The sequence below is a fragment of the Myotis nattereri genome, assembly GCF_964212035.1.
Source record: "Myotis nattereri genome assembly, chromosome: 13".
Taxonomy (NCBI): Eukaryota; Metazoa; Chordata; class Mammalia; order Chiroptera; family Vespertilionidae; genus Myotis; species Myotis nattereri.
Genome location: NC_138088.1, coordinates 55,356,062 through 55,428,150, shown reverse-complemented (window position 1 = coordinate 55,428,150; position 72,089 = coordinate 55,356,062). Strand labels below are relative to the sequence as shown.

Below are 72,089 nucleotides of genomic sequence, written 5' to 3'. Positions count from 1 at the left end.
GGGGCCAGAGTCAGTGCCTGCCTCCCAGCTCCTCTGAGCCTCTCTGGAAACGTGGCTTTGTGGTCACCCTGTCATGTGAACCCGGGGTGGCCCCTGGGGGATAGGTCTCCTCTTCATTTACTCCGCACCCAAGTCCCTCTGTGAATTCTGTGTTCCAAGAACAGGTGCCCTTGGAACCTTGGCAATGCCCTGAGAACAAGATGGCCCCATTTCACGGGCACCGGCCCATCCCCAGGTGGGGCCCAGAGCCTGTCCCTGAGCACTGAAGGTCCAAACCAGAGAAGCAGATGCACCGTCAAGTCCAAGGGTGAGGGTGACACGTGAGGAGGTCAAGTGCTTCTGAGAGCGTGACACAAAGCCACTCAGCAGGTGGGAAATTCAGAAGCAAAGCTGGTGATCTGGCCATGGGGGCCACGGGAGGGCGAGCTTTGTTAGAGGCAGAAATGGACAGGCAGACAGCAGGAGTCACACTGTCACATGGAGTCATGGCTGGACTTTACAGAATGCATGCAGCCTAACAGATGACAGTGAATGTCGGCTGTGTGTCAGCGCTGTGCTAGAAGGTGAGTGGGATGCAGAGGGAATTCTGTGAATACAGGCTCCGTGCTGCAGGGAATCGGCTCATCTTCTTTATCCCCATTGTCCTGGCACCGAATAAAGAACACCAGGCATTGTCCTAAGACATTTTAAAAACAGATTTATTGAGATAGAACTCATGCACCATATAATTTGCTGATCCAAAGTGTACAATTCAATGATTTTTAATATATTCACAGAGTTGTGTAGCCATCATCACAATCAATTTTAGAATATTTTCATTACTCCCATAGAAACCCTGGGCCTATTAGCAGTCACTCCCATCCTTATACCCCCAACCCCCCGGATCCCCAAACAACTGCTAATCTACTCACTTTCTCTATAGATTTCCCAGTTCTGGATATCTATCTATATATATAAAAAAGCTTAAGCAACTTTTAGGACCGAATGCCCGGAACAACCAGTTGACCAGTTGCTATGATGTGCACTGACCACCAGGAGGCAGATGCTCAACGCAGGAGCTGCCCCCCTGGTGGTCAGTGCACTCCCACAGCAAACCCCTCCTGCAGCCCCTCCCCCTGGCCGGCCCCCCATCGGCCCTGATAGGGTGTGGGGAGGGCGGCTACCCCACCATGCACAAATTTGTGCACGGGGCCTCTAGTTTCATATAAATGGAAGTGTACAATATGTGGTCTTGCGTGACTGGCTGCTGAGCATAATGTTCTCAAGGTTCATCCTTATTGTAGCATTTGTCAGCACTTCATTCCTTTTGGTTGCGGGATCATCTATTTTATGGAGGTCCCACCTTTTATTTATCCATTCATCAGCTGATGGACATTTGGGTTGTTTCCACTTTTTGGCTGTTATGAACACTGGTGTGCAAGTGTTGTGTGGATGTATGTTCTCAGAAATTTATATATATATCACTTAATCCTCAAAACCTGTGAGGTAGGTAATATTATCCCTAAGGCTCAGAGAGGCCCATTCACTTGCCCAAGGCCACACGACTTGTAAGAGGTGGAGTGAGAGAGGAACCCAGGCAGTCTTGCTCCAGAGCCCGTGCCATAACCACTCTGCATAGCACCTGGGAGGATGCCTGGCACATGCCATAAGGATCAGTGGAACGAGAGGCTGAACTAGACAGGCCCTGCTCTCAGGACACGCGTCATGCGGTTGCTGTCTCCCAGGCAGCTTCTCTCTCATCAATCTCTGCCGTCCTCTCGGGATGGAGACGGAGGGGAGAAGGTTGGCTGGAATCAGCTACTAAAATGTTGGATGTGGTTGGTGTCGACCCTTTCACTCAGGCTGCAGGTTCCTAGGGGAGGGAAGAGCCAGCACTGGGGCCTGAAAGATTCGAGAAGTTACAGGCAACTTCCTCTTCAGAAAGGTTAACAGGAAACCTGCTGCTGCTGCTGCTGCTTCTTCTTTTTTTTTTTTTTTGGTTAATCCTCATCCAAGGATATTTTTCCATTGGTTTTTAGAGAGAGTGGAAGGGAGGGGAAGAGACAGAGAGAGAGAAACACCCATGTGAGAGAGAGAGACGCATCCTCACATCGATCGGTTACCTCCTGCAGGCGCCCTGATCAGGGTGGGCCTGCAACTGAGGTACGTGCCCTTGATCAGAATCAAACCCGGGACCTTCATTCCACAGGCCAGTGCTCTATCCATTGAGCCAAACCGCTGGGGCTGCCTTTTTTTTTTTTTCTACGTGAGTAATGTTAAGGCTCTTTGTGTGCCGTTAACATCTCTGTGTTGGCAGCTGCCGCTTGCCTGGCTAGTCTTTACTGGGGGAGGCTTCTAGAAGCTAGCGCCTTGTGGGTGCAAGCGTGAATTCTCTGGATCCGCGGGGATCTCCGCTGGCCAGTCCTCTGCGTGAGCAATCTGCTTCCCCTCCACTGCACACCTGAGCTGCCCCCTCTGGCAGTTACACTCACAGGTCCTTGTGCCTGGAGGGAGCCACCTCCCACCATGTCCGCTGGAGGCCTGAGAAAGTCACACACATGGATGTTGGGGGCACATGTGGGTAGACAGGTGCCTGCCTAGCCTGGCCACTTCTCTCCGGCCCTCTTCTCCATGGCTGGGCAAGGCTCATCTGGAGATCAGCACTACCTGATGGGGCGAGAGCCAGGCTCCCCTCCTGTGGCCACCCAACCCCTCCCTACAGTCTTCTGCAATCTTCCTCGTCATTGGGCTTCGTGGCACCGTGCGAGGAGCAGCACCAAGGAGCTGCCCCTCCTTCCCACATACACACCTTGCGTGAGAGAGGAGTTGCCCTCCCAGCCCTCCCTCACCCAGTCCAGAGCGACTCCTTGTCCTCATCAGCCTCGGGCCAGAGGGCAAGTCCCACTTTGCAGCCTGTCCAACAACCAAGCACTTCTTGACCTTCTGATCAAAGCTTCCAGGCCTGCAGGCTCTGCCAAGGGCAATGAGCCCATGGGCCTTGAGAAAGCCAGGTGCCTATCAGAACAGTAACAGTAAAATCATTCGTTCCTCCATCCCCACCTTCCTTCTTGACTTCTTCCATGGCTGAAGGAATATAAAAGGACTTCCAGGAAGTAGCAGGACCCTGCCTTCCGGTGGCTAGAAGGTGAACATGATGGACGTGGCGGCCGAAGCTGCAGTAACTATCTTGGCCTATAAAATAGACTCTATGTGATATTGGCGCCAGAGCAACAAATTAGAAGGAATCTGGGTTCCTGACAATCACAGAACTGCCTTTCCAACCTCGGGGTGTTTGCCTCTGGTTCACTACATGAGAGAGAAACATGCCTTACCTTGTTCAACCAATCTTGTCAAGCCTTCTGCCTCTCAGAGCCAAACCTCACTTGCTGAGAGTTGAGCGCTTAGCTTGAGGCCAGCTCTTTTCTGGAAAAAGTATTTTCTTAAGATAATCAGGAATGAAAGATGAGTGGAAAGGAAATGACTCTTGCATTATGACTTGAAATTCTTTTTTAAAAATATATATTTACTAGAGGCCCGGTGCACAGATCCAGAGAATTCATGCCTGCACCCGCATGGAAGCCTCCCCCAGTCAAGCAGCACCTGCCAACACAGAGAGGACTGTCATGCACCAGCTACCCTGGGAGTCCTCTGCCCTCTCCCCGGAATTGCTGGCTCTCAGCCCCTGACAAGCTGGGGGAGGGAGGGTTTTCAGACCCAGAAGAATTGAGAGTTATGCCCTAACCATTTGGCTCAGTGGATAGAGCGTCCTTGGCCTGCAGACCAAAGGATCCTGGTGCAGGGCATGTACCTTGGTTGCAGGCTCCTCCCTGGCCTGGGTACTTGTTGGGGGTGTGCAGGAGGCAACCAATCAATGTGTTTCTTTCATATTGACATTTCTCTCTGTCTTTCCCTCTCTTCCACTCTCTCAAAAAGAAAAAAAAATAAGAAAAAAAAATCAAAGAATTGAGAGTTCTCACCGTATACCAGGATATTTTCAAGAACACTGAGATAGGTACCATTATTCTGCCCCTTTTGTAGATGAGGAAACTGAGGCTCAGAGATATTAAATCACTTGCTTGAGGTCACAGAATGACATGTGGGCAGGCAGGTTCTGTCCGGGGCCTGAAACTATGGCCCTACTTTCTCCCTGCAGAGATGAGACCAACACTTACGAACAAGGGAACCAGCCACACGAGGCAGTAATTCCGGTGGCAGGTGGGGGTAGACCATGTGCAACCTTAGACTTTGAAGGCCCCAAAGAAGCCAGTGAGGTCTGGATATTCAGAAATAAGGGCTGGACCGTCTCCAGGGGGGAGCCAAGCCTGCGAGGGGAGAAGCCAGCAAAAGACAGCGGTCTGCGGTGCAGAGCAGGGCACAGTCGTCCAGAGAGAAGCAGAGGCCAGCGACCACGTGGGCCCTGGTTGGGGAGGTGGTGATGGTACTTGCCGTGGTGAGCTGGACCCTCATCCCAGCACAGAGGGAGCTAAACGGAGCATGGGGGTCGGAGTTTGCCTGAAAACAAATACCAAACACAGCAAGACTAGAGGTATCCAACATACTCAACAATATGTGCAAAACTGAAAGAGAAAAAGTTCCCCACCTGCATCTTTGTGCCAGTCAATGCCCCCATAGACTGGCACTCGGACCTGTGTCCCCTCGGCCCCCCACCCCCTTGCTCTGCCTCTGATCTTTTGCATGAGCTTGGATGTATTTTGTTTTCTGTCTCCAAAGTCCATGAGCTCTCGGTAGCCTTATCATAGGTTGAGTGGTTTCTGATCTCTGTAGTCAACGTATCCTTGTCTAGAAGAGACATGATGAACCTGGTTCCTGATATCGGCCAGTTGAGATGTGGGGGTGCATCAGACAGGAGGAACTCTACTAGGAAGCTGGGAATGCAAAGATGAAACTTGAGCGAGATATTAGTTAAGATAGCACCAGATACACCCTGAAACGTTAGTGGCTTAACACGATGGAAGCTTATTTCTCATTTACCCCATGGTCTGTGGGTGTTCCCGGTCAGGCAGCCTTCATCCAGGGGCCCAGATCCCTCCATCTTGTGGCTCCTCCCTCCCATACAACTCTAGAGTCCCTCGTGCTCAGCCACAAAGCTTGAAGCTGAGGAGGTGCGGTCTTCTCCTGAGTTTGGATGTGGCTTCTCTTGCCTTGGTGACCTATAAACTAAAAGGACAAGTTATCTGAATCCCCCCACCTCCAAACGCAACACACAGAGGCCGAGCACAAACAGCATGAGTACAATACATACTTGTATTCAGAAAGAGGAAGGACAGACCGAACTGGCCCCTGACAATTGCGAGCTCCTGCTGGACGACCACTGAGGAGGCTGGGCCCTGGGTGGAGAGTCCCTTCCTTAGATCCCATTCCCGTTTCTGGACGGAGGCCCCGGGCCCCTTGTTCGTGATGGCCCTGACTCCACCCTCTGGGGGACTTCTCCCTGACCATCATCTCTTGGGTCGCGTCTAAAGTGAATGTTGGGAAGTTTGCCCTACTTAGAGGCTGTATGTCTTGCACAAGCCGACTTCCAGCCTGTGCAGTCTTGGGGCCCCTTATCTTGGGGTTTGTTTAATCCCTGAACAGTGAAAATCTTTGCTAAGTCGGGCTCATCGTTTCTTTGGCAATAAAACACCCTAAAATCGTAGGAGGCTTCTTGGTAGGCACACAAGAAAATGCATCGTGTACGATTTTAGTGATAGGATGTTCAAGAACAGGCCAAATGAGTCAGTGATGACACTGTGGTTCATTGGATTCCTACAGATAAGAAGACAGAGACTCAGAGAGGTTAGGTGACTTGCCTAAAGTCACACAGCCCGTTGGTCTCCGAATTTAGAGCCCAGGGAGCTGCCTTTCACATGTGGCTCTCACAGGGAGTGAACAGACACAGCAGTTTCCGAATGCAGCCTCTTCATTTGATGCTTTTAATTAGCATATATGAAATATGCTGCCAATGTAATTTAATTATGATTAGGTAACCAGAAGGCTGATTATGTTGTAAATTTAGATTAAATAGCTGTTGTTTTCAATGAGGCTTGATTGTAGAGGGCTTTGGCACTTTTGCTTGCCTCAAGGAAACTTCATTATATAACTTTCCACTTATTCACTTGCATTTCCCCCCTAGGTCTGGGGTGTTAGTAACTGAAGTTCTCAGGGCACCCCCAGTTTGGTACAGATTTGAACCTCAAACCATCCCCTTGGCGGCAAGGACCACCAGATGCTGCTGAGATGTCGTATTAGGGTACTTTCAGCCTGGAACAGGGGACTCAACTGAAAAAGGCTGGCACCTCAAAGCGACTTCAAGTCCTATGCAATAAGAAATATGGAGGTAAGGCAGTTCCAGGGGAGGTTAACTTCCTTCCGAAACTTCCTTGAGGACCCAGGCTCATTTCATCTTCCTGCTCTACCAACGTGAGCATGTTGGCTCCTGACCTCCTGCTTTTGACTAAGTGGATGTGGGATGGTTGCTGCAGCCCCAAGCTTCCCCATGTCCTCAGAAGAGAACATTCCTTCCTTGCATCCACGGAGCCTCTAGTTGGCTTCTCACGACTCCTTGGCCAGGCTTGCAGCCCATTCCCAAGTCAACTCCTGCTCCTAAGGAATCTCCATTGGCTTGGGAAAAATCTAGATTCATTCTGCAGAGTCTCTCCTAGAACCCATGGGTGCCGGATGCCTGCCATCAAATTAGTAGAGGCTATGGGGACAAGGAGTGACTGTTAGTTAGGCTCCCAATGGCCAATGCCTGGGGCCAGTGTGGACACGCTCTCGGGAGATCTGGCTGAACCCAGCCCGGTCTGCAATATCATGACCGAAGGAATCCAACTGCAAATAATTGCTTCTTGACTCGCCATCAGATGAATGCCATCTCCGTATTCCTGTGGACTAAGCTTGAGCATTGTCTGTAGGTGCTGTTGGCAATATAAGGCATAGTTAAGGAGGGGGAAAGAATGGAAATGAGAGGGCCTTTTATTTAAAAAAAATTTTTTTAATTGATTTCAGAGGGGAAGGGAGAGGGAGAGAGATAGAAATATCAATGATGAGCGAGAATCATTGATTGGCTGCTTCCTGCATACCCTCCACTGGGGATCGAGCCTGCAACCATGGGCATGTACCCTGACCGGGAATCGAACTGTGATCTCCTGGTTCATAGATGGATGCTCAACTCTGAGCCACACCAGCCAGGCAAGAGAGGGTCTTTTAGAATATGATGAAGAGGCAAGCTGATTGGAAGGTGAGAGAAGTGCATATGGCTGTGGCCAAACTGTCCTAGTTGCCTCTGGAAAATATTGAGAGATTTGCCTTGGAAAGAAAGAGAGAACGGGATGGGCCCTCAGCATCTCAGGACTACTCCCAACAGTGCCCTGAAGTGGGCATTATCTGATCCAAACTCTACTGTTCTGCTCTACCAGGCTGTGTCTAGGAGTGACCCTCCTCTTGCTGGCCGGCCACCGGAGGCTCCTGCTTCTCTGCTGCCATGTGTGACCCACTTCCGGACAATGGGGTTGGGTGGACCTGGGGTCAGACTTCTGTGCTCACAAGCCAGTGCTTCTCACACCTGACCTTGGGAGTTTCCTTCAGCTCCTTTAGCCTCAGCTTCCTCATCTGTCAAACTCTAACTCATCGTGTTCTAGTGAGGATGAAATGAGGTCATCCATAGAAAATGCTTAGCACAGTGTCTACCAGATAGTTAACAAGCCATGAGTATTTGTTATTTTCATCACTGTTACTGGTAACCTTATTATTACTAATATTATTATTATTATTCATGGTGCTCTGGGCCACATGGACAAGCTGGCTAAGGCTGTGGCTGTCATGACGGCCAGCTTCCTTTTCACGATTGGTTTTGAGGGTAGCTCTGAGGCCAGAGGAAGGGCAGCTCCTGGTATGGGCCTCACACCTAGTAAATGCATGGCAACTGCCAGCTACCTTCCTGCCCAAGGATTGTTAACCAGCTCGGTGGTCTTCCCCTTTTCTCTCCCATCCCTTTGGGGACATTGTCTTTCAGAGGAGAGGTTTCCATTTTGAATCTCTGCACAGGCAGCCTCTGCTTCCTTATAAAACACATTCCTCAGAACGTTGGGACAACTGAACGCGTGCAAGTGAACAATGGGGCCACCTGGTTATACTAGTAAAAGGCCGTTCCATTCTCAGAAAGCTAACCGTATGATAAAATCCTCGATCACAACCGTTTTTATCGACAGGTCTTGATAGTATCTTGTTGCCTTTTGAACTTAATTTTGTTCTTGCACTTTGCAATTAGACACGTGAGTAATAAGTCCAGTGCGTGGCTGATAGTGATTAGAGTCTGTTTGCAGCACTTTTAATGGTTTCCATCTGTGTCTTAATGGGACTCACTTTATTGCTTTTTAAAATCACTGGTATCAGTGCATCCAGTTTTCCATTTTCTACTCATTTTTACAAAACAATAAGGCAAAAACATGCAATTTTCATAAACATACAGTGTTTTCCAGATAATCAGAGGGAGCTGCCAAAATTGACCTGTTGGCTGGCAGGAGGCACCCCTGTGCCAAAGCCAAAATGTTTGGGTTTAGAGTATGAAAGGCAGTTTTGGGTATAATGTATGAAAATGTCGATTGTGGGAACTCCCTTCTATTTGCTGGATGGGCTGCTGCCTGATTCATGAATCATTCAATGAAACCAATTAGATCTTCAAAAAAAATTAAGGAAATGTGATTGTGTGTGAAACATGGAGTTGGTTTCTGCCCCTTCTTAAATATGACAAGATAGAGACTAACGCCCATCAGTGATTGGTGTGGCCTCTAAAAGCTCCTGGCCTCTGCCCAGGGCTAATCCGTTGAGAGTGTTGGCCCCAAGATCAGGAAGCATCTTGGTCCAAGCTCCTGGAATGCCAACGAGAATTTCCTGGATTGACTGGCCATGAAAAACCAGGTGTTTTGTGCTCACTGGTGCCAACCGCGGACATGCCCGTAGCACCTGGCAGTGCCGGCTGATGGCAGAGGCCAGTCCTGAATGTCAATCCCAGGGAGGGCTTCACTTTCAGACCACAGCTGTGTGAGGCCCAGGTGTTCGCTTCCCCTAGAACTCCATTGGGATTGGATGCACTGGATCATCCAATGCTGTTTATCACCCCAAGTGCAAACAATTACTTTTAATAACCTGAATTCTCATTTCCAAACTTCTCTGTAGTCTCGCCTGGCACAATCCTGTAGCCCCTTTTTCCCTTTATAATCCGTTTCACTGCACCTTCTAGAACTCTAGCTCTGTGGTCAGCACATTCTTTGTATTGTTTCCTCAAATACTCTCTCCAGGTCTTTGCCTTAATTCCAGACTTAGCTATCCCCCTGAGCACAGCTTCCCTGCGGCCTCTGGAGGGGACACTTATTCCTCATACCGTGGATTCCTTCAATGGGGAGGGGTCTTGCTGTTCTTGTTCCATTCCGTTCCTTCCTCCCCCCTCCCCCTGTGGGCTCCACTGAGGCTCACACTGTTGGATTTTCCCGCCACACCTCCTCATGGTGACCATCTCCTGGGTGCTGCTACCTCCTCACGTTCACTTCTGGATAACCTTTATCTTCACGTCCACTCCTGCCACGAGGGAAACTTCAACATCCCCGTGGGTGGCCCTTCAGTCCTCTGCACTCCGTGTCCCTGGTCTCCTCACCAGGCCCAGTTCTCATATTTGCAGCAAGATACAAAGGGAGGTCCATCTGTACGTCTGACTATTTGAATGTTATACATTCAGCTAACAAACTATTAAATAGCACATATCCTCTTCCACTTTCTTGCTAAATATACCTTTATATGATGACAAAATATATGTAAAGTTAGGGTAAAATGTCAAAGATGACTGAATTTAATTGTTTTTGTGTGTCTGGGTGCTCTTTCCATGAGTTTATTATTAGGATAAGTAATAAAATAAAGTCATGCATAATTAATAAATTATACTTACTCCATAAAAGTTAATTTTTAAAGATTCATTTAAGTAAGTTACTAATTATGTTGTTACAATCAAGACTGGCACAACATTTCTGTTCTTTCGAGAGTAATGATGAATTAGAGAAACTTCTGGGGATATTGTGGTTCATAGGTGTTTTGCCTTCATTTCAAAATGGAGAAACTGCCTTGGCTGGGTGGCTCAGTTGTTTGAAGCATCATCCCGTACACCAAAAGGTTTCAGGTTAGATTCCCAGTCAGGGCACATGCCTCGGTTGCGAGTTTGATCCCCAGTCTGGGCACATACAGGAGGCAACCTTGGTGTTTCTCTCTTGGTAAGGTCTCTCTCTCTCAACATATCCTCAGATGAGGATTTAAAAAAAAGGAGAAACTGTGTTTGGCTGAGGTTGCGACAACTGAAATTGCCAATTAAATTCTTACATTGGAAACGAACCATGAATTTAATATATCATACTCATATGATCATGATACATCATGAGTTTAATATATCATGTTTAATATATCACATTTTGATGGGGTTAGGTTGTAGTAATCAAGTATTGTCACAGAAAATAGTATAAAATATTTTTATTTTATTATATAATTTGCTATCACCAATATCAGGAGTTTCATTGTCTCTTAAAAGCAATATCAAGATCCATACAGTATTTTAAATTATTTTCCTTCCAAATCCTTCAATGAGGGGATACAATAAGAAAATTGACAACAGCATCATGGTTTTGATCTATACCGGCCAAAAATAGTCTCTATAGAAATTAATTTTGAGAAATTTTGTATGAGTCCTCTTCATAGTTATGCAAACATTTTTGTTTCCTTTAAAATTATCTTTAATATTAAGAAATTATGCTTTAAAAAATGAAATAGACAAACTTAACTCTATATGGTTCTCTTTTGGAAGCAACAGTTCATACTAACTAGCTGTGGATAGTGCAAATATAAAAGTAATTCCATTTTCCACGGAAGACTATAACTCACTGTATCTGAGGATCTTCTAATGTTTCACTTAACTCTTCAAGTGCATCCCACCTATCTTGTTTAAGTGAAATCAAACTGCTTTAACACAGAGAGTAGCTCCAAGACCATGAATTAGGACATGTAGACGGACACTTGGCACCACTGGGCACTGACACTTTGGTATGCAAGGACCTACTGCATTAATGCCACGTGGAAAGGATCTCAGAAGGTAATTTGTTCTCTCTTTCAGTTAAGTGCTTTTGTGCTCAAATCCTCCCTGCACTCTGATATGCCATTGTCTTGTGTGTGGGTGGTAGATGCCACCCAGAAACGTGGTTGCTGTGAGGACCTGGGTGTAGAGAAGCAATCCTGGTCGCTAACTCAAACATTCTACCTTTTGGTGCGGACCTATCCTGTTGGTTTCTTGATTAAGGACAGCCGTCCTTGCAATAGCTCTTCAACCTCATGGAGGCTTCTCACCCATAAACAACCCTACCTTTTCTCTAGCCTTCTGCCCCATATGCCTTTACTTTCTTATCCAGCTTGGAGTTCATGGCGGATTCATCATTTCCATCACTCGTCCACCTCTCCTTCCATTGCGCCATCTGATAAAACTCCAGCTGTGTATGAACATGATCATCTATTCCTGTCTGTATCAGAGCAGCTGAGTCATCCTTTAAACCTTTCTTTCCCTCAGCTTCAATATTTAGGGCATCAAGTCCTGCCCACCCTAACCCCCAAATGAAGTTGCATTCTACTACTTCTTTCTGTCCCCACTACCAGCCCACTAGTCCGCACCACCATCATCTCTTGACTGAAGTGTTGCCTTAACTCTCACATTGGTCTTTCTTTTTACTTTTTCTTTCCTGCAGATCACTTCCCTTAGGGCAGTTGGTTGCCCTTATAAATTGTAAGTCACATCTTCCTGACCTCTTTTCCATTCAAACAGAAACACTGAATCCTCAACTGGACTTACAAGGACATGCGTGACCTGGCTGTTACCTGCCTTTCCTTCATATGCCATACCCCTTCCCCCCTCCTTCACTCCATTCCAGTCTCGTTATCTTTCTTGCAGTTGCTCGGGGATGCCACATGCCTTCTGTCATGTTTCTTCTGCGTGGAAAGTCTGACTGGCTAACTTACAACCATCCTTTCATCTTAGCAGAAATATACTTTTTAGAAAGTTTCTCCTTGGTCACTCAAAGTAAAATAATTTTCTCTGTTATGCCCTCTCGTAGTAATTTCCTTCACAATGCTTGTCATGGGTTTGCCTAATGTGGTTAATCCCATATAATAAAGAGCTAATATGTAAATGGTCCTCACACCTTAATGGCTCAGACACTCAACACTGAGGAGAGAGGAATAGGGACCAGCCAGGCACAAATGAGCTCGCGAGAGAAGAATGGGGACCAGCCAGGCACAAATGAGCTCGCGAGAGAAGAATGGGGACCAGCCAGGCACAAATGAGCTCGCGAGAGAGGACTGGGGACCAGCCAGGCTGCAATCCAGGAGAGGGACAAGCCGCCTGCACCGTGGTCCTGGGTGCCAGTGCCTGCGGCCAGCTTGGGTGAAACCAGCCTGGGTCCTGGATGCCTGCAGCTGGCTGGAGGGAGGGAAGCCCAGGTCCCAGGTGCCTGCGACCAGCTGGAGAAGGGAATCCTGGTTCCTGGGTGCGGGGCGAGGCAGAGGCAGGTAGGGGAGATCAGGCCAGCAGGGGAGCAATTAGGGGTGATCAGGCAGGCAGGCAGAGGGGTTAGGGGCAATCAGGCAGGAAGGCAGGCGAGTGGTTAGGAGCCAGTGGTCTCAGATTATGATAGGCAGTCGGATATCCCCCGAGAGGTCCTGGATTGGAGAGGGTGCAGGCTGGGCTGAGGGACTCCCCCCTCCGTGCATGAATTTTGTGCACCGGGCCTCTAGTTGCTTAATACTTGGCACTTCAGTGGAATGGAAACTCCATGAGGGGCAGAAGCCCTTTTGTCTGTTTAGTCTGTTTAGCCCCAGCACAGTACCTGCCCAAATATTTGTGAATGACAGAGTGAAAGGGACAGGCCTGCAACAGGGTGCTGATGGGAAAAGCTTTTGTTCTATAGCCTCCTTCAGCCTAAAATCATTTCCTTCAGCGCCTAACTTCATTAGTTTTGGAGAAAATCTGCATCATTATCTCTGTTCCCCAGCTAGGATGGAATTTAGGATTCGAACGATAAGCTATAAAAGGAAGGAACAAAATCCAAGATGTAAAGAAATACAAAATAGAGAACACTCCCCGAGTGGCTACACATCTTCACTGTACGCAGTAATCTCTGTGTTCAGCTATTGAGACTAGAGTTATTTACATGTTTCTAATCCTCTTACCTTCTAATCAAGATCATTCCAATAGCTTTTCATTTAGACTTTCAATTGCGTGATGCATTCACAGGCATGTCGTTGTCAGGTGCTGTATTGGTACCATTATAATCTCCTAGGGATTAAACAAGTATTCATTCTTCTTACGTCTAATATAGTTCAGCTCTATCAGAGCTACGTTTTTAAGTTTTCCATGCTAATGCCTTCATGCAATTAATAGTAAATTTAAAATGAAATAGTAATGAAAATAAATCACCTCTATGTCTGAATGTTGTCTATCATAATCTTCTCTGATTTAATTAGTTTTTACTTGACTACTTAGAAGAGGCATGTACAGTTTTTGGATTTTTTCATAATATTTTTCTTCTCTTCTTTCCTCTTCTCGCTCTCCTCTGAGCAATTGCACTTTACTAAGAATTATGTGAGATAGGATAGGAGAGATGAAAAGAATTATGTGGGATAGGGTTGGAGAGATGAAAAGATTTAAAAATGGCAATAATAAACTTTGCTTTTCCTTAAGGAAAAATGTATCTCATAGGACAGGCTATGTTTTAAGAGCTGATGAAAGAAAAAAGGAGTGTTGATGTGAAATAAGATTTAAGGTAGATTTGAGTTAGTTATGCATTTATTCATTTAAAAATATTGAACAGTTGCAATGAAATATTCTGTGGGAAAGGTGACATTAAGGCATTTAAAACCATACAAAGACTAATTCTTAGTGACAAAGTCTTTGTGCCACACCTCACCCCAAGTTTTAACTATTTTTAGGCAATTAACCCCATATATATTTTGTAGTTAAATAAACATAAGTTGCCGGGCCGGTGTGGTTCAGTAGTTGAACATCGACCTAGGAGGTCACGGTTCCATTCCCCGTCAGGGCAATGCCCGGGTTGCAGGCTTGATCCCAGTAGGGGGCATGCAGGAGTCAGCCTGTCAATGATTCTCTCTCATCATTGATGTTTCTATCTCTCTCTCATTCTCCCTTCCTGTCTGAAATCAATAAAATATATTTTTAAAAAACCCACAAGTTATGTCTTTCTTGATTCTAATTTTGCATAAATATATTGATAATTCATAATTATCAATTGATGATTCATAATTTTCATAAGTATATCGATTAGGGAGGTATTTCTGAAGGGGAGGGAGTGGAGAGGTTGGCATGGGGTTGTGTAATCGACAGGCTCCAACAGATTAGGTACTTGGGCTTACAATGGGCATTGTTGCCTACCCAGCTCTCATTTAAACCTCCCAACTTAACCCCAGTTTTTGTTCTTGCATCTTCCCTTCTCAGCCAATGTCCTTAAGGAGAAGCTGATCCTACCCTGAATTCCAGGGGTAGGCCTTATTGGAATAAATCCCAGCTCTTGCCAGTAAATGGCTCTGGAACACAGGTCTAAATATTGGTTTAGGAACGGGCCACTGCGACATTGAGAGGAAGTTTACTGAGAGTTTTTGGGAAAGAACTTCATCTTGACCTTGTTGACTAGGTATAAGAGGCCTGGGCTATGCAGCTATTTTGCTCACAGTCTGAGGATAAGGTCTGCAAAAGCGGAGATGGGGACAGAGAGCATGGCAGAGAACAGAGCTGGAGCCCTGACTGAACTATGCCCTCCCCTTTGCCCTTCCTACACCTTACTACTGAGCCAACGACTAGCCTTGATTTAAAGGCAATTCTTACTTGAGATTTCTATTTCTGGAAGCCAAAATAACCACACAAAACCACGTCTTACCATATAGGATTCCAATTTATACTTCCTTAATGTTGTTTATGGTTTGTATTTTTAAACTATAAGGTTTGGAATATTTTTCTGGTTGTAAAACTAATACATACATGCTCATTGTAGAAAATATAGCAAATGTTGACAGATACCAAGAACCATTAAGTCCACTCAGCATCTCCTTACCCTAGTACCTGCTATTAATGTTTGGAATTAGTCTTTTCTTTACATAAACAAACTTACATACATATTTTACATATACATTTATCCTGCTTTAGAGGAACTCATAGCCTAGTGGGAAATAGGAAACAAAACAAAAAGCCAAACAGATTAATATCTGTGACTATGCACAGCTATTACCTGTGTTGTTGAGTCAATGACTGCTGGTAATGCTATTCCTTATCTCCACATACCAGAAAAAATCATCAAAGATTTTAAATAATAACTATTAAGATATATTATGTTTTTAAGTGTAAAATAATAAAGTCTCAGAATGTCCATAAAATCAACCAGTTATTAATATGTTCATTTGATTTCCCCTCAGTAGATGGTGTTTCTTCTTACTTATGGCAGGTTGCACCCTGTCAGTCACTGCTTTGACCCAATCATCATTAGATTTTTTTTTTCATTGTGCAGGAGAAAGACACTTTCCTCTATCCTTCAATGTTCTTTCTGCTCATCTAATAATGAAATATACATGAGACAGATTAACAAGAGAAAATAATCAAATTTAATTACATACGTACACACAAGAGAGTCAGAGACACCACATACATGAGAGGTTCAGGGACAGAAAGTCCCTGAGCTGAGGATGAAGATGCCTTGTGGCTTCAGAGGGGAGTGAGGTAATATGCAAAATGATAAGAGCAGATGTTCAGTAATTAGTAATTTGCCCTGCCCTATGGATAGTTCATAGAAAGTTATTTTTTTTTAAATATATTTTATTGAGTTTTTACAGAGAGGAAAGGAGAGAGATAGTTAGAAACATCAATGAGAGAGAAACATCGACCAGCTGCCTCCTGCACACTCCCCACTGGGGATGTGCCCGCAACCAAGGTACATGCCCTTGACCGGAATCAAACCTGGGACCTTTCAGTCCGCAGGCCGATGCTCTATCCACTGAGCCAAACTGGTCTTGGCTAGAAAGTTATTTTTGATTAATAACTCTTATTATGGGCAAGGCCCTAATTTTAATTATTCTAGGTGGTTAAAGGGGGGGCGGGGCAGAAGTTTTTTGTTTTTTTCCCCAGAAGTTTCTTATGAGCCTACAGGATTTCAGTTGCTTTAGCCCAAAATAATCCACTTACCACAAAAGCACATCTTAGGGTGACTCGTTCTGAACTCTGACACCATAGTGGTATATCTAACCAATTATAGTAAAAATGAATGTCTTATATTGATGATTTTGGCAGTACACATGTGAAGGGTTTAGCATTCACCAGTGTGCTGAAGTAGGGCCTTACTAGAATGGAAGTTATCTACCTATCTCTATATATAAAAGCCTAATATGCAAATTGTTCCCTCAGGAGTTTGACCAAGAGACTGGGGAGTTCAATCGCTGGCTATGACGTGCGCTGACCACCAGGGGGTGGCGCGTATTGAAGGAAGGCCCCAGCCGGCATTTGCCGGCCAGGCCTAGGGACCCTAACCATGCACGAATTTCGTGCACTAGGCCTCCAGTCTCTCTCTCTCTATAAAAGCCTAAGTGACCATCAGGACTGGAACGACTGGTCAACCAGTTGCTATGATGCGCACTGATCACCAGGGGGGAAATGCTCACCTCCTGTGGCTCTTCCCCTGCCTGGCCGGCCCCCCCATCAGTCCTGATGTGGAGGGCAGCCGGCCAACCTCCTGTGGCTCCTCACCCTGGCTGGCCAGCCCACCCATAGGCCTCAATCGCTGGCCAGGCTCAGGGACACCACCTGTGCACGAATTGCTATCGTAGTACCAATCCCTTCAGTTCTAAATGTCTTCTAATTTCCATTTTGATGTTTTGACCCATGAATTAATTGGAAGAGTAGAAATATGGGAGTTTACTTGTTATCTTTTGGTTGTTGATTTCTAACTAAACTACCTAGTGGTCAGAGAATAATGATGCCAATACTTAGTCATGTAGAGAGACTTGCTTTATGACTCACTATGTTTAACTTTTGTAAATGTTTCACATATTCTTGAAAGGAATGTATATATCTGCAGTTATTGAGTGAAATGTTCTACATGTATTCATCAAATCAAGCTTGGTAATTGTATTGTTATTTAAATCTTCTAAATCCCTTAAAGATTTTTTTGGTGCTCTTGATCCATGTATTCATTCAAAAGGGTGGCTTTGAACAACAGAAATGTATTCTCTGACAATTCTGGAAGCTAGAAGTCCGAAATCAAGGTATCAGCATAGTTGCATTCTCTCTGGAGTCTCTAGAGAAGATCCATTCTTTGTTTCTCCCAGCTTTTAGTGGCTGTCAGCATTTGTGTGTGTGTGTGTGTGGCTTCATCACTCCAATCTCTGCCCCTGTAGTCACATTGCCTCCTCTTCTTCTCTGTCTCACCTTCTGTCTCAGATCTCCCTCTCCTTTCCTCTTTTGAGGACTCCTGTCATTGGATAATCCAGAATGATCTTCTCAAGATCTTTAATTACATCTGCAAAGAACCTGTTTCCAAATGGAGTAACATTCACAGGTTCCAGGGATTAAGACGTGAATTTATCTTATGGAGGGTTACTACTAACCCACTGCAATCTATTAGAGAGATGTGTGAAAAGTCATCTGCTCTGATGGTAGATTTCTCTTTATTCTTGCACTTGCCAATATTTGTTTTATGTCTTTTGTGAACGTCATCAGAGACACCTTCATGCCTTTTATCTTCCTTGTGTATTGAATCTTTTATTATGTGAAGACCTCCATCTCCAGTCACATAACCATCCACCTACCTAGAAAGTCTATTGGTGACAAACTCAGCCATTAGTCTGAAAAGACTAATTCTCCCTCTATTATTTTTGTTGTTGTTGCTGGGCATAGAATTTTACATTTCCCCCCTTAGTATTCCATTCAATTGTCTTTTACTTAAAAATGTCCCCCCTTATTTTGTAGTCCCAAAATGTCCAGGCCCAGAGAATTAAAAACATGTGCTAATTTTTAAAAAATGTCTTAATATAGGGGAGCATTGTCTGAAATTCATTCTAAGTTATTGATAAAAAAAACATTCCATTAGGATTGTGCAGAATATATGGGAAACTATATGGAAAGAAGCTGAAACAAATGTGGACACTGAAGTACATTAGACAGTTTCTTAGCGGCTGAAGTGATTCTTCACTTCACACTAATTACATATTTGTGGAAATAAAGATTATCTGCTAGCTTAAGTGTAATAAAGGGTTTTTCTAGGCACTCCTTCTTAGCCCCAGTAGTTAGAAGGAATTCCACAATAAGCAATTATATTTTGATATTACTTCTATTGCTATAATTTGAGAATGCAGAGGGTTAAAAAAAATGGAGTTACATGATTTTTTTCTGACCCTCAAGACTCTTACTCTCAAACTTGTCGTCTGATTTGTGAAATAGCGCACGAAGCTTAGTGTGTTAAGTTCGCTAAAATTTCTGGCTTCAATGTAAGGAGTTAGAAACTTAAAAAAAAAATCCATGAATATTTCAAACGCAAGCATTTTTTTTTTTGTCACCCTGCTGAGTTTCAGTTTTTATTCTCGGCTTTGAGGTTTGGGTGGTATGGGCTGAGGCCGCGAGCAGTCCATAGACTCTCTCTGATAGAGGAACGTTGTCAATGTGCGACTCGAGCACTGGTGGCTCCCTAGCTCCGTCCCCAAAACAAGGCCGGGCTGCGAGGCCCTGGACGTGCGAAGGCCCGGTAGACCCGCTGAGCCCCCCAAAAACACCACCGAGAGGGTGGCGGACGGCACAGCCAGCCAGCTGGGGTTGGCATTCAGCTGTAGGAGGCGGCCCGGCTCTCGGTCGTCAGGGCAACCAGACGGCGAACGCGCGTGCGCAGACTCCCTTATGACGCGAGACCGGGCGGGGGCGGGGCCGACGAATGCTCTCCCCGACCTGTCGCCCCTCCGAGAGCAGCCCGGCCGGGGCGGGGCGAATCTCTGCCCTGTTGCTGGGGGGTGACTCACAGCCCCCGCCCCTTTTCGCTTTGCTTTCTCGCACCACGTGCTCTCCAGGCCGCGCCTCCCGCTCCCCTCCCCAACTGCCTGTTGGAAGCTGCTGCAAAATGTCGTGAGGGGCGCTTCCGCTTTACGGCTGCCTCTCCCAGACGCGAGCCCGGGAGCGCCCACCGCCGACAGCCGCGTCTCCCAGAGCCAGCCCCGCGGAGAGTGAGCGACTCGGCGCCCCGCCGCCCTCCCCGCCGCGCCCGTTCCGGCCCCCGGCGATGTGACCGCGAGGAGGCGGCGCTGCCCCCTGGCCCGGGGGTCGAGACGGGCGGCAGGTGCCTGTGAGGCGGGCGGGTGCTGGGGGCCGGCAGGATGGAGGAAAGCATGGAAGAGGAGGAGGGGGGCAGCTACGAGGCGATGATGGACGACCAGAACCACAACAACTGGGAGGCTGCGGTGGACGGCTTCCGGCAGCCCCCGCCGCCCCCCTCGTCGATCCCGGCCCCGGCCCGCGAGCCGCCGGGGGGACAGCTGCTGGCGGTGCCGGCCGTCTCGGCGGACAGGAAAGGCCCCAAGGAGGGGCTCCCGTTGGGGCCGCCGCCGCCGGAGGCCAATGGGGTGATCATGATGGTGAAGAGCTGCGACGCGGCCGCGGCCAAGGCGGTGCCCGCCCCCACCCCCAGCTCCACCATCAACATCAACACCTCCACCTCCAAGTTCTGTGAGTCCCGCCGCCCCCCCCGGACGCCGCGCCCACCCTCTTCGGAGCAGCCCCGCTTCCTTTGTTTCAGGCCCGGGCCTCCCCTCCCCTCCCGTCCCGTCCCCGCCTCCTCCCGCCCCCCCCCGTTGGGTGCCTGCGGCCCCGGCGTCTAGGGTTACCTGGCCTAGAGCGGAGCCGGGTGCGCGCTGCCCGACTTCCACGGACGCGAGCCTCCCGCCGCCGGCTGTCAGCGCGAGGAAGCGCTTCTCTCCTCCGCACCCCCTCGAAGTTTCACCCTCACACGGGAGAGGACGATCAGGCAGCTTGAGTGTCCGTCGGGAGAGGCCTTCCGTATTATTATTATTATTATTATTATTATTTTTGCAGCCAGAGAGGAAAATCTGGCACCTTGTGTTCTTGTGCCGGTAGCCAGTCTGCGTTAAACAAGTTGGGGGTTAGGAAGCGGACCGTACCCGCGCCCGTCCTCTCCCCTCCGGTGTCCGTGCACCTTCTGCAGCCGAGGAGGAGATGCGGGAGGTGCCCGTGGAGTGAGCCCGGGCAGCGGGCACAGTGGCATCCGTCCCGACGCCGGTAATCGGTAACATTACGGTCCAAGTCCGCACTGGTAAGAGGAAGCCGCGCAGCATGTGTCCAGACCCAAACTTGGGGTGCGTGTTGGACTTCCGTTGCAGCGATGTGCCTTCCCGTGCTGCTGCAGGCAGGGAGCATTAAGACCAAAGTCTGGAATCCGAAACTGCCCCAGTCGGGAGGAGTGCTCACAGAGTTGGGGGGGGGGGGGAGTGTTTTTGCTTTGAGAGGGTCAATGTGAAAATTGACCATCACAGGCAGGTTTTTCTCTTCTATTAATAACTGCCGTTTTTGAATGGCATCCGGTAAAGCAACTGGAGATTGCGTTTCTAGTTACTAATTTTATCAAACGGCACCAGGAATTGCCCAGGTAGCATTGCAGACAAGGATTGCCTTGATTCAGATAGATGATCACTGCCTTACACTTCGTGTGTGTGTGTGTGTGTGTGTGAACAGCTCATAACCGTACCTCTTCAAGATACTGCTTTAATCAAAGGCATTCATGTGTAGGTATGGTTGGTAAGATCTGTATTTGATGTTTCCCTGTTGTGTGTGCACGAGAGTAATACTTTTATGTACAGTTTGTGTGTTGAAATCTGTGTGGTGAAAGTAGACCTTGGACAGAGTGGCAGGGTGACTTACCTAAATGCTGGAGGAAGCTTGCTTTAGTGCGAACACAGTTCTATGAAGAGTTCAGAAAACAACATAAAAAAGCAGAAATTGGTGCAATTAAGGAACAAATGACTTGCCAAACCAAAAGATTGTTCTTTGAAGATTAATAAGCTTAGACATACCTGTGTTTAACAAGATTGATCAAGGAAAATAGATTGCAAATAAAGTAAGTGAAAGTGGAAATAACTACAAACAGATTTAAAACATAATTTTATGAATTTCTATAGGTTAATAAATTTGAAAGCCTAGATGAAATGTATAAATACTTAAGAAAACTATAAACTCTGAAAGTTGGTAACAGAAGGAAAAGATAGCTTGAACTGCTTAATAAATGTTTAACAAACTGAAATGGTAGTTAAAGACCTCCCCTTTCAAAAACTCTGGACCCAGATAATGTTATAAGTGAGTTGCACTGAACCTTTAGATACTAATACTTAATTCATTTTTACAAGTTGTTCTGGGAAATAGAAAAAAAAAAGAGAGGTGCCAAGTTCATTTTATGAGGTTAGTGAAATCTTGGTTCTAAAATTAGGTAGGGATAGTATGAGAAAATTAGAGCTCTGTTGCACTTATTAGCAAAGATATGAAAATCCTACACAATATACTAGCTTTCAACACTGTTGAGGTCCAACAGTGTGTTAAAAAAATAATGATCTATAGAGTTTGTTTTAGAAATGTAAGCATGGTTTAACATTTATCTATTAATGTAATTTATCTCATTAATAGGCCAAAAGAGAAAAATCATGATTATCTTGATACCATAAAATTATTTAATAAGATCGAGCTCAAAATGCAAGATAACTGTGTAAATGTCATTACCAAAAAGCTACAACAAATAATACTTAATAGAGAAATTTTAGATACATTCACTTCAAGGTGGGTAATAAGGATACCTCCATCACTATTACTGTTTAACATGATAAGAAAGGTCCTGGTTAACACTATTATAAAGGGAAAAATAGGTATAAGGATAGGAAGGGAAATAATGAAACTCATTATTTGCGGATAATATCACCCAGAAGAGTTAAAATCAAGAGAGGAACTATTAGGAGTTTAGCAGGGTTGGTGGATTAAAGATTAGTCTACAAAAGTTAATAGCATTTACTACACTAGCAATCAAAGGTAAATATTGTATAAAATATTAGGAACAAAATTATAAAGTCTCTAGGAATTAACCCAAGAATACATAAAACTTTTAAGGAGAAACTTTAATAAGGAACTAGAACAGGACCTAAATAAATAGAAAAACTTACATATTCTTGGGATAAGATTACTTATAAGAATGTCAGTTTTCTCCATTTTTAACATATAAATTTAAAGTGCTGTCAAAATTCCAGTTGGTTTATCTGACAAACTCAGTCCTCCAAATCTAAAATTTATATGGCAGGCAGGATAAAGCTTGTGAATAGCTAAATCAGTCTTAAAGGTGTGCTTTAATTGGACTTGCCTAGCAGAATTTAAAATACTCTTTCAAAGCTGTAGCAATAAAAACTAGTGTAAGAACAAAACAACAACAACAACAAAATGGACTGGGGGAACAGTGGAGACTTCCTGTGTATATATGTTCAGAACTTAAAGGTGTCGTCGGAAGTCACTGGAGAAAGGAGTGATGTTGTTGGGGAGAGTGGTTCACTACATGAAGAACAAACCTACCACCACAAACAGGATGAACTCTGGATGAATTAAAGATCTAAATGCGAAAGGAACAAGTGTAAAATTGGCCAGAGTCACTGTGGACTAGGTCATAAAAGATCGCTGGAGTGTCGGTGTAGCTGTGAGCTATGATGGTGAAAGTGTACTTTTGGGCTGTTAGGTGAAAACAGCTTCTGGTGGTCTGTTTTGGAATAGATTTTTAAAAAATCATATGTTAGTTTGGTCGATGCTTACTAGATGCCAGTTACTGTGTTTTGTTTCTGTAAAGAGATCATACCTGGAACGGCAGCTATAATTGTAGTCACCTGATTGGATTCACTATACATCCTTCAAGATCTGTCTCCTCTGCACTGGCCAAATAGGCTGGTGAAATCAGAATGCCATACAGGCACCACCCCTGTATCTTTCAAGTCTTGGGAAGATGGTTCCTCTACAGTTTCCTCAGGGATATATTTTAGGTTTATTATTTGGTAGGAGGGGGCACATCTAAGGGGGGTTACTTGTCCCTTCCTATACTGATGGCCCTAACTCACCCCTGAAGTTGGAGACGAGACCTGGAACTTGGGGTTTGGCAGCTACAAACTCTCACACCTCTAACCTTACTTTCCAGAGCCAGCGGCAGCTGCAGTATATCCTTTCCTCGCCGGGACCTTCCAAGTCTCACTCAGGTGTAATTACTTAGTTTAACTTTCCATTCTGTGTTAGTCAGTTTTCTATGATGATAATCACCAAATCTCAGGAGCGTACCCAACAACAAAGGTTTATTTCTTGCTCATGTCATGTTAGTGGCTGACAGTTGACTGGCTCCTCACAAGTCATCTCATTCTGAAGAGCAGCTCTTTTCTGGGTCCTGTCATTCTTGGCAGAGGCAAAGAGAAGAGTGGCCTGAAACACAATGGGTTTTACAGCTTCTGCTCAAATGTTGCAAATGTCACATGTGCTCATTGTCCAAACATGAAACAGAATAGAATGGTTTCGTCTGAATGTGTTGGGGGGTGGGGGCAAGGGTCTAGGGTATGAGGATAAAAGGCAAAGAATGGATGGATGGAGGGAGCAAGGGCGGGAAGGAAGGAAGGATCTTGAGTTGATTGATCGATCATACCATGCCGTGATCTCTTGAGAATTATTAACTCAGTGCACCAAAAATTTCTATTCTCCAGTATTTTAAATTGAACTCAGTGAAATTATTATTTCTTTAAATTTGTGGTTCAAAAATGTGTTCAATATTGACTGTTGAATTGAATGAAATTAACTGATTTTTATTACATCATAAATAAATTTGCCCTTTACTTGATCAGGCCCTGCCAGTTTTCATATTGGTAGATTGTTTTACAGTGGATCAGTTAATATATTCAGGTCTTAAAATACACACTGTTTGCAGCATCTGTGGTGGTTATTCGGCATCTTGCCTTCCGGGTTAGTGGAAGTTGTGCTGCAGCAAGCATCCCGATGCTATTGATCGACTGGCTGCATTCTGGAATCTTACTGGGGATCTTGTCTTGCCATTTTTTTGATATGTATTACACAAAGTGGCATTGATGAAACTGTAAGAGAAAGACATTGTAACGTTTATGTAAGTGCCAGTCTCAAATCCCTAAAGAGAATGAATGCTGTTTACTTCCCCTTTAAACTGTCACCCTATAAGTTGTAGACCATTGTAATCACATTTTAAACTGTTAAGTGTTATATAAAAAAATACTGTTGATAGCCTTCTGTAATATGTCTTGACAGGGCAAGCTGGACTTTAATTTTTCTTACACTTTTGTGGACATTTGGCTATTAACCTCTGTAGATAGACTTACAGAGATATGTAATTTGTAGTTGCAGGTGTGCTGTCTAGACATCTGAATGGCATTTTACTCAACAAATATTTATTCTGTATGCCAAGGTAACAGAATAGCCTCTGGTGATGAATGGAGACACAGTTTAGTGTAGGAGATGATGGACAGGTAATTATAATTAAATGGTAAAGTTATGTATGTATATGGTAGCATAGAGGAAACAGAACATTTATAAAAATGAATAGAAGTTTGTCAGGAGAATTGAGGATGACTTGAAGAGACTTTCTTGCAGAGGAAGCAGGCTGTGCTTAAGATCCATGTTAGAGGTAGGATTTTCTTCTGTAGGAGCCACTGAAGGATGTCAAGGGAGTCAACCTAGTGAAATTTGTCTTAGTGTGTTAGTTTAGATGAGAAAGGAGAGAGATTGGAGACCTAAAGACTAGTTAGTGGGTTGTAATTATTATCGTCTAGACAAGAGATGAAGGCTTGAACACATACAGCAAACATGTCAAACTCAAAGGCTAACATGGGCCAAATAAACAAGGTTTAAGTTTATGTGGGCCGCAAAAAAACAAAAGCTTCAATTTTCATAGAAACGTAGGTTTATTTCGATAGAGACATGCTGAATACAAAGGGCTGAAATAAATGAGTAATCGTTAACATAAAATAACAGAACATTTTAATAAAAATTAATATATTTTCTTGAACATTAACTTACCAGACACTGAATAACTGCACAAATTAATAAGCATAACACAAATAAACCTATTTTTCTTGTTCTCTGAAAGTGAAATATTTCCTGTTGTGCACACCAAACAAGTCAGTACAAACTAATGACATGGCAATTGCCTGCTAAAATATTCGCTGCTAGTATTAGTGGAGAGAAATAGTGCGCCTGTGCATAAGGCGCATAAGGGAAATGAATGCAACACGATTATAGTAATCAGTCATTAGTGAATGTTGTAGTTTGTTATTAATAATCCTCCTATATAATAAAGAGCTAGTATGCAAATAGTCATCACACCCTCACACCGTAACGCCTTAACGGCTCAGACACTCAACACTGGGGAGAGAGGAATGGGGACCAGCCAGGCACAAATGAGCTCACGAGAGGGGAATGGGGACCAGCTAGGCTGCGGCCCGGGAGAGGGGCAAACCGCCCGCCCTGCGGTTCTGGGCGCCAGTGGCTGCACCTGTGCCTGTGGCCCCGGAGACGGACAAGCCGCATGCCCCGCGGTCCCAGGCGCCAGTGCCTGTGGCCTGGGTGAAGCCCCCCCCGCCTACAGTCCCCTGCAGCTGTGACCGGCCCGAGTGAAGCCGGCTTGGGTCCTGGCTGCTTGTGACTGGCCGGAGGAGGGAATCCTGAGTCCCGGGTGTGGGGCGAGGCAGAGGTGGTTAGGTGCGATCAGGCCAGCAGGGGAGCAGTTAGGGGCAATCAGGCAGGCAGGCAGAGATGGTTAAGGGTGATCAGGTAGACAGAGGTGGTTAGGGGTGATAAGGCAGGCAGGCGAGTGATTAGGAGCCAGCGGTCCAGGATTGCGAGAGGCTGTCAGACATCCCCCCAGGGGCCCTGGATTGGAGAGGGTGCAGGCTGGGCTGAGGGATTCCCTCCCCCCCCCCCCCCCCCGTGCATGAATTTCGTGCACCGAGCCTCTAGTTGTGTATAACAGAATATTGTAAAAATTGATTTTTATTAAAACATTTCTTACATACCATTATATTGACTGGGCTGCAAAAATATTCATTGTGGGCCACATGCAGCCTGTGGGCTGCGAGTTTGACATGCTTGACATACAGCATTGGAAGAGGTTGTTTCAGATTTTGGAACTATATGGGGACTAGACTCTACAAAATTTATGGGTCAAGGAGGGAGGATGAAGACTTAAGATTGAGGGTTTGGATGACTGGAAGCTGGCACTACCTTTGACCTGAATGTGGGAGGAGTATAGGTAGGTCTGTGTGTGTGTGTGTGTGTCTGTCTCTTTTTAAAAGATGTCTATGGACCATTAAGGTAGTGAGGATTAGTAGGCAATCAGTCAATCTGAGCTTTCTCATTCTGTGCTTCAGAATATTGGAAATACTAAGAAGAAAATTTAATTTCATTAGATTTATTTTTCCATTTCTGAGGATTTAAGATTCAGCAAACTCTTTGGACTTAAACCAAAACTTTGCTCTTATTACAAGTTTGTAATTTGAAAACTCAAACTGTGAAAAGACACATAATTAAAATCAGTGGTTCCCTCCCCTGCCTCTTTCATTCCTGGACTTTTTACTCAATGCATTTAGATGTTTCTTTTGATATTTATCCACTCATTTTAATGTGTTAATATTGTTATTCTTTAATTTATCACTTTTATATTACCTATTGACTTCCCATTAAGGTGAGGATTTAGTTCTCACATACTTCATCTCTTCAGTTAATAACACAATTTTTGGTTCAGTCAATAGACCATATTTACATTATGACTATGTAAATAGTCACTCAAGGGCCAGGAGTATACTCAGATTACACATTCTTTCACATAGAAAGAATTTTGGTATTAGTTGCCTTATTTATACTTCCATGATTTTTGTTAAACTCATCTTAAAAACGTTGCAACAGCTTCCTCAGATTCACCATATATCTGTCACTGGTGTTTTCACAATGCTCAGTTAATCAGTATTTTTTCTTGTCTGCTTGTGAAGCTGTTAGTCTTCCTGTTCCTATTTATTCTTTAGGGTCTCTGCACAGTTGCTTCTCAGGGACTTCCCAAATAGTTACTTGATGTCTTCTTTTTTATTGGTGTGTTCTGTTGTATGTGTGTGTTGTATTCAGAACATATCTTCTGAGAAAATGTGTGTGTGGATAAGTTTGTATATATAAAAGTGCTGCTTTTCACACTTGATTGACAGTATGTGTATAGACTTCTTAACTGAAAATCTTTCTTCCTTGGACTTTTTTAGTGTTGCTTCATTGACTTTAAGCTTGCAGTATTAGAATGGAGAGTTCAGATGCCATGTGACTTTTTTTTCCTTGAACATTTCTGGGATATTTTCTTATATTTGTCAATATTTTTCTCCCTTTACATTTTCTCTATTTTCCCTTTTCTCTGGAATTGATACTGTTAGTCAAATGTTGATTTCCTGTTTTGATTCTCTAAGTTTGTTCATTAGTTTTCGCTTTGTTCTGAGAGAGTTTTATTTTCTTAATTATCTTTGTTTTCATCATATCAATTTTTGTTTGTTTTGCTCTCTCCTGTCTGAGATTTTGCAAATCTTGATGATCTTTAGCTCTATTCATATTTAAAAGTGAAAAGGGCTAATTGGCAGTTCTGTGTTTGAGGGGGGCCTTTTCAAGTATAAGTGTGGGCTTCTCTGCAGAACTGCTATTTTGTGCAGGAAGTGCCAAATAGTATGTTAATGTCTTTTCTCTGGGATTGTTCCGTTTCCATAAAGAAGGATCTTCCATTCGAAGGGAGAAGGATGGGGTGGATAGGTGGAGCAGGAAAAAAAGTATATTTCTTCTGGCTGATGGCATTCTAGAATTAAAGAGAAGAGCAGGGTTAGATATTTGAGCATTTCTAATGTTATTGTTGACTTAAAATCCACAAGCCCTATGACACCCCCCCCCCCGCCCCGACACCCCCCCCCCACACACACACATTTACTATGAATCTTAGAGTCTGAAGCTTTTATCTTTCAGTTTTTGCACTAACAGTACTTCTCTTTTTTACTGTTTAGTCTTCCAGTCAATCTTTACCTCTCACCCACCAGCTCTGCCTTGAATCCACACTCGCTGTATCCTGTCCTCAGGTCCTGAACTGCTCGGAGGCCTGCAGGACACCTGTCAGTGCACTTCCTGGCGTTTCTGCCTCAGCACACCTGCCTTACGCTGCTGCTTCACAGTTAAACTTCCTGGTCTTAATGCCATGGAAAGATGATTTGTTTTTAAATCTTGCAGGAAATCACAGAATTTTAAAACTATGGCAGACCTGCATGCAGTTAGTGTGGTTTACACCTGTGTCATCTCAACTGAGCAGATACTTCTGATTTGAATATTTAGATAGGTTGGAGTTGGAGAATAATGGGTGAGAAGCATCTTGAACCTCAGTGACTAATATTTAGAAATCATTGATGTGATAGAAAGAAGCTAGGTCAAGGCTTTGTTTTCCCTGGTCTCTCAGCCAGTAATTAGCCACGAACCCTTGGGGAAGTCAACCCCTGAGCGCCCCAGTTTCTGGTAAAACAATAAAATACTGGATGTAGTAGTTGTTTGCTCCGATCTTCTGAGGTAGTTCACAAGACATAAGATGTCTTAGAGCAGTGGTTCTCAACCTTCCTAATGCCTCGACCCTTTAATACAGTTCCTCATGTTGTGGTGACCCCCAACTTCATTGTTATAAATTGAACATAATTAAAGCATAGTGATTAATCACAGAAATAATATGTAATTATATATGTGTTTTCCGATGGTCTTAGGCGACCCCTGTGAAAGGGTCATTCTATCCCAAAGGGGTTGCGACCCACAGGTTGAGAACCACTGTCTTAGAGGCTTTGGCTAGTTCTTTTTAACACTAGCTTCATTTCATTGTTGTGAAATAGCTGTCACCATGGATATCAAAGTTGTTAGGACACTGTGAAAAATGCTTTATTAAACGTGGAGTGAAGGAGTAAGCTAGCCACTGGGAATGAGGTAAGCCCCAGTGTAAGGCTCTATAGTTCATCGATGCTTTTTTCTGTTGGGCTTATCCAGGGTGTAAGGTAGCAAGAGCCCACCAGAGTTATAGCAATGTCTAGGAGGCATTAGTAAGTCTCTGCAGGTTTTCAGTAACTTCTTTTGTTACTATAGCATTTTAAAAAATGATTTTATTGACTTCAGATAGGAAGGGAGAGGGAGAGAGATAGAACATCAATGATGAGAAAGAATCATTGATCATCAGCTGCCTCCTGCACGCCCCCCACTGGGGATCGAGTTTACAACCCAGGCACATACCCTGACTGGGAATTGAACCAGGACCTCCTGGTTCATAGGTCAAAACTCAACCACTGAGCCAAGCTGACCGGGCATTACTGTAAAATTTGGACTTTAATTTTCATAGTCATGCTTAGGTAGATTTTCCCAGGGGTGTTCCATAACCTTATTGTGGTTCACGGATAGGATATCTTTTTACATCATTGACAAATGGGTATTTGAAGGTCAGTGCAAGTTTGAGTGGCTACACTGATAACGGAAGCTTACAGAAACCAGGAAGGGAAACCAGTGATATTTGCTTGTTTTGTTTTTATTTTTAAAGATGGACAAATTCATAGTAATTTCTCTTAAAATCATCATTAATGGTTGCTTAGAATCCCTGACCAGGCTGTTTTGGTGTTTTTTGTTTTGTTTTGTTTTTTTGAAATGGGATAGTAATTGAGTTGTATTTAGGTGATAAAGTGTCAGTGTGAAATCTAAAAGGAATTTGACTGAGGATACAAAATTGCTATAGTTCCTGTTTACTTTACATGTGGTAATAGTAATATTTATTTTACTTTTTACTTTTAGTAATGAATGTTATAACTATTGAAGATTATAAGAGCACATATTGGCCAAAATTGGATGGTGCCATAGATCAGCTTTTAACCCAGAGTCCTGGTGACTATATCCCCATATCCTATGAACAGATATACAGGTAAGTCGGGATTTAATTCGCCTGGGTTTGAGAGGGTGTATTGAGGTTCTTGGCAACTTGATTATGATAGTATGTATGCATATAATATATATAATATATAAGATGAGGCTCTAAGTTATTTATATGTTACACACATGTGGATTGAAGGTTTGATTTATACTTTTTGCTTCAGACTTGGTTTTCAAATCAAGATAGAGTTAACTCCATCTCAGCCTGCCATCTGTGCCATATATAATGCAGAAATGATGGAGGTCAGCAAAAATATATATGTTTAGTCTCACAGGGAGACTTTAGCTTAATCTGTCCATGTTTATTGACACACAGTTCTAACTCTCTGGTTATTTTGTTTCCCAGCTCCTGGTAAATGGAAGCAGCAAATTAGTGAGGAACTGGGGTGGGTATGAGATCAACCCAGTCACAAGAGGAGGAAGTGACAACTGGGTTGTTCCACACAAGTGAGGCACAAAGAGGTTACATTGCACATGTTTTTGTGAGTTAGAAACTTTCTACCCATTATCACTCTCTCTTCCTTATTTTGAGATTCATTAAAATGAGAGAGAAGCTGGTCTATAAGTAGTTACCATAGTCAGACTCTTAGATTATCACCAAGTATTAGATTATCTAGTATTGATAAAATGTGTAGTAGAGTACTCATAAAAGATTTATTTGTTGCTGGTGGTAATACCTCTCCCATCTGAACACTGATTGGAGCAGGGTAAATTTTTTATTTAAAAGTTGTGATTGGTCACTGTTTTTAGGCCTGAATTGGTTATTTGACCAGTGGCTGTATATTCAGAGTATGCTTTAACCTTAGGCTGAATTACATGCTTCATCATTAACCTGGTTTTTCTGTTTTGTTTCCCCCACAGTTGTGTGTATAAATGTGTATGCCAGCAGCACTCAGAACAGATGTATAGTGATCTGATTAAGAAGATAACTAATCACTTAGAGAGAGTCTCAAAGGAGCTGCAGGTAAAGAACTGATTGTATTGCTTTCTGCTTCCTTGGGATTTTCTGACTGGTTGCAATTAGCCTGTATAATATACCTCCAGAGGCTTGTTAATTTGAGTATGAGATAAATTTATAAACACTTTCTAGGTGGATATTGACCAAAGGAGCTAATTTTGTAATAGATTATTATTTAAAAATTTTGACATAAATTGTGGAAATTTTTTAGATTGAATGTATTTCAGACTTTAACTGATTCATTTATTACCATGTGAATATTTATTTAAAACCTTATTTTTTTTCCGGTGCACTTTGGTATTTGGTGGCATTTATAATATAAATGTGTATATGTTAATTTTTTTCTGAAACTTTCAAAAAATTATCTTTGAAGAGTGATTTGCCTACCAGTTTCTAAAATTTGCTAATTATGAACAACTGAAGTCAGAATTTTGTTGATAAACCCTCTTTAGACAAACATCATCCTGGCTGTAAAATCTGGGGCAAGTTGTAGGAAATACTCTGCTTAAGAAAACACTTGGCCTCTTGATCCCCCCAACATCCCTCTCTGCCTAAGTAAGGTTTCCAGTGCCTGAAGGTCAAGTACTATTTTTATGCCAGGGCCAGATCACATTTTAGTTCTGGAGTAGAAGTAACATGATGTATAGGAAAGTCACTCAGCAATAAATTATGGGTCTACACCACAGTTGGGAAGTACTCCAGCAATTCTAAAATAGCGACAGTTTCTAGAAAGTGCTGGGCTGTGCTCTGGGCTTAGATATTATTCTTTACTTACCTGTGTGCTGAATTATCTTAGTCTTATTTAGCCCAAACTGTTGTACTAAGTAGCTTTCTTTTTTTTTTTTTTTTTTTTTAAATTATAGCCAGAGCATTGTTTATCATAGCCAAATATATACTTTTCCTGTTGTTAGTGTAAAGTGTTTTCTTCATCTTTTTGCCACTAAATACAAGATCTTTATTCATTTAACAAATATATTTAGTACCTAGGTATTGTATATAAATTGCAGATGAAACCCCTGATCTGTACATTATAGCTTTGAAAGGTTTACCTACTACAGTGGAGCCTTGACTTACGAGTTTAATTCGTTCCTGGACCGAGCTCGTTAAGGAGTTCGTTAACTCAAATTACTCTGTCAACTCAATGCAAAAAATCGGCTGAGAGACCGCTGGTATCTCAAAAAACTTGTTAGTTAGGATACTCGTAAGTCAAGGCCCCACTGTAATTCTTTTTTACTTTAAATAATTTTATATTTTTCAGTTACAGTTGACATATACTATTATATTAGTTTCAGGCATACAACCTAGGGAATAGACATTATATAACTTAAGAAGTGATCACCCTTATAAATCTAGTACTGATCTGACACCATACATAGTTATTACAATATTAGAGGCCCGGTGCATGAAATTCGTGCACGGGAAGGGGGGGTTCCCCTCAGCCCAGCCTGCACCCTCTCCAATCCTGGACCCCTTGGGGGATGTCCGACATTCCTCTCACAATCCTGGACCACTGGCTCCTAATTGCTCGCCTGCCTGCCTGCCTGGACACCCCTAATTGCCCCCCCCCCCCCCCGCTGGCCTGATTGCCCCTCACTGCCTCTGCATGCCGACCTGATCGCCCCTAACTGCCCCCTGCTGCTGGCCTGATTGCCCCTCACTGCCTCTGTGTGCCTGCCTGATCGCGCCCCCCCCCCCTCCCTCGCTGGCCTGGTCACCCCTTACTGCCCCCCCTGCCGGCCTGGTTGCCCCCTCACTAACCCCCCTGCTGGCCTGGTCGCCCCACGCAGCCTGCTTGTTCAGTTGTTAGGTCGTCCCTCACTAACCCCCTTGCTGGCCTGGTTGTAGGCAGCCATCTTGTGAGGGCGTGATGGTCTATTTGCATATTACCTCTTAAGATTATTGACTATATTCTCTGTGCTGTGCTTTACATCCTCATAACTATTCTGTAATTACCAATTTGTACTTCTTAATGCCTTCACCCTTTTCACCCATCATCCCCAACCCCCTCCTCTCTGGCAACTGTCAAAATGTTCTCTCTTTGTGACCCTGTTTCTGTTATGCTTGTTCATTTAATTTGTTTTTTAGATCTATTTTGGCCTAAGTATTGCTACCCCAGCTTTTTTTGTTTCCATTTTCATGAAATATCTTTTCCCATCTCTTTTGAAGTGAGTCTCTTGTAGACAGCATATGTGAAGGTCTTGTTTGTTATCCATTCAGCCTCCATAGGTTTTTTTGATTGGAACATTTCGCCTATTTGCATTTAAAGTAATTCTTGATAGATATGTATTTATTGCCATTTTATTACTCATATTTTTTATATTCTTTCTTCATCTTCTTAAAGAAGACCCTTTAAAATTTCTTGTAATACTGGTTTGGTGGTGATGAACTCCTTTAGTTTTTTCTTGTCTGGGAAGCTCTTTATCTGTCCTTCGATTTTAAAGGATAGCTTTACTGGGTAATCTTGGTTGTAGGTCTTTGCTTTTCATCCCTTGGAATATTTTGTGCCAATCCCTTCTGTCCTGCAAAGTTTCTGTTTAGATATCAGCTGTCAGTCTTATGGGAGCTCTCTTGTAGATAACTGCTTTTCTCTTGCTGCTTTTAAGATTCTCTCTTTGTTGTTAACTTTTGGCATTATAATTATGATGTTTCTTGGGTTGGGCCTCTTTGGTTTATCTTGTTTGGGATTTTCTGTGCTTCCTGTACTTGTATGTGCATTTCCTTCACCAGGTTAGGGGAGTTTTTCATCATGATTTTTTCACATAAGTTTTCAGTGTCTTGTTCTCTTTTCCTTCCTGCATCCCCATTATGCAAATATTGGTATGCTTGAAGTTGTCCCAGAGGCTCCTTACACTGTCTACTTTTTTGGATTATTTTTTTCTTTTTGTTATCCTTATTGGGTGTTTTCTGTTTCCTTCCAAATCTCTGATTTGATCCACTGTTGATTCTTTGTAATGTATTTTTTATTTCAGTTAGTGTATTCTTTATTTCTGACTGGTTCTTTTTGTGTTCTATTTCCTTTTTTATGTTTCCTATCTTTATTGCAGTTCTTACGAAGTTCTTTGACCATCCTTATAACCAGTGTTTTTGAACTTTGCATCTAGTAGATTGCTTGTTTACATTTTGTTTAGTTTTATCCCCCTGGAGTTTTGTTTTATTTTTTCATTTGGGACATGTTGCTTTGTTTCCTTATTTTGGCTGACTCCCTGGGTTTGTTTCTATGTATTAGGTAGACTTGCTATGTCTCTTGTGCTTGGTAGTGTGGCTTTATATAGTAGTTGTCCTATAGGGTCTAGTAAGTAGCACAGCCTCCCCAGTCACCTGAGCTGGGCACTCCAAGTCCCCTACCTCCCCCATCCCCCTGTACGCTATGTATACTGTCCTGTTGAAGTTAAGCCTTGATTGCTGTTGGCATCTCAGTGGGAGGGCTTTTCACTTGGGCTAGATTGGCTACCAGGACTGACTATAACCACCATGGAGGATTAGCTGTGCAGGGGTCAAAACCATGGAGCTTCACTGGGGCTCTGTTTCCTGTTGCGTCCACCCTTTGAGTGTGTCCCTTGTGGAGGAGGTTGGAAGGTGGTCTGAAGCTATCCATCAGTTGTGCTGGTTCTGGGGCTTCCTGGTAGGTTCAGGCCAAGGTCATCTGTAGGATCCACCTGGCATGAGCTACAAAGTGATCTCCAGATGGCTGCTGCTTGTGCTTGGCTCTGAGGTGCTAAGGAGAGATCAAGCTGCAAACGGAGGCCAACTGCCACTAGTGCCGGGACTGGGCCCATTTACAAGAGGTATTTGGCTTGCTGAGGCCAGGTGCTGCTTGTTTGAGAAATTTTAGCAAAGTCTGAAGCATGTGCCAAGACAGGCTGTTTGCATGGAATAGCCACTGGAAACAGTGGTTTCTTTTGCCTCTACTTTTCCTCCCTTCCCTCTTCGAAGAGGGGACATTCTACTTGTCTGTTAGGGTTTGCCCAACTTTTAACTTCACTATTCCTGATAGGCTTAATTAATCACCTTCTCCTTTTTGCTTCTGTATTTATTTGTATTGCTACTATAGTCCTTAGTTTAGCACTTTGGCATATATTTAGTTATCAAGCATGATGTCACCTTTGCCACACTGAGCTTCTCGAGGGTAAGAATCCTGACTATAGTTTTCCCTTGGTCTGCTGTAGTTTTGAGCCAAGTTAAGAACTCACTGATAAATGTACTAGTCATAATACTATTGATCAAATGCTTCTAATTCTCTTCATTCTGGATACATGACAAGAGTACTTCTCTATCCCATTGAATTTAAACTTGGCCAAGTGACTTACTTTGTCTATGAATTGTGAGTGAAAGGGAAGTATATATCCCAAAATCTGAAGCCTTTGAGTTCGGCTGTGCAATTTTCCATGTTTCCTTAACCTCCCAAGTGTTCTAGTTGGTAGAGTCTCCCTTAACCTGAATCTCTGAGTAATAAGTCTGACATGGAGCAGACCCTCAAGATGGGCATGTAACATGAGTTGGAAAAAAAGATTTGCTATACATTTTCTCTTAATTTTTTAGTTCATTTAAAATTTTTATTTTAATTGAGGTATAATTCAAGTCCTGACATTCACCTTTTTTGTTTTGTAAAGTAAGTTTTTATTGATTTTAGAGAGAGAGAAAGGGAGAGGGAAAGAGAGAGTAATATTCATATGAGAGAGAAACACTGATTGGCTGCCTCCTGCACACCCTCTACCAGGGATCAAGCCTGCAACTTGGGCATAGGCCTTGATTGAGAATTGAATCTCAGCCTCTTGGTGCATGGGACCACTCACCCAGCTGAGCCACATCAGCCAGGACACATTCACCTTTTTAAAGTGTACAATCAGTCAGCATTAGTTTTTAATATGGTCACAAAGTTGTGCAACCATCACCACTAATTTCAGAACATTTTAGTCACCCCAGACTAACAGCCAGTACTCATTAGCAGTCACTCCCTATTCTTTCCTCCTCATAGCCACTGACAACCACTAATCTTCTTTCTGTCTCTGTGAATTTGCCTATTCTGGACATTTTATAGAAAAGGAATTAGATAATAGGTAGTCTTTTGTGTCTGGCTTAATTAACTTTTCAAGGTTCATTCATGTTTATGGCAGATTAATACTTCATTTCTTTTTATGGCTGAATAGCATTCCATTATATAGTTACTAGAGGCCTGATGCACGAAATTTGTGCAAGGGGGCTTAGCCCCTACCCCTGTGGTGGCCCCATCTGCCTCAACCACGCCCGCTGCGGGTTCTGGAAGGTTATCCAGAAGGATGTCTGGTCTAATTAGCATATTATGCTTTTATTATTATAAATACCACATCTTGTTTATTCAGGCTATGTTATTTTAAGTCACTGAGATTTTGGGGGTTGTTTTTGATTGACATAATAAATATTAGAATTTACAATATTTAGAATATCTTGCTTTACCCAACTACCATTTGGGTAATTGAATTTGATGAATATAAATAACATCCTGCACTCTTAAAACTATCTTAAATGACAGTTCCACATTTTTATTATTTTTGCATACATCTGAATTTGGAAGTCACTAGAGAAGTTGTGAGACATACTCTCCCCATATAATGTTGATAAATCTGGTGTATGTTAATGCATTTTATTGAATTGAGACTATATTTTTACTTTTACCAAATGAAAATGTTCTGATGTTTTGATCCAGTAGCTTTATAGTTAGGAATCCACTAGCAACAGTTTCTTTGTCAATAGTTTATCCCCAATAAACAGTGTTCAGAGATTTGGTTCCCGGGCCGGGATAGTAACATTAAAGTGTTAGGAATAGCACCAGTAGGACTAACCTGAGTTCAGGATCCTGAGGGGGACAGACCACAATCACAGGTGGAAAAGGAAAATGTTGCAAATTTATTCTCAAATAGGGCTGGATTTAGAATAGTTTAAATGAGTATTTGTCAACTATTTTAATGAAAAAGAAGTTAACTAATTACATGTTAACCTTTTATTTAATAAAAAGGAGTATTTTTATGTGTTTAAAGATAAATATATCTTGATTGAATTAAATGTAATTTGACTCTCAAACCAGTTTATTATTTATTATATTAATGGAAATTAATAGAAAATAAACCACAGTCAGTCAGTATTAGTTAACTTTGATTCACTCTTCAGAGACACCTCCAAATTGCCAACAAACTGAGCCAGATTCTCTAGGTGTTTAAAATCAGAGCAAGGGTTGCTTTGCTATTTGTGTTTTGTCCAGTGGGTGGCAGCATAACGCAACTTGTATATTTTTTAAAGGCTATAATATTTATACCTGTTGAACTAAAGAGTATTTTCAAAACGTTCATTCCCCCAAATACGGTATTTATGCCTTGCTAGAGTGAGGGAGATTTTAGATAAGAAAGTTGCCTGTTATCCTTTTAACATAGATTTCTAATAAAATAAACATTGTTGCCAACTCTTCACAGGCATGTTCTACTGAAATTTTTTTCTGAGTAAGTTATTTGGAGATCTATTTATTAATCAAAACTAGCCTTTCATTAAAAGCAGTTGTTAGCCGAAACAGGTTTGGCTCAGTGGATAGAGCGTCGGCCTGCGGACTGAAAGGTCCCAGTTTTGATTCTGGTCAAGGGCATGTATCTGGGTTGCGGGCACATCCCCAGTAGATGTGCAGGAGGCAGCTGATCGATGTTTCTCTCTCTTCGATGTTTCTAACTCTCTATCTCTCTCCCTTCCTCTCTGTAAAAAATCAATAAAATATATTTTTAAAAAAAAAAAGCAGTTGTTACAGCAAAGTTATTCTTGTCTCAAAATTTGCCAGTGAGGCACCCTGTAAGTTTACTATCAGACGAGATCGGGCGCGTTCAGGGTGGTATGGCCGTAGACATAAGTTTACTATCTTTTGAAGGAAGGGACGGTGTTTTCTCCTCATAGGCTTAACACAATGCCAGATCCCAAGGAGAAATCTATAAAAGTACTTACTAATTGATATATGGCATTTGTTAGCTTTACAGCTGAGATTACTACAACCATCTACTTGGTTAGTTCAAACAGCATCCTGAACTCAGAAAATGAAATTTGGGATGAGCAAGAAAGTCAGATCATTTAAAGAACAGTTATTTGCTGTTGTTTATTGTTACAGTGATCACAATACACTTATGAGTTGTGCTCTTTCTAAAACTTTTTGTTTTGAGACAGTTATATTCCTAAATTGGAAAAGATACAAGGAAAAAGTTTTCTTTAAAAAATAAGCAAATAGGGTTAAGGTGGTAGATTTTGCCAAGTGTTAAGAGATGAAGTCTATAGGAAAGTGAGAAGTTATCCTCGTCCACCCGACTTCTTTGGATATTTTCTGTATTAAGTAATTCTTGGGCCTTTTGTAACCGCTCTATGTCATCTAGCTAGTCAGTTTAAAAACTAGGATTAGAACCTAGATTTATGTCATTGTTATATGGATAAGCTGAAGGAATCCTGGATTACAGAGGCTAGACTTTAATTCAGTTTGTTTAAGCTATTTGGAAACTGTGGAAAGTCGTATTTTAGAAATAAATGAGGAAGAAATGTCCATATCATACTAGTAGTAACAATAGGAGCAGTTAACTTTGAGAGTTAAGAGAGAAGTGCCTTCTGGACTCCCTTTGACTTCTTTATTGTTACCTTTAATTAGAAACACATTCTTACAACTTATCTGAGGAGCATCTAATATGTATGTTATAGCTTAAGGCTCCTGTGGTTCACTTACCTTGTATAGAATTTACCATTTTTTGGATAGTCTACTATGGAAACACTACCTTCGCAGCAGGAATGAGAATGGAATGTCAGATGTATCTGGGAGGGAATTGCATTTTTATGTAGCATCTTTGTCAGCCTCAGGTGTAATTTATGTTGCTTCTGGAGCCTTGACACATCTGTCCATTGGCAGAATGCTCTTGTTCTGGAAAGTCATGGAATAAGCCAGTTAGACTAAAAGCGTATTATACATTGTTTTGCTAAAGTTAGTCATGTAGAGGCAGGTTTTTAAAAAAAGGAATTTCTAATTTAACTCAGAAAATAATATTAAGGATCCTTGAGAGAGCAATCAGGTTCATTTGTGTGTCCAAAATGCCAAAGTCATATTTGGTAATATAGGAATTAATGTTAAAAGATTTAAAATAAAATTTGAGAATTTTTAGCATTTCCATTTGACTTAAAAAAAAAAACACCCTTCAATTTGCTGAAATTCTCCACCTTTTTGTGCATGTTGTACACCTTTTCTGCCAGGTCATTACATATATTAATCAGAGTTAATTTAAAGACAGATGTAGGCCTCTGCATCTGGGCTTTGTTGACACTTTAATTCTTGACATTGGGTTATAGTTTCTTGATTTTTTTGTTGTTTCTTTTCTTTTTTAAAATACAATTTTATTGATTTCAGAGAGAGGAAAGGAGAGAGAGAGGTAGAAGCATCCATGATGAGAGAGAATCATGGATCGGCTGCCTCCTGCATGTCCCCTACTGGGGATTGAACCCACAACCCGGGCATGTGCCCTTGACCGGAATCAAACCCAGGACCCTTCAGTTTGTAGACTGACGCTCTATCCATTGAGCCAAACCGGCTAGGGCGATTTTTTGGTGTTTTTTAATTTTTGGTAACTGACCTTTGCTGGTGACAGGAGGGCAGGAGGATCTCTAGCAGTAGGCAGTTTTTGCCTTAGATCAGAGAAGGGTCATCAGGTGTAGGTGGGTCACCTCTTCCCTTCAGCAAATGACTTTTGCTTTGTATCTGAATAGGGTCCAGGGTACTTGCAGCTTTTGTTTGTCTTCCATTGGCAGCTAATCACCACTTTTTCAACTCCAGTAGGGTGCAGAGCATGCATGGGCTTCTTCAGGTACTTCTGCCCCATCCTCAAACCTTGGCACCTCTGTGCCACAGAGAGTGGCTCTCACATCTCTTTCACTGCCTTCACTCATCTCTCAAAGACCCAGTGGAAACCCATGGAAAAGAGCTGGCGACTAGGTGGGGACTGCCCTTGTGTGAGGCTCTGGGGGATTCTGTGCTGTTAGCTCACACTTGGCCTTTAATGATTCATTCAACTCCAATGGTTTTCTTGCCAGCTTTTATGGCTGCCATCACCAAAGGAGATGCAGTTCCGGTATTTTTTCTTTCCATAGAGGAACTTGTCACTCTTTAGAATTCATTTCACTTGGTTGGGCTTGTGGAAAATATAGAGACTTCAGGTCAACAAATAGATTCTGTAGTAGGTTAACAAGACTTTTTAAAAAAAATCTATACTAATAAGAGGGTAATATGCTAATTAGACTGGACATCTTCCGGATGTCCTTCCTGACAAAGCCACGGTGGCGGGGGCCAAGGTAGAGGTGGTTAGGGGCGATCAGGCCGGTAGGGGAGCAGTTAGGGGCATCAGGTCGGCAGGCAGAGGCGGTTAGGGGTGATCAGGCTGGCAGGCAGGCAAGCAGTTAGGAGCCAGTGGTCCCGGATTGCGAGAGGGATGTCCGAGGGGTCCTGGATTGGAGAGGGTGCAGGCCAGATTTCGTGCACCAGGTCTCTAGTATAATCATAAGTGTGGGACTGATGTTCTCTCATGAATTTTCCCATTCTAAGTGGAGGAGGCACTTCACTGTTCTATTTTAATAACTTTATAATCACTGAATTTGATGTCAAGAAATTGTTAAATTTATAGAAAAAATTCACCTATAGTCTTAATACTAATGTTGAAATGTTAGTGTATCGTATTTTTACTGATTTCAGTATAATTGGCAGCTAAATTGTCACTATTGTCATGCAGTCAATGCCTTGTGTTGCATGGTAATTACCGCTCAACCTTTTCTTGAATTCTCTAGACTTCCTTCCCTTAGAGCTCCTCTTTCCTTTGAAGTGGACACTTCTAAATGCTGAACAGCTGCCAGAGCAGCTGTTTAAAGAATCCCCTGAAGTTCTCATTAAAAATATACCTTCTGGAAAGTTTCTGAGTCAGGACTTTGGAGTGTGGCAAAGGAATCTGTCATTTACAAGTTCTTCAGACGATTTGGAGAGCTAAGAGCTGCAGTCTTTGAGAGTCACTGGGCTATCGAAGAACCATTGATCCTGAAGCTGGTCTGCTCTTAAGCTCAGAGTGGTGCCATCTTATGTTTAAGTGTAAGACTGTGTTGTTGCTGAAGCTACTACTCACATATGCACCCCTTAAGTGTTCTGGGCTAGAGGTATCCAGGCAAACCTGGGCAACACAAACAGCAAATCACAGTTTAAGAATCTAATGAAGAGGGACTGATGAAATAGACAATGGTGTGTCCAGACAGTTACTGAAATTATGTTGTAGAAATATACTTGACCTGGTAAATGATGATATGTAGCTGAGTGATAAAAGCAGATTACAAAATAATGGAGTTCCATATTGGTTACACGCACTGACACAAGAATAGAAGAACATGTTAATGGTAATTATCTACCCAATGTTAGTAGTGGTTATTTTCCTATAACTGCATTTTTAACTTTTAAAAATTTTAGCGAACATGCGTTACTTCTGTAAAGATAGATGTTAGTGCCCTTGTAGTGTTTGTTAGATCCTTCCGACCCTTTTTCTTCCCTATCTCATTTTAACATGGAAAAGTCATTATTTAAAGAAAACAAGAATGTTTTTGTGAACATAAAAGCACATAGTCTTATTTTTTCTGTTTCATTTTGGTGGGATGGGGATGGGGTGTAGGTAGAGGAGGGATATAAATAAGAAATTGTGGAACTTATTTGCACTTTACATCTGTGGTGTCCAATTCGGTGGCCTCTAGCCATATGTAACAATTCAAAGTGTAAGAGTCCTAAGCCCAAAATATGTGAGAATCACTAGGATAAAACAGTTTCCAAGGTACGTTTTTAGAACAATTGCAGGTCAGTGTGATTGTATGTTAGCATTTGTGTCAAAAGGGGTATAAATGGGATACTTGTTTTTTTGTATATACATAAAATTCTTCTGGAAGGATATAAAGGAATTAAGTGTTGGCTCAGTGAGGAAGGTGTGAAAGGTACATTCTCTAAACCTTTTTGAACTCATTTGGATTTTAAACCAGATGACTATATTAATCCTTAAAACAAATTTTAAAACACCCCTCCTACCAGCCATGTTATACATTTCCGGGAATCTAGGTCTGTTAGGAAAAGTTGGAGCAAGTTTGGAGAAGCAGTTATTTTTCTGGCAGCTTGCTTTTTTCTTGTTTGAGAAGAAAATGAAGCTTGCTTGTTTCAAGGGTAAAAAATTTCATTTTATGTCCAAGCCAAATATATTCATGTTGAAATAACGTAAATCAAATAGGTAGCAATTTTCCCAGTGGGGCCCAAAGTATACTGAATTTAAGTTTTAAGGACGAACCATTTGATTAGTTTTTAAAAATAGTTTTTTTTTCTAGGTTCCTAGTAAAGAGATTAAATTTATTTTAGGAGATTGTTATAATTTATAGTCCTGTCATTTAAAAGGTTTTGAATAAGTGCTGCATGAAATGTGGAAGCTAAGTAAATGTTCTGACATTTGATTCAGTACAAACAGTGCTTTTTATTACTCATAACCTTTGGGGATTCTTGAAAAGAATAGCTAAGGAATTCAATTTTCTTTATTCTGTCTGCTGTTAAGTATGGCTTTTGATCAATGTTCATGCTTTTAGCTTTGAAATAGTGTCCTTTCATGGAAAGGGAAAATTATTTTAATGCAAAAACTCTTCAGATTTTTTTTCAAATAATACTTCTAAAATTTATATCTTTGAATACTGAAATACCATTTCTAGAGTTCTTTGAAGCACTTTAGAGAAAGATACCGCATGTGTTTCTGTTCATTAGTTATAGTTAAAAGTTTGCCCATAATGTAGGACCATTTCCCCAGTTTCTTTAGTTAATAAGGAATGCTTTTAATAATGTTAATGGATTATTATGAAGTACTTGACAAATGGGTAGTTAATTCATTAAGTTTACTTATTAGTTGCATATGCATATATAATATTTGCACATGCAAATATAGCATATGCTTGTAATATTTACACAGTATTCTTTTTAAATCTAAGCACAACTTAGAAGTAGCATAATTAGTATTTTTTAATTTTATATGTATGGAAATTGAAATTCAGAGTACTAAATGTATTGTGTAATGTCATACAGCCTTGTTACAAAGCAAAATAATTTAGATTTTAAAAAGGCTAGGTCAGATTTCAACAAGTTAAGTAAAACTTTACTTAGATTTAAGTAAAGCTCTGTTCTTGCAAGACATGCCTTTATATATACTACTATGTTCCAGGCTCTGTGGTCAGCACTGAAGATAGAAAGATAAGACATAAATCCTGCCCTCCTAGGACTTGGAAGTTTAGGGACAGTGGGAGAAGTGAATAAGTGTGATGGTGCCTTGTTGAGAGGCCATGTATCCCAGATATTTATGAGGAACTGATAAAACTTGAAGGATAACTAGAAGTAGCCAGGTGAATCTGTTCAGGGGGTGTGTTAAAGACTTTGTTCAAGTAGAAAATACTCAAGGAAGCCTGACAGCACACTGATACTTGGTAACTGCTAGCAGTTCCATATGTTTGCTGTGCTGGGCTGTGCAAGAGGAAGAGCAGAATATGAACAGAAGGAGGTAAACAGCGTGCCCTAAATTGGAAATGTTAACTTTTTTCTAAAGGTTGTAGGAATGAATGTAAGTAGATGGAAGGACTTAGATTGACCAAAGTTTGAGACTTAGCTCTTGGGCTTCTTAGCTGTGGGACCATAGTCAAGGGACTAAATATTTTGAGCCCCAGTTGCTTCATATGTAAAGTGGAAATAACATTCAATTTGCAGACAGTTAGGAAGACTAAGAAAATGTTAAAAAAGCACTAGTGTGCATCAAACATTTAAGTAGTCCATAATGGAAGCTGAATTAGAAGGAGAGATCCCTATACGTATTCTAAGCTTGTAAGAAGAGCCCTTTGCATTTAGATGGTGACAGAAGGTCTGTAAACCTGTTTCCCAGGATGGTCACATTCTGTTCTTTCTCACAGGCCAGCCCTCCAGATGTCTATATTGAAAGATTTAACATAGCCCTTGGACAGTATATGGGAGCACTGCAGAGCATTGTGCCTCTTTTCATATACATGGTAAGTCAGAGCTTGGTTTACTGGTCTGAGTATCGAGTGCGAAGCATGTTCTATTTTTCTTTTACTATATATTATGGTAGAAATGGAAAATAATCTATTTTAGGAATGTTTGATAGTGTTGGCATAGAAGAATTTTCTGTTTTAAAATTACATAAAAAACATTGCTATGTAGATAATTAGGCATTAATATCAGTAACCACCCAATTAGCATTTATTTTATTTCTGCCATAATGGAAGATATTGTGCTTGGAAAATAAATATGTATAAGAAAGATTTTTTGTCCTCAGAAAAAAGAGAATTAAGACATGTATCTAAAATCATGAATGCCAAGTAAGTCATTCTATAAAAAAATAGAACAATAAAATTTGCTTCCATTCTGATGATCTCTTTCATTTGGAAAATTAATGCCTTGAGTATAATTTGTAGTCTGTTGACTCTGTTGATTAGTCCTTCCCCTCTTTAAATATTTAAAGTTGTAGAATCTTAATGTTAGTGTTCCTATTGAATGGAGGGGCTCCTTATCTCAATGAGTAAAATCATTATCCCAATTCCTCTTTGTTTATTGGATTTAAGGAATGGGATGTTTACGTTGGTCCTATTTTCTATAGCATAGAGGTTGCATGTTTTATACCAGTCTTCAAAATTATTATTTACTCTCCATAAGATATACTTTACTGAAAAGAACAAAAACAAAACACCACAAATTAACAACTACAAAAAAACCCAAAACAGAACACTGGGAGGAATTTCTGTGATCAGCAGGGACTATTATTTAAGTAATTTATTGAAGATAATTACAGTTGAAAAATATGCAGTTAAAAATAACGACATGTTGCCCTAACTGGTTTGGCTCAGTGGATAGAGCGTCAGCCTGCGGACTCAAGGGTCCCAGGTTCGATTCCGGTGAAGGGCATGTACCTTGGTTGCGGGCACATCCCCAGTAGGGAGTGTGCAGGAGGCAGCTGATTGATGTTTCTCTCTCATCGATGTTTCTAACTATCCCACTCCCTTCCTCTCTGTGAAAAATCAATAAATACATTTAAAAAAAAAAATAACGACATGTCCATGTTATTTTATTTATTTATTTATTTATTTATTTATTTTATATATATATTTTATTGATTTTTTACAGAGAGGAAGGGAGAGAGATAGATAGTTAGAAACATCGATGAGAGAGAAACATCGATCAGCTGCCTCCTGCACATCTCCTACTGGGGATGTGCCCGCAACCCAGGTACATGCCCTTGACCGGAATCGAACCTGGGACCTTTCAGTCCGCAGGCCGACGCTCTATCCACTGAGCCAAACCGGTCTCGGCTTTTTTTTTATTTTATTTTATTTATTTATTTATTTTTTTAAACAATTTCTTTTTTTTTTTTTAATATATTTTATTGATTTTTTACAGAGAGGAAGGGAGAGGGATAGAGAGTCAGAAACATCGATGAGAGAGATACATCGATCAGCTGCCTCCTGCACATCCCCCACTGGGGATGTGCCCGCAACCCAGGTACATGCCCTTGACCGGAATCGAACCTGGGACCTTTCAGTCCGCAGGCCGACGCTCTATCCACTGAGCCAAACCGGTTTCGGCATGACATGTCCATGTTATTTTAGAGAAAAATCTTCCCTAAGAGACATTAGGTGACAAAGCAAGATACAAAGCAGTGTGTAATATTTCTCGATTAGCAAGTGTTTTCTTCTTTATTAGGGAAAAAAGTATATCCCCATATTACGTAAGCAGTGTTTTAGAAAGATTATACAAAGTGTCGTCCCTACTGCAGGACGGGACCTTTGGGAATGGGACAGGGTCTGGCTGTGGGACAGTTCTTTTTATTGTGTAACCTTTTGCATGGTTTTAATTTTTGACCATGTGCATATTATTTTTATAATTTTTTAAAGAGAAAAATAAAACTTGTGTTAAGAATTGAGAGAATCTGCACGTTGTTAGTGTTCCTCTTTGCATTTTCCATTCCTAGACATTGAGCTAACATTTACACATGAACAAATTCAATCTTTTGTGACTTGTCAGTCATTCTAATCAGGATGCTTCTGGCTGCCAGAAATAGAAGGCCTGATTCAAAGTGATTTACATAAGGGAAAGAATTAGCTTTTGTAATGATATCCGGATATAAGGCAGTCTCCAGGGTTGGCTGAATCTGCGGTTTAAGTGTCACCAAGGACTCAGGTTCTTTTTTCTTCCTTTTGTACACAACATCTTGGAACACACCATGTTCTCCTCATGGTGGTAAGAGGACTGTAAGATACTGTTCACTCGAGCCTGGGTTTCTCTCAGTTATTGGGCTATCTTGGGTCATGGGTCTGTCTTTGAACCAGAGCCCATCTCTAAGGAATGCCGTAGGCTGAATGGCTACGCATTGAACGGAGCGTAAGTTGGGGAGTCAACAGTGCACGTTCAATACCTGCTTTCAGCGTCGGTCACTAATAAATGGGGACCTTTCAGAAGGCACACTAAGTGCTTGTCGCACAGTGGTTCCATGTGTCTGTACGTCACCTCTGTCTAGGTCGTGTCGGGTATTCGCCCATGTTCTTTTGGAGGTGTATGGTTCATTGCATTTCATCTTTATGTGCTTTTACCCCCATGCCAGAAAGACACATAAATAGGGCAGGGCTTTGTATCTGTTGTTTGATGTTGCATTTTTATGTTTTGCTTGATGTTTTTATGAATTGTTTTCTAAAATAATTTATTTTTAGTGTTTCAGTTTTAGACTGATCATTTCCCCTAATGATGCACTGAAAAGTAATTTATTTTCCCTTTCAGAATAAGTTTTACATCGAAACAAAACTTAACAGAGACTTAAAAGATGACCTTATAAAGCTGTTTACGGAACATGTTGCAGAAAAGCACATTTACAGCCTAATGCGTAAGTACTTTAGCCTATAGGGGTGAGATAACACTAGCAATGATATACATAATTTTTGATCAGCGAGCACTGGCACAGCAGAAGGTGTTGAAGCCCAGTTCTCTAGAGAGAGGCATGAGGAATTGAAAATGTGAGTTGAAGATCACCCAGTGAGCTGGGAGCTGCTTGACCCCATTACTGGACAGTGCCTTCATATCTGGCCTGACACTTGCTACCTCTCCCTCTTCTGACAATGAAGTAAATATTATCAAGGGGTTCACCCCTGACTTTGTTACTGGTAACTCTAGAAGGAGCTTGGTGTGATATCTTTGAGGTGTAGCACAGAATCCTCCCTGATTTTTACTCTCTAGTGCAAAAACCCTTCCCTCATCTGGCTCTGTCATTTTTTGTAAATTTTTTTAAAAATATGTATTTTCATTGATTTTAGAGATGAAAGGAGAGAGAGAGAGAGAGAGAGAGAGAGAGAGAGAGAGAGAGAGAGAGAGAGAGAGATACATGAATGATGAGAGAGAATCATTGATTGGCTGACTCCTGCACATCCCCAACTGGGGATCAAGCCCACAACCCAGGCATGTGCCCTGACTGGGAATCGAACCGTGACTTCCTGGTTCATAGGTCAATGCTCAACCACTGAGCCATTCTGGCCAGGCTAGAATTTCAGTTTTAAACATTATATTTTGAAAACATTTCCTATAGTGCTTAAATTAACATTTGTCTCTTTAAAATTTATCTATGCCGTTCAAAATTATAACTGTCTACTGATGATAAAATTCGAACGATAAACTTCAACAATGCACCTTTGGCCTTCATATAAATTCAGTGTAACTCACATCTGTTTGAAACTGTGAGGTGATTGTTGGCCAAGTGAGATGGCTTTTCCATTTAAAAAAAGGCAAGAACAGAAGGAAACAGCTTGTCCAATTTTACAACCCTGGCATACAGTAAAATTATGCCATGTTTTATGGAGTATTTTGGTTAGTAAATCGCAGGTCTTAGACAAATTAAAAATGAACTGTTCTGTGTCAGGAGTATCTTTTGTATCCACTAAATAATGGAATTCGTTTGTGTCTGTTAATGATGTTACCTAGAAGAATTATTTCTATCTATTTAAAAATGTTCTAATAAAATCTTTGTCCTGCAGTGGATAACCTGAAAGGAAACTGATTCTGTTGTCATGTTCAGTCAGTGTTGCATGGTTACTAGAGTTATGGAAGTGAGAAGGATGAGCAAGCGTGATCTCTTGCCATTACCTTTAGTTAAAAAAAAAAAAAAAAAAAAAGTACATACAGCTGTAGCATTTGGGGAAGTCAGTTTGACTCAGAGAGTCAGTCTGACTCTGTGATTGTAGTTACTGAAATTACCAATAATATGTCTTTCAGGAAAATGCCAAGAGCCTCAACTATGGTAATTTGGGGGAAAGAGAAATGATTGAGAGAATTACAGAACACTTCATCCCCCAGGTGTAAATTTTTTGAATCAGGAACATAATAGGAAGCACTTTCAGCTTACTCATTAGGTACCATGAATACCAGTGCTTTTAGAAAGGTTTACTTGTTTCAGAACCTCCATGAGTTGAGTAATTTCCATTAGTATTTCAACAGACCTGTACATATTTACTTGTTCGAGCTCTGTTGCATTGGATTTAAAAACAATCTTTAATGTATAAACTCTCGGTTTGTCCTCTTGGGGCGTTCTTTTCTTGCACTTGTTTACTCTTCCATCTTTGGGAGAAATAGTAATAGAAAGAGAAACCTTGACAAGAAGTGTTACATCATTTTTATATCCCATTTTATCTTTTTATTTCAGCTTTACTTTTAGAAGCCCAGTCAACACCATTTCAGGTCACACCTTCAACTATGGCAAATATTGTGAAAGGCCTGTACACTCTCCGACCAGGTAAACTCCTGCATCATTTCTTTCGGGGTTGGACTTGTTTGTGGTAGTTCCATGCCTACCCATGGACAGTGTTGTTTCTCCCTGTGTTTTCTGAGGCCTAATGGTATTTGGATTGTTATGGCAAAAAATATTGAGTAGATACTCATCATTGTGAAATGTAAACTCAGGACTCAGTTGCAGTTATCTCTATTCTAGTGAAAGCCAACGGAAGTACAAGAAATAATTTGTAGGAGACACTTTAGATAAAATTGACTCTCCTGTCTGGCATTAATCTTTGCCTTTTTTGTTAGGGAGTTTCTCCTTCATTTCTGTCCCACACTACAGATACTATGCATAGACATATAAATTCATAACTCCATCCTCTTTGGCCTCTTATATAACTTGCAAGCAGTCAGTTGGGGGTTTTAGAAGGTATTCCCCTGGGGAAAGAGGGACTACTTTAATTACCTTTTTGTGAAATTCTTTTATCGTTTGAAGATTCAATGAAATAAGACCTGATCTAAATTGCTTAACACAGTACCTGATAATATAATAAGCATACTAACATGAACTGTTATTACTATTCAGTTGGATTCAGTGGTTGTTTTAATTGGTGGTTTGATTGTTTGCTTAATTTAAAAGATATGTCAGAATTTAGCTTGCTAAAAATGGAAACTTGGTGAAAATTATATTTGAGGTAGAGTATGATGTTAAATACTTCTTTCTACTTTAAACAGTGATTTCTACAGTATTCAAATTTAATGTTACTTAACTTTGACCAGGTCTTGCCCCATTCTCCATAATTTTTAAACAAATTATGTGTATAAAATATTTATGTAAAGTAGCAAAAATATATTATTTCATGTGTCCAATAAACTGATGTTTTTCTTTTTGTAGTTTCTCAGAATTTTGAATTTCATTTTACTAAATGTGATGAAATGGCTCATGGATTTGTCCTTTAGCACTAGGTTATGAATGATTTATTTTAGTTTGGAAGGCATCCAAGTGCAGTTTGACAAATTTCTAAATTCTACTTCTTAAGTAGGTAGCTTTATCGTAAAAGCTCTGGCTTTCAGCATGAGTAACAAGTTGCAGAATGAAAGTAATCACTATGGGTAGAAAGACTCATAGCTACATGTTCATCTAAATGCTATTTTATCTAAGTTTGAGCTCTTACAGGATTCATACTATTTATGAGGAGAATTCTGTATTTGAGAATTGTCCTTTTCAAAAGGTGAATTGTATCACAGACTAGCCTTTTGTAACCCTAGGCATTTTCTGAGATACAATTAAACATATTTTGACATTTACATGTCTTGCCTATTGTGTTCATGGTTTATTTTATTATTTTTTAAAAATAATTCTTTATTGAAAATATTTGTTCCTGGTTTATTAAAGCAGTTTTATTCACTTGATGGATTAAGGTTAAAATATTTTAAAAGTGGAATTTTATCTATTTATTTATTCATTTTTGAGTTTTTAATTTATCTTTATTTTTTAAAGTATTACAGATGTTCCCTGCCCCCATTGACCCCCTTCTCAGGTCCTCACCGCACTATTGTCTGTGCCCATGGGTTATGCATAGCCTATATAATAAAAGCCTAATATGCTAATGGTATGCTAAGGCCACTCAACCGCTCACTGTGACCTGCACTGACCACCAGGGGGTAGACGCTCCAACTGGCAGGTTAGCTTGCTGCTGGGATCCTGCCAATTGGGACTGAGTGAGACTGGCCGTACATGCCCTGGAGCCCTCCTGTGTCCCTCCCCAGCCCCGATCATGCACTGGTGGGGGTCCTTCGTCCTGGCCTGTGCCCTCTTGCAATCTGGGACCCCTTGGGGGATGTCAGAGAGCTGATTTCGGCCTGATCCCACAGGCCAAACCAAGGGACCCCACTGGTGCATGAATTTGTGCACTGGGCCTCTAATATGCATATAAGTTCTTTGGTTAATCTCTTCCTGCCCTCTTCCCCTTCCCTCTGAGAATCGTCAGTAAAAGTTGAATTTTAAATGTAAAAGTTTCTTTTACTACGGCGGTTCTCACATGCTGGTCTTTGTATAATGAATGTATCTGGATCACCCAAGAAGGTTTTTTTGTTGTTGTGTTTTTTTTTTTTCAAGAAGGTTTTCTAAACTCTAGATTCCTGGGCCCTAATCCTTGGAGATTCTGATGACTATTATCATTTTAGGTGTGTTTTCATTTGGTCTTTAGAAGCTCAGCTTGAAAATAGTTGTAGGCGTGCCATCCTGCCCTTCATTTATACAAACACTTTTGTTGTTGTTCATATATATTTTAATGACTACGTGGAGTTTCATAAAAGGGCAGGTCTGTTTGATTCCTGCCAGCTCACCCTGATGGTTAGTGTTCCCCTGAGCACTGTATTGAGACTTTCTAAACCACGTTTGAGATGAGCTAGATGGAAGGAAATGATTGAGAACATTTTGCCATGAGTTTGAACAAGGGATGAGTGGATTGACCCGTGTAATTTGTGGTCCTTATTTATTTGGTGGTTTTTTTTTTTGTTTTTTTTTTTTTACCATCTCTAACTTGGCTGTTCTGTTGAATTTTTTACTTATCTGACTCAGCATTGCACAGCATTAGTGCAATTTTTTTCAAATTTAGAATTACATTTACTCAGATGATTATTTTTAAATTGAACTCACTGGAATAAATAGAGCTTTGACATTTTATGGTTCTTGAGGTACACAGCTAAGATGTTTTCCAGGAGGGAACATTTGAAGAGGTCAGATTAAAAGAACCCAAAAGGGTAACAATGCTCAGTAGGGCCACCAGCAAGGAGCGCTGGTTTCATCACACCTGCTCCAGGTGCTCATTATTTACAGTTAGAGTTCAGTGAGCAGTGGGAAGAGATTGTGTTTATTTTACTTGAGTTTTTGTGAATATTAACAAGGCTTTTCTACTTTTTTATTGTAAATTATTTTCATTCCTGTCTTTCATTTATCTGGTCTTAACTGATTTGTAAAAATGCTCCATAATAAAAATATGAATTAATCATCAATGCAGATATTTCCGTAGACTTCTCTATGTCTATTTATTCTGAATGTTTTTCTTTAGATTGCTCTCTTGATCATTTATCTTTTTAAATAATTAAATAACAATACAATTATTTTCTTTTACTGTTTACATATATTTAATTTGCTGTATTTAGCATGGGTCAGGTCAAATCGGTCTTTCTTGAAAAGACTTACTAGTTATCTCCAGCCCACTTGTTAAATGTTGATTTCCCATCCATTTTTGTGGGCTTTTTTATATGTCTATTTATTACTATCCGCACAATTCTCTTCTTGGTCCAGTGTGCCATCTTTTATTTATTTATTTATTTATTTATTTATTTATTTATTTTATTTTATTGCTTAAAGTATTATAAAGGGTATTACATATGTGTCCTTTCCCCCCCCCCCCCTGACAATCCCCTGGCCTCCCCTACCCCCCAGTGTCTTATGTCCATTGGTTATGCTTATATTTATGCATACAAGTCCTTCGGTTGATCTCTTACCCCCCTCCCTCCTGCCCCCCAACCCTCCCCTGCCATCTTAACAAATGCTTTATAGGGCTAATTCCCACTAAGTCTCTTCCCTCCAATTCCCCCCACTCAGAATTCTTAAGTTATCTCGTTCATGTTTTCCCTCACGTTTAGAAGTTTTGATAAGGATCATTAAAATTCTCTAGAGATTTTCATTAAATTTTGTTATAGTGGCAAAATGTAAAAACATCTGCTTTCTTTACACTGTAAATTCTTTTTAGAAAGGAAATTTAACCTCTTGTATGTTCTTTATCAGAATGGGATTGCACCTAAGTTTGGTTTAATATATATTTAACTTAATTTGCCTCTATGATTTTCTTAATGAATTGTTTCCTTCCCTCACAGAGTGGGTTCAGATGGCTCCAACTCTATTTTCTAAATTTATTCCAAATATCCTCCCTCCGGCGGTGGAATCTGAACTTTCTGAATATGCTGCTCAAGATCAGAAACTTCAAAGAGAACTTATGCAGAATGGTTTTATGAGGCAAGTTTTTTCCCCTTTGTGACAAAATAACATCAGTTTCCTTAGGCCAGTTTGGCTTGGCAGGGGAGGGATGCCAAGGTTCTTAGACGGAAATAACTGTCTAAGAGTCAAGCTGTTCCCGGGAGAGGTAGGCTACCTATGTCTGTGGAATGTTTAGGCTGCGTTTTGATTTTATGGAAGCTGCTCTTCACTAAATGGATTTTGAAGAAGCAATTTCTCACTGGGTGGGCAGTTAGCTGGGCAGCCTCCAAGAGCTCTTCAAACTTTGATCCTCATATTGGTTCTGAACATTTCGAAAAGCATTATAGAAATTTTATGATCAGTTATAGGCACTTTTATGACTAAACTAGTGTAAAGAGGCTTTAGATTCTCTTTTTCTTATTTTCACTTTTGCCCTAAATTCTAGTTCCTTCTTAAAAATGAAGGTATCTCTTTAATGTTGCCGGATGTTTGCCTTCCTTGGTTTTAACATATACACTTCACTAATTTCTCTAAAATTTACAATTCTGTATCATGACTATAACCCAGGAAATCTTGCAAAGTACATCTTTTCAACAAAAATAAATTATATAAAAACTTTGTGATTCCCTATGGGAAAATACCCTATATGTCACCACATCACTGAAGGGTGCATAATACCTTGTATTTTCAGTATCCTTATTCTTTACTTACATTTTTATTTATCTTCTTTTATTTGGATCCATGGCATTAAAGGAAGAAAGTTGTGGGAAGGAAGACAGCGGGTTCCCTCATTAGGCATAGTGGTGACCACACGTAGCAGTAAGTTGATCATTGAGGCCAAATTAAATCTCAGAATATTGGTCTTGACCAAGACCACTGTTACCAAGTCTGTGGTTTCAGCACAGGTTAGGAAATAAAGCAGATAATTTGTTGACCCAGGGATTGGCATTTCCCCCCATTTTGTCTTGGTGGCATCTATGCCCATATGGTAGTGGGGGCACTGAGTAACCACTGTCAGTTCTCACTGGAAAGGCTCAGTGAAGCTGTATGGCTAGATAGGCCTCTAAACACCACTTTCTTAGAGCAAGTCAGGGAAGGAAAGGCCAGTGGGAAATACTAGTAGAACGTAAACAGCTAGTTTCTCTCTCTGATGATCAGTGGTTACCTGTTTCCTGACATTGACTGTAACATTTCTAACAGCAGTATTATTTTCATACACAGAATGAGGCCATTTAATGCCATAGTAGTTTTACTTAATTCATTTTCAAAGAGCTAATATATTTGTGTGGTTCAAAAATCAAAATGAGAATAAAAAATACACACTGAGCGGTTTGTCCCCACCTGTCTCCCTATCTACTCCCACCCATTAGGTAATCATTTTTTAAAATTTCTTATGATTCCTTCCAGTGTTTTTCTTAATGTACAAAAAATATAAAATAGTTTTGATTTTTATTCATTTCTTACATGTTCGATTATGTAACTGTACTCCAACTTATTTAACCAGTCCCCAGTAGATGGCCACTTGAATTATTTCCAGCCTTTTGCTATTACAGAGAATGCTGCAATGAATAGCCTTGTCCATGTATAATTCTATACCTGTTGCAGGTATATCTGGAGAGTAAATTTCCATAAGTGGGATTGCTGGGTCAAGAGTAAAAGCAGTTGCCGAAACCGGTTTGGCTCAGTGGATAGAGCGTCGGCCTGCGGACTGAAAGGTCCCAGGTTCGATTCCGGTCAAGGGCATGTACCTGGGTTGCGGGCATATCCCCAGTGGGAGATGTGCAGGAGGCAGCTGATCGATGTTTCTCTCTCATCGATGTTTCTAACTCTCTATCTCTCTCCCTTCCTCTCTGTAAAAAAATCAATAAAATATATTAAAAAAAAAAAAAAAAAAAAGAGTAAAAGCAGTTGTAATTTTGATTAATATTGCCAAATTGCCCTCCATAGGGGATTATCTGTTTTGCATATGTACCAGCTGAGTTTGAAAGTGCCTGTTCTTCATGGCCTTGCATGTGAAGTATGTTGTTAAACTTTGGGATTTTTGCCAACCTCACAGGGTTGATTTAATTTGCATTTCTTGTTAAGGGTGAGGTTGAGCATAGTTTCATGTTTGTATTTCCTTTTCTGTAAACTGCCTGTTCATGTCCTTTTTTCATTTTTCTATTTGATTATCAGTTGTTTTTTTCTTTGTTTCTAGAAGCTCTTTCTATAGTGAAAAGATTGATTCTTTGCCTGAGATAAGACTTTATTTTTTTGTTTGTCTTTTGATTTACTTATGATGTTGGTTGTTGTTTTTCTTTTTAATTTTAAGTTATGTAGAAGTTTTTATTTATTTTTGTGTAACTAACTTTGTCAGGTTTTTGTCTTTTTCTGGCTCATGTGTTTTGAATTCTAGTTTAAAGTTTTTCCTTACATATTTAAAAATAAATGCAGAATAATCTGAGTATACCTTTTATGTTCCCTCTTCTCCCCCCATAATATGTGGGGGGAAATCACCATAAATTTGAAGTCTTTTATGCTTATATTCATGTTTTATGTGTTTGCTTTTAATTTTAGACATGAACTTATTGGTGTCTTTAACAAATAGCCTTCCAAAAACTTTTATCTCTATGAAGCAGTTTAGGAAGTAAGCTCTCGTGGACTTCTCTGAGCACCTTGAATATACCTTGCCGAGCAGTGTGGGCAACTATGTAAACACATCCAGGGACATTTCCTAACCCTAATTTTGGAACTGGTATAAGACAATAGGTTGCAGGACTATAAAATTTGCTGGGGATGAGTAACTGACTCCATAAACAGCTTCATGGAACATTGCTCTTGTACATGGACTAACATGGCACTATTTGCCAAGGCCAAGTTGATCATATTCAGGGAAGTGCCTTGGAGTTGAGTTTGGATTTTTTGTTTCTCTTAGTGGAATTCTTTCATACACCTTCTGCCTGAAATTTTTAAATGTTAGTTTTCCAGAGGTGAGAAAATTAAAATGCTTAATTTCCCAGACTGAATTGGGCCATTTCTAGAATTAAGTTAGCAATTCGTTACACATTTACTATGAGAATTAAGGTTTGCCTCAAAAATTATTCTGAGGAGTGCCTAGCACAGAGTAGGCCCTGCCCAAGCTGACCTTCTTGGACTCACTCCGCCCCACTGCTGAGCTGGCCCAGCCTGGCAGAAAGGATGTGCAGCACCCTACATGTAGCCACTGGGAGGGAGTCTGCCTGCACTTCCAGCTCTTGTTCCACGTTTTGCCTCGCCAGCTGTGATGCCTTCCTTGATCAGTATTTGGCTAGAATTGTTTTAGAAGAAATTGCACCCACCAATGCAAAAAAAATAACAAAAAACAAAGAAAATAGTACAGGCTATCTTAACAAGAATTCTGTTACTGGCTATTCTGATATGAGCAGCCATTTTATGGTTTATTAGAGGCCCGATACACAAAATTTGTGCAAGGGGCTTGGCCCATCGCAGCCCTGGCTGCCTCACAGCCCCTCGGCCCCACCCACTGGTCCTTCCAGAAGGTCATTCTGCCTTCTGGTCTAATTAGCATATTAGCTCTTTATAATATAGGATAGGATGCCTTATCTACCACAATTCCTGTTCAGCTTTGCAAACTATTTTTTCATTTAAGATTATGTTCCACTTACATGATGTATGGAGTCCTGAATAGGCAGTACACAGCTTTAATGTGGATGGCACAGAGTAAGTCTTTGAAATATTTCAAAATAATGTGTGAGTGTTGTAAATATATCCTCTTTTGCATTTGATGGGCAGATTCTCATTTGAGCTGGAGTTATGTGAAATATTCAGGTGCATGGACATACAATGTGGACTTATTTCAAAGCTAGAATGAACAAATAAACTAAGAGCAACATTTTCTTTTTATCTGTTACCTGCATAATGGCATTGATGATTGTCAGGGAAGACCGATTGGTATCTGCTGTTGTCATATTGCATTATAGAAGATAAATAAGCTCATTTGGGAACATCTAACGTGCATGCCCCAAGATGGAGTATCTCATTCAAACCAGCCTGTGGTCTTCCTCAAAGTGGCTACTCGATAGCTTTTAAGGGCAAATAAAATGTTCTTTCTGAGTAATTGGTACCTGGATTTCTGAAACCAAATAGAGCCTGGCAGGTAGGGGTACTGGTCTCTTTGCTGAGAGGTGACTCTAGATGGAGCTTTTCCCTTCAGTAGAAGGGTCTGGTTTGGAGCGCAGCTTACAGCTTTCCTTGCTTGCCGCATTAGGTGTCTTTGGCAGCCTTTCCACTACCTTTTTTTCCCTGTCATTCTCACATCTGTGTTTCTCTCCTGTTATTTTCTGCAGGTTCAGTTTTCATTTGGCGTTTGGGGGTTGGGAATGTGAGGTTCCAGATATGAAATTCTACATTTTCCTTTTGATCAGCATTAACTGTTTGTTTCAAGAATATTTGGTGAATGCTACTGTGACAATACCAGTGTAAATAGTAATGATGTAAGACACTCAGCTGGTTTGTATAGTGTTCACAACAGAGGTCTTTGGAAAGTGGCATTAAAATATCTGTTTTCATGTTCTAACATGCAGAGTTCTCTAAGCTGCCTGAGGCTAGTTCATGCTAAACGTATGCACATTTTTCTCTCAGTGCTCAGCCCAGAGAAGAACAAGGGGCCTTCATGTCTCTCCTGCCCGTCATTAAGGCTTCTCACCCAGCCCTGCAGGAGGTCTTCTTTTCCTAGTCTTGAGCAAAAACCAGAGAAAGAAAATGGGAAACTATTTTTGCTTTTACAAAAGATCACTCTGGCTCTTGTCTGGACTAAGATTGTTCAGAAGCAGAAAATAATTAGCTTGAGCTGGCATTTTAATAATCTGTAGAGGCTGTTTATGAATTATTTACTAGCTTGTTCAGCAGATACTTATTTTCTGCTGTGTGCTAGACACTGTTCTGGGTACTGGTGAACAAGGCAACAAAGTTCCTGTTCCTACAGAGTTTGTGCTTCAATGTAAGAGATAAATAATAAACATGTAAACAGTTTATTTCAAGTAATAATAAGCGTTATGAAGAAAATGAAACAGAGTGTGGGATAGAGAATGAGTGACCGGGGCATGTGTGAGGGGCATTCCAGCTAACCTGGTGATGTCATGCCTTCCAGGGAGGAGACATTCCCGCTAGGGAAGAGGTGATCAGGAGCTAGCCATTGGCTGACTAGGGGAGAGTATTGCAGGCAGAGGAAATAGTAAGTACAACAGTGCTAACGTGTCTATGGGGCAGAAAGAGAACCAGAGCGGCTGAAGTGACCAGAGCTCGGTAAGGAGGATGGAGAGGTAGCAGCCAGATCTCGCAGGACTGGGGAAGTGAATGTGAATTGATTTTTAATGGTAGTGGAAACCTACTGAAGGGCTTTAATCAGAGGCATGAAATAATTTTATGTATGCTTTTACATAAGATCACTCTGGCTCTTGTCTGGACTAATAGAAAGACTTGTGGTTGTGTAGGGGAGAGATGATAGTGTCTTGGATTGGGGTTGTCGCTGTGGAGTAGATGAGGGTTGGTTTGTTTTGGATTATGTTTCCAAAGTAAGGGAAAGAGGGGAATCAGGGATGAGCTGGACTCTGGCCTGAGGAATTGGGTTCATTTATTGAGGAAGGCTGAGGAAGGAGTGGAGTCAGCAGCGTTCGTTTTGGCCATGTACATTGGCAGTATGTGTAAATCATTGGTGATGATGAGGCCTTTGGACCTGCATCTGACGTGCAGGGGAAAATATCAGAGCTGGAGATAGAACTCTTGGACCCATTGGGTATAGGTAGTATTTCAAGTCACAGCACCTGTATGATGATTGTTCTAGACCAGTGGTTCTCAACCTGTGGGTCGCGACCCCTTTGGGAGTCGAAAGACCCTTTCACAGGGGTCGCCTAAGACCATTGGAAAACACATATATAATTACATATTGTTTTTGTGATTAATCACAATGTTTTAATTATGTTCAATTTGTAACAATGAGATTGGGGGTCACCACAACATGAGGAACTGTATTAAAGGGTCGTGGCATTAGGAAGGTTGAGAACCACTGTTCTAGACTAAGGAGAATATACAAGGAAAAGAAAAGTGGCCAAGGACAGAGAACTGGCCAGAGCTAAAAGCTGGTGAATTGGTTATTACTCATTGCTTTGATATTTTAGTCATTTGTCTGAATTATTGTCTGAGAAACTAGAGAGACGAAAATAGCATTAATGGGTAGCATAGGACCTGATGAGAATCTCTGTTTTTTAATCTCTAAAGTGGAACTAGAATTTCTTCGGTGTTTGAAGATGAACTGGTTAATGTGTGTAAAGGTTCATGTTCTTCTATTGCTAGAAGGGTATTCTTATTCATTATTAATGAGATTCTGAGATTTTTCAAAAGCTTTCAGCAGTTTTCAGTTTCATAATAGAGCTTTTTAGGGTAAGATTTTGAATTATCCTCTGTATTTTATATTTGAAATTTGCCCTAGTATAAGGTTACGAGGGATGTTGATAAACCCATTTAGTCTTCAAAGACATTTTACTCTGAACTTTCTAGAACCCAGTATAAACCATCTTTGTAGATAATCTCTCCTTCACTTAATAGCCTTCTATATTTAAAAGACAGCAACCTTTAGCTAAGAATATTCAGTTTATAAATGACTCAGTTACTATGTACGTTTGATATGTGTTCAAATAGGTGGTTGGTTTAGAATTGCAATGTCTGCTGTACTTCCATTATCAATGATGTCAATCCATTTCTCCTGTTGGTATGTGAAGATGTCATTCAGCTCTGCTGACTCACTCTTCCTTTTTTAACCCCAGAGGTGACCAGTCCCGGAAGAGAGCTGGGGATGAGCTGGCTTATAGTAAGTAGTGTGTTCCTTACCATCTTGGATGTTTTGTGATGTAGATAGCCACTGGCAGTGGCCATGCAGTGAGAATAATGATACCCACAGGGGGCTCATTAGGCTCTGAATGTGACAGAGGACAGACTATTCTGCAAGCTGTGCCCAGATGAGGTCCAGCTGGTGGTGGTGGTTCTCAGGCATTTGTCAAGAGGCTGCCAGATTCTGTTGAGACCTAGAGTGACCCAGCTTCAGCGCCTGATGATCTAGCCCCCCTTTCACTCCACTCACAGTCACTTTTTTAAAAACCTCCTTTTGGGCGATTGGGAGAGGGGTGAGGAATATGTGTATAGGCAGGTTCCTACCATTATTAAATGCTCTCTGCTATTCATACTTTTTCCTGTTCCGATGATTTTTTGCAGACAGCTCCTCAGCATGTGCGAGTTCCAGAGGGTACAGATAGTGACTGTGTTGAATGTACTTTCCTTCCTGCCACAAGGACACACTGGAGCTGCAGAGACTTTTCCGAGCACAGCGGGTCCTGCACTCAGGCGCTCTCACACGGCTGCTCTCAGAAGAGGATGTCGGACTTCTTACTTTGATTTGTAATTTTAAAAAACAAAACAAAATTTTAACTAACAAAATAACTGTCAGTTGCTGCTAGACTAGGGGATTTTTGAAATGGGACAATCTTTTAATGAAATCTATTAATCCATGAGGAACAGGCATCTTGAAAAGTGACCGTTGCTAAGTGAAATCCGACAGCCGGAATCAGCAGCTTCCTCCACAAATACAAGAGCAGAAGAAACCCTTACAGCGCTGTTCTACTCATTTGTGGGCTCGGCGCTCGGCATACTGATTTCACACACACATCAGGATACCTTCAGCTTTAAAACCAAGCGGATCATTACAATACAGTATTTTTCACCCCTAACCAAAACGAACTCCTTGAAAAGAGTTGGTCTTTGTTTAGATTAGGAAGTCTTGTGAAAGGAAAATGCTAGTTCTGCTTTTGCTATACCTTCTTCCCCATTAGTTCACAACTTTTTTCTACTGTGCCTTGAGCTTTGTGCACTTTGCAACTCTGTGACCATGTTGTCAAACTCACAGATGCTTCCTGAAAAAGCTTATGGTATCATGGAGTAACCCTCCAAGATGCCAGGAGTGGCTTCCTAGCAGGATGCTGAGTGAGTGGGAAAATGAAACGGCACCTGTTGGTCAGATTGCCCCCGCCTCACCATGGCATATTCATGTTAATGTCAGGGACCAACTCTTATAGAACTTTTCCATTCCCTCTACCACCTAACATGATCTCACCAGCTGCTGTAGTATTGGCATCGCGCTGGTCCAGGCGTGGCCAGCACTTCAGCAATAACGCTCCCCTTTCAATGTTGAGAATCATCCAACAGTAAAAGCTGGCTCCGGTGATGCTCTAGGAAACGGATATGGTTATTAAATCCCAATATAATCAGTGGTGTGGGATTCCTGATCCATTTCATCTTAAATGGGTAGGATAGATACTTTCTAAAAAAGTCTGTAGTCTGCATCTTGTAAACATTGTATCTAAGTCTGAAAAGAAGTAGCACTGCTGCGGTTTTGAGGCCCCCTTCCAGCTGTGGCCAAGCTGTTTTGTTTTCTACACCCACAGTGCTATTTAGTTGTTTAGACTCTGAAGCTTTTTCTAGCTGTTCTTGAAAGGCAAAGGAAAATACAAAGATGTGGCAAACGGGAAAAAATTTTGTTCTCAGTTCTGCTTGACTCTAAATTGAGCATTATGCTTGAGTCTCTTAGGCTATGTCAGACTAATGGCCACCTCTTCAGAGAACTTGGAGCAGAAAAAGAAGACATTAGGGATACTGTCACACTTCTGATTTGCAGGGTTTTTTAAGAGTTGCCTCTGCCAATTCAGTTTGTTTCTTTTTAGGGGGTGGGAGAGTTAGAAGTGTGATCTTAGGAGCACGTAAGTCATCTAATAGAAGTCCTCTGTCTGTGAAATTATTACTCAGAGAAGTAAAAGTAAAGGTGGTCAGATTTTATTTTTCTAAGTACTTGTCAACCAGAGTTGATAGATTTTGTGGAGGACTTGAGTTAGGCTCATTAATTCTGTGAGTATTTTGGATTGTATTGCTAAACACTGAATTACTGTAAGAATATATATGGGCTCTCCCTATGCCCTGAATAGTTTGATTTGCTGCACCAGTAACATTCTGGTATCAAGGAAAAATTCCATTTTACCATGAAGGCCAAATTTTACTTTCTCAATGGACTGCTTGCTGCAGGCTTATAAATAACACTTGCAACTAAAGTCTCTCCTGAGTGGTTTTAATAATATTTCTGCAGGAATAAAATTGGATTTTTAAGAAAAATGTTGATAGGTTCTTCAGTAATTTAATAATATACCCAAATGCTTTTCTGGGAGAGACTATTGTTTGGCCAACAACAGAACTTTCCCTATAAAAGCATTGTATTATGATGTGAATTGGCATTAAACCCGTTGGATGTTTTTTGCATTATTAAGTTAATGGAGAAATATTTTATATTGTCTTCTTTTTATTATAATATATGTGTAAACAAAAAGTGGGCAAAGTCTGCGAAACGTAGTTTCTCTAAAGTTTTGGGCAGTGACTGTAGCCAGCCCCGGGCCAGGGCTTGGTCCTGCAAAGCCGGAGGGAAGGCGCTGTGGGAGGAACTACACGCTCTCCTGGTGCACGTGACCAGTGGTTTCTCATTCTCACCCCGAGGCACATTGCAGTATGAAGAACCCATTTCCTTATTTCAAGCCAAAGTTGACCTTGCTTATTTAATTGGAATTCTTAGCTAAATTCTTAGTTTGCAACATGAGAAGAAATAAGATTTGTCCTCCATTTTTGTTTTGACGAAGCATTGTTGGCCAGAAAGTATTTTCTCATGTTTACCTGTATTCTTGCCAGGATAGTATATTGTTTCTCCACCAGTTGACTTTTGTGGGGCCCAAGTCAGAAAATTGTACATGCAGGTCGATGGTCAACAAGTTGATTTGGCTAAATTGACTAGTGTGTGTGTGCAGCCTAAATCTAAACCATCCACAAGAAAGCCAGTCCAATCACATTGAAGTCATGGCATGAAAAAGTATGAGCAGATGATAATGGTTTTGAGAGACGGTACTTATTTTAAAGTTGGCTTGAATCTTCAGTAACAGTGTCATCCGATGCCCTCTGTTGTCACAGCTGTACCCTAGCCCAGCAACTACTTTGTTTTTTGTGGGGCAGAAAGCAAACCCTGACATATATAGTTCTTACGTAGAATCTGTGAGAAGAAACACCAACCTGGATGCAGGAGTCGTGCGTTACTACATTTTACATTTTTCCTGTTCCTCTTGCAAGTTTGAGGCAGCTCCCCTCCATTTCTTTGGGGTACGGGATGAAAACCTATTTGTGAGTAAGAGATATTGCAGAAGAATGGACGCCCAAGGCGGTGACCACTGCACATGCGTCCCCAGCACTGCAGCCCCCTCACGCTGCCGGTGCCCTTGCTCCATGCTTCTCGTCGGGTAGCAGATTTGCACACACAAAGAATTCCTCAGGAAGAGTTTGCACATACATCACCTTGCAATATTCTGTACTGACTGCACAGGGATTCGAACGTCCTTCAGCACAAAGAGAACTTGGGAGTGGCGATCGGTGCACACGCGCTAGCCAGAGGTATGGTAACCCAGGGACACGGTGGTTTCTACAGGTATGAAGTGAGCAGGAGCACTGGTATCATAGTCTTTAATAAACCCTTTACTCTCCCGGGGTAACCTTCCAGGTTGGTCGTCATCTTATGGAGGCTGGCTGTAATTTCTTCTGTATTTATTCTGTTTTATCACAATTATTTTCGTGATTATCATGCAAGATTTATTGCCCTTAAGCCAAAAGTCAATTGTTTAGTAAGCAGCTATTGTAAAAATGACTGAACATTGTTTTAGGAGTATGCACTAATCTGAGATATTAAAAACTTTACAACTAAAAAAACCAACACAAGATAACCCACATTAGCTATCCAGTCACTTAGGATGTTTTCAGTTGGTTTTTCATGGTGTCTCATTGAGCTTCAGAGTATATGTTTACTTTACTCCAAGTCTAGGCCTCTTAAGGGGACTTTGAAGTTGAAGGTCAGAATGTGAATTCCGTGACTGACACCTGTAAGAGGTTTATAGGACCTTTTTCATTGTGTTACTGTTTTCAATATAATTGCATAAGATGAAGTTTATGTTTATTGGAAGTTAAAAATAGTAGTTCATGGAGAAATGGATTTCTTATTATTTTTATTACGTTGTTGACATTTGCCTCAGTTTCCGGCCACCAGAATATAGGGTGGGACAAAAGTAGGTTTACCATTGTTTGGAAAGTACTACAATAATTAGTAAATACTAAAATAATTAATTATAAATAAATTCTGTTTCACATACTCACAACTGTAAACTTGCTTTTGCCCCACCCTGTATGTGAAAGAACCCCTATTATTTTCCAAGGAAAATGATTCCTCATCTGTCTCTACTGTTTTAGAACTAAGTCATTGACATGTTCCCTCCTCCACTGGCCAAGCCCCTGTTTTGAATCTCTTTCCACAGCCGAGTGGCGTAAGTGCATACACTATTTCTGCTTATGTTGATGTGGCTGTGGGAGAATTCCAGACAATGCTGATCAGAGGCACATTAAGACCCTGTACCCCTGCTGGTTGGGAATGATCCTCATTTCTGGTTGGACTGGATTCTTTAGGGAAATGTTAACGGCTTTCAATTCTGGGAAATTTATAGTGTGTCTCTGGGGTGGATTCTGTGGTTTGAAAAAAATAAATATTTTGTATTGATTCCCACATGTCATTTAATTTCATGACTGTGTACTAAACCCAGTAAGACTGCGGATATTCTCTTAGAAGGGCACGTTTTGTTGAACAGATGGCAGTGTAATTGGGTCATTAGTCCTGTTCGTCACTGTTGCAGCCATGCAATCCAGGGGAGATTATTCACATGTGAAGTGGTGGGGAGATATGGCTGGAAGTGGGAATACTAATGATGAAAGGAAGGTCAAGGCAGACAGGAGGCTGTGCAGCCACCAGCATGGCCAGCGCGAGGGTGAAGCACTGACATCTGGTCCCTGGTGGTGCTTGTTGGTTGGAAAGCGTGGTAGAGCTTAGAACAAGATGTCCCGCACATCAGCTCCTTTATAGACCACGCAAAACGAAATGGTGGGTGACACTCCCGTTGACCGGGGTTCAAAGCCACCGACCTGGGTTCTGACCTTTAACTCTTGGTTGCTTTGAATCAGTCCTGTGTTAGGGTGTAGACTGTCACTCTAAAACATTGTGGTTAATGAAATCTTGTACAGATGTCCGTGGCCTTGTTCTACTGACACCTGGTTCACCGGAACTTTGTTATATATAGAACTCCATGATTTTGCTCACAGCACATTCATCATGCCTCCTAAGCGATAACCACACTCAGCACACGTCTGTTCTGCCATGCTCATTAGCCTGCAGTGAGTGTCCATCTTGACCTCTGTACCAGTGATGGAAAACAGTGCGTGTGTATTTAGCTATATACATATATAGTGTATGTACAGATGTGCATAAATATATGTAGTTTTTCTTTTTTAGACACTGGATCCATTGTGGACTTTTAATCAAAACTTCTGATTGGGGTTTTTTTGCATTGATTAGACCGTGCTTTTTAAAAAATAAGCCTTTGTGTTTTCTTGCTATGAAATCAGTTATTTCCCCTAAGGTTTCTTGAAATCTTACTTTACAGTTTTCTTTCCCTCGCTGTCCCTTTGCAAGTGTCCTTTCCTAGTCTTCTCAGATGCCGACTCTCGCCCTCTTTGTGAGTAACCTGCGCTGTGCTGTAATGGTGTCTGCTTCTGTGGGCCACGGAGAGCCCGATTCGGTGACTTCGCATTTTCTTTTTCCCTACATTTAAGTCACCTGACATTTTTCCTTCAGGTTTTGTTTTTTCCCCCCAAATAGGGAGCTGTTTAAGTCCTCTCTTCTATTAGCAATTCTTTTTTTTAACTGAGCATAAAACTTTTCTACTAGAACCAGTTTTTAGTATATATTCATGTTTATTTTCTCAATTGGTCTATTTCTCAATAATCCAAAATTCTAAAACGTTTGAATTTCAAAAAACATGATATAGTAGAAAGAATATCACATATATAATCGGAGAACAAGAGTTTAGTCTCAACTAGTTGTGTATGTTCTTGGGTAGGTTATTTTTCTGAACTTAAGTTTCTCCATATTAAGTCCACTCCCCCCACCCCAGATTGCTAGTGATAGTAGCTCTATATATATGGCAATGGGCTTAATTTTCCAGAAGATATAACAGTTCTAAGCTTATTAAAGTACGCACCTAAGTGACTAATAATATACCTCAATACATATAAAGAAAAAAATGACCACAACTACAGGGAGAAATAGAGTAATCTACCAACATAAAGGGCGTTTTTAACACACCTCCTCATAATTAATAGATCACGCAGAAGATAAAATTAATGATAATAGATAGATTTAAGCATAGGTTTAAACAGCATAGTTATTAAATTTGATCTGAGATATATATATATATATATCTCCCATTGTACCCTCTAATAAGAAAATAAGCATTTTTGAAAACCAAATCTAACATCTAACATTATATTTAAAATATAACCAAATTGGATTTATCTCAGGAATGCAAATTGGTTTTTGGAAATCATATAATGTGTCTCATCTATTAATGGATTAACATTGCATGATCAGATTGTCTATGAAAATCCAAAGAGCCTACAAGGCAAATTAGAAGACTTGAGACTTTATCAAAGTTGCTAGAAGAAAAGCAACATGCAAATGGCAATTATGTTTTCATAATTATGTCTACAAATTGGTAATACATTAATGCAATTCCATAAGTAATTTCAACCGTTTCCATTGTGGTACTTGACAAGTTGTTCCTAAAATATAAATGGAAGACAAAGGACCAAGGATATCCAAGACATTCCTTAAAAAGAGTGAAAGGAAACTAGCACTCCCCTCAACAGTAAAACGTAACATCAAATATAGTGGTTAAAACATGTGGGAATGGCACAGAGATTATGAGCAGATGAATAGGAAGAAAGGAAATGCTTCACAAAGGAAAAGAGCAAATGGGACCTCGACCTTCCACCAGGGACAAAAGTCAGGTGGGTTAGAGGATTACATAGGAAACGTAAATTTGTAAAACTTTTACAAGGCAATAGAGAAGCAAGTCGTTAACTCAAAGGTAATTTTTTGGCTACATTGATAGTATTTTGGTTTACCAAACATGCCACAGGGTGAAAAAATGAGCCCACACTGGAGTAGGAGACAGATCGTCACATACAGACATAACAGAGCACCTGAGTGCAAATCTAACGTAAGCAGTGCGGGAGAGAAGTGAGCAAGTAACCCCAGCCCGCATTTCATAGAAGACAGGGAAACGGCCATAAACAAGAAACGATGGCCAGCTTCATTAGTTGCACATTGAAATGCATATTGAAGCCATAAATACCATTTTCTAGCCACCAAATTGGCAGCAACTAAAATGTTAGAAAATACCAGCAATTGGAGAGATTGTGCCAACAGGAACTTTCATCTGCTACTGGGGGCGTGTCAATTGGCACTCCCTGCTTTGGAAAACAGTATTTTCTATGACGTTGGACACAGGCATATCTTACAGTCCAGGATTTATGCTGTTAGAGAAACTCCTGTGTGGTGTACACACCCAGGACACGTGTAGGAGTGGTCACACCATTATGTGTAATAACCAAAAAGAAGGGAAGGAGAAAGCCAAAGGCCATCGACAGTGTAATGAGTGGATGAAGTGTATGTGTGCAGTGGAACGCTACGGGGCAGTCAGGGCAGCTGAGAGCTTTGTACATGAGCACAGGTGAATCTCGGATCACGTTGAGTAAAAGAATCATGTCGGAGAAATACAGCCGGCATGGGCACCTGTGCTTCAGGTTTGGGATTCGTAAATACAGTGGGGCCTTGACTTACGAGTTTAATTCGTTCCGTGATGGAGCTCATAACTCACATTACTCGTATGTCAAATCTTAATTAAAGTGAATGAATGAGACACGTGATGCTGGGCTGATGTTGTGGCTTCACTGTGACGTTCGCTGCGCCAACTAGCGGTGGGGTATCTGAAACTGGCTCGTAACCCGAATTTTAGCTCGCAACTCAAAGCAAAAAATCGGCCGAGAGACAGCTCGTATCATGAAAAACTCGTTAGTCGGGACACTCGTAAGTCAAGACCCCACTGTAGTAAAAGTAAAGAAAAGAATGAACAGCATTCAAGATCTTGGTTTCCTTGAGGGGTGGGGGTTGGGGGGTGAGCTGAAGAGCACGGGGGGCCTCTAAGCACTTGATAATTGGAACACTATGACATGTCAGTTCTTGAGTTAATGCGGTGCATTCAGTGCAGAGCCAAAACAAATACCAACAAGTATTTCAATATCAATTAAAACCCACCATGTACATTTGAAACTAATGTAATATGCCAGTTATACCTCAAAAAAAAAAATTAGAAACCTAAATGCCCAACAATAGGGATTGATTATTAGATTGTAGTGTGCCCATATAATGGTGGCATTAAATGGTCTTGTAGAAGATTGCATAATGAACTTATCGGATGAATATTATGAAAGGAATGCACAGAATGGCTTTTCAAAAAAATAGATCATTGTTATGTGTTTTAAGCAAATATATATGACTTTAAAAAATCATATGGAAGTATAAACATGAAAGTAGGAAAACCTTCATTGAAAGGGGAATAAAAGGAACTTAGCTGTACCAAAAACAAAAGAATAATGTTTTTAAAAGAAAAATTAATTATTTACACTGGTGCAAAAATAGACAAGTTAATGGAAAACGGTTTTAAAAATAGACCCAAATACTTTTAAGATGGCTTTTTGAAATAATTGCAGCCATGATGGATTATTCAGGAAAAGGCATTAGTAGAACTGGAGAAAATTAAATTGATTTCCTATTGCACCATTCACGAAAGCCAATTAAGTTATAAAAAGCTAGGAGAAAGCGTAGTTAATATTTTCTTGGGGCTGAAGAAGTTTGTTCCATGCATACACGCAATGACAAACAACTCTGCGTAAACCAGTCACCTGACCACATGCTGCTGAGCGCCGCCTCCAGTATGTATGTGTATGTAACATGTACATGGACCTTTTAAAATTAATGTCTGTGTACTATGCTAATATATGTAAGAAAATAGAAAAAAGACGAGGTTAAATGTTTTAAAATATTTTTGTGTGTATTTGCGGTTGAAAAAGCACCTTTTGCTCTTTATAAAAAAATTTCCTTTTAGTGAGAGCCTTATGATTAAAAATGTCTCATTATTGCTCTAGCCAGTTTGGCTCAGTGGATAGAATGTCGGCCTGTGGACGGAAGGGTCTCAGGTTTGATTCCAGTCAAGGGCATATGCCCAGGTCGCGGGCTTATTCCCCAGTAGGGGGGTATGCAGGAGAGGCAGCTGATCAGTGATTCTCTCTCATTGCTGTTCCTCCCTCTCCCTTCCTCTCTGAAATCAAATATATACTAGTATATGCCTCATTATTTTTGCAACTCCTGGTTTTAACACTTTATGATAAAGACAATTTAATGTCTGATTCCAAGGTAAGTTTATGTTCATGGCTGTTGTAGCTGAAAAAGCGACTTCATTACGGTCTGTGGTTCCAAATGACTGCTTTACTGAAAAGCAGCTCATTTCCAATTCCATCCGCTAGTCTCAAAGTGTTTGCTGAAATCTTTATAATAAATGTCCATCTCTCTCACGGTCAGGCCTTGTTCTTGCTCAGTAACTGGGGTGCGGCATGTTCACTGTTGGTAAAGAAGGGGTTCAGGACCTACTGAACTCATGTTGGGATTTCACTTCCAAGGCTTAAGTGTGCACTTAGGGGAATTTGAGGAGGCAGCAGTCTTTGGCAGGACATTTTCACAAAGCTTGAAGCATGGCTAACCCTTTTCACAAGGCACTTAACGTGAGTTTCTTTTAGAAACAGCTACTTACTGTCAGTCTATCATCTTTACCTTGAAACATCAGATAAAATCTGTTCTTTTTTTTTTTTTCTTAATACTTTCCAGATTACATATTTCTGTTAAGCACTTGTCATCACCACCAGAAAGATTGGCAAATTGCAAACATTTGTCTTTTTTCAATAAAAAATACATCTTTAATAGTACCAAGAATGTTGGTGTTGAGATAACCAGCAAACCACTTTTGGGGTTTAAATTTTTCTGTCGCATAAACTCTTGTAAAGAGTGCCTTGTGGGGGGCACCCCAATGACAGTGTCCTGAAAGAATGGACCAGTGTCCCCCCTCCCAGTGCTTTCGGGACCCCTCAGGTGTACGTGCTACCTGACCACGTGCAGTGTGTATGATGGGCCACGCTTCTTTACTCTTTAAGAACATATAAAATTCACTAGAGGCCCAGTGCACAAAATTTGTGCACAGGTGGGGGGGGGGCGTCCCTCAGCCCAGCCTGTACCCTCTCCAATCTGGGACTCCTCAGGAGATGTCTGACTGCCTCTTGCAATCCAGGACCGCTGGCTCCTAACCACTCACCTGCCTGCCTGCCTGATCGCCCCTAGCTGCTCCCCTACTGGCCTGATCACCCCTAACCACCTCTGCCTCACCCAGCACCTGGGACCCAGGATTCCCTCCTCTGGCCGATTGCAGTCCCTCAGGACCCAGGCTTCCCTCACTCTGGCGGCCGTAGGCACCCAGGACCCGGGCCGGCTTCGCCTGGGCTGGCTGCAGCTGCAGGGGACGATGGGCGGGCAGCTTCGCCTGGGCCGCAGCGGCAGACGCCCGGGACCTCGGGGTGGGCGGCTTGTCCCTCTCCCGGCCACAGCCTGGCCAGTCCTCATTCCTCTTGCGAGCTCATTTGTGCCTGGCTGGTCCCCATTCCTCTCTCCCCAGTGTTGAGTGTCTGAGTTGTTATGGCGCAAAGGGGTGACAACCATTTGCATATTAGCTCTTTATTATATAGGATGTTTCCTTCCTGCACCTCTGTGGATCGATCTTGCTCGAGACCACTGGTTTAAACATTATGGGGAATTCATTTCTCACAGCAGCTCCTTTACTGCAGGGGCCCCGGTTTCTTCCAGCTTTCTGCTCTGCCAGTGCACGGGAAGACCAGACTTTCGGGGCACACGGAGAGAGGGGTGCTCCACAGGTCTGTCAAGAGTAGGCTCTTTCCAGCAGGGCCAGACACTCCCAAACTAGAACGAATGTCCTGCCAGCACATCAAGGAAGCACAGTTGAGTGGCTAATCATTGTATGCAATTCGGAGGGAGGATGCTGTAGGCCAGCGGTCGGCAAACTGTGGCTCGCGAGCCCCATGCGGCTCTTTGGCCCCTTGAGTGTGGCTCTTCCACAAAATACCACGTGTGGGCGCGCACGTACAGTGTGATTGAAACTTCGTGGCCCATGCACAGTTTGCCGACCACTACTGTAGGCCAAGGCCAAACATACTCAGGGGAGGCAGACCCAGTTGTAGGGAGAGCTTGTCCTAGAATCTGCACCGGACTGGGAATTTAGGCTCCACCAATAACTCGTCAGGCAAGTCACTGAACCACTCTGACCTTCAGTCTCCTCGTCTGTAAAACAAAATATTGGCCCATGGTGGTGAACACTGTTTTTGCTCAGCCTCCGTGCCCTTCTACATAGGATTTATTTCAGGGAACTGCTCCTCCCTGTTGGACACAGTCTTAGGGCGCGCTGCTGGTGAAGTTGTCTCACCTGCCTCACCCATCGATGGGCACAGGACCCAAGCCAAGCAGGCTCTCTCCCCTGGGATTGAAATTGTCTGTGGAGCAATTTGAAATCTGAAAAGGACAGGCAGGTGCTGGCCCTTTCCAGGAGCAGACACACCTGGGCCTGGGCCAGGGTTCCTGCTGCAATGACTGTGGAGCTGCAGGTCCTTGTCCCCAGGGCTGGCTCTTCCGCTCTGCCTTCCGCCTTCACCTTGAAGTGTGAAGGTCACTTCGTTGCTCTGAGACCCCTGCGAGACCTCTCGGGCTCTTCCTTGTGACCCCTTCCTCACAAGATGCGTCTTTGTTACCCACTTCAGAGCTTTTCTGAAACAAGGCAGTGAACCAATAAGTTAACACATTTAAAAGACGGAGACGAGCTGGTTTCTTCTCTGCCCAAACCCAAGGTTCCCAGGATGGTCCTTGCTCACCCACCAGCATTGAAAGCCAGGTGTCCGCTCACCCCAGCCTGTCGGGCATGGCCCGGCCTCTGCTCAGCCTCTGCAGGGGCGTCGGTGCGTAGGAAGCGCTGGCCAACACTGTTTAATGACCTGCAAAACCCCGTGGCTTCGGGCTGACCATTTGTAAACAGCTCTGGCCCTGGTGCCG

General features: G+C 41.6%; 1 protein-coding gene across 2 annotated transcripts; it reads left to right on the top strand.

Annotated features, from left to right (window-relative positions):
* Positions 1-19,188: 19,188 nt before the first annotated feature.
* Positions 19,189-62,227, top strand: CACUL1 (CDK2 associated cullin domain 1; the record flags this gene model as incomplete). 2 transcript variants are annotated; one of them, XM_081104901.1, is made up of 10 exons in its annotated part: positions 19,417-19,765; positions 29,960-30,086; positions 30,956-31,058; positions 44,037-44,132; positions 46,912-47,014; positions 48,821-48,910; positions 52,780-52,918; positions 56,508-56,578; positions 59,680-59,723; positions 60,125-62,205. In XM_081104901.1, 10 exons carry the CDS (start codon positions 19,417-19,419, stop codon positions 60,302-60,304), a joined length of 1,302 nt encoding a protein of 433 aa, XP_080961027.1. In that variant the 3' UTR covers positions 60,305-62,205. The 2 variants fall into 2 exon arrangements, with proteins under 2 accessions (XP_080961028.1, XP_080961027.1); XM_081104902.1 differs by lacking the exon at positions 56,508-56,578 and having other exon boundaries at positions 19,189-19,765; positions 60,125-62,227.
* Positions 62,228-72,089: the final 9,862 nt, after the last annotated feature.